At 35.7% G+C, this 60,204-nt stretch overlaps 3 protein-coding genes across 5 annotated transcripts; all 3 read left to right on the forward strand.

Moving 5' to 3' along the window:
• The first annotated feature begins 8,011 nt into the window (after positions 1 to 8,011).
• LOC110612071 lies at positions 8,012 to 17,867 on the forward strand. The gene is made up of 3 exons (XM_021752731.2): positions 8,012 to 8,810; positions 9,626 to 9,706; positions 17,123 to 17,867. Exons 1-3 carry the CDS (start codon positions 8,435 to 8,437, stop codon positions 17,542 to 17,544), a joined length of 879 nt encoding a protein of 292 aa, XP_021608423.1. The 5' UTR covers positions 8,012 to 8,434; the 3' UTR covers positions 17,545 to 17,867.
• Positions 17,868 to 20,853: 2,986 nt separating this feature from the next.
• On the forward strand, positions 20,854 to 23,735 carry LOC110611041 (tetraspanin-19). Of its 3 annotated transcripts, none has more exons than XM_021751151.2 (5): positions 20,854 to 21,071; positions 21,227 to 21,326; positions 21,775 to 21,855; positions 22,623 to 22,727; positions 23,300 to 23,735. In XM_021751151.2, exons 1-5 carry the CDS (start codon positions 20,869 to 20,871, stop codon positions 23,453 to 23,455), a joined length of 645 nt encoding a protein of 214 aa, XP_021606843.1. In that variant the 5' UTR covers positions 20,854 to 20,868; the 3' UTR covers positions 23,456 to 23,735. The 3 variants fall into 3 exon arrangements, with proteins under 3 accessions (XP_021606843.1, XP_021606842.1, XP_021606844.1); XM_021751150.2 differs by having other exon boundaries at positions 23,343 to 23,730; XM_021751152.2 differs by lacking the exon at positions 22,623 to 22,727 and having other exon boundaries at positions 23,343 to 23,735.
• A 7,884-nt stretch (positions 23,736 to 31,619) lies between these two features.
• LOC110612445 (aspartate aminotransferase, cytoplasmic) lies at positions 31,620 to 40,538 on the forward strand. Its single transcript, XM_021753235.2, has 12 exons — positions 31,620 to 31,889; positions 32,003 to 32,074; positions 32,254 to 32,315; positions 32,396 to 32,479; positions 33,060 to 33,159; positions 33,274 to 33,394; positions 33,650 to 33,813; positions 33,925 to 34,062; positions 34,262 to 34,383; positions 38,876 to 38,970; positions 39,775 to 39,895; positions 40,339 to 40,538. The coding sequence occupies exons 1-12, from the start codon at positions 31,815 to 31,817 to the stop codon at positions 40,421 to 40,423; spliced, it is 1,239 nt and encodes a 412-aa protein (XP_021608927.1). The 5' UTR covers positions 31,620 to 31,814; the 3' UTR covers positions 40,424 to 40,538.
• The last annotated feature ends 19,666 nt before the right edge of the window (positions 40,539 to 60,204 follow it).

Here is a 60,204-nt window from a genome sequence, read left to right on the forward strand (position 1 = left end):
CTTCAGAGATCCATTTATGAATTAAAGCAAGCTTCTCGGAGTTGAAATCTTCGTTTTGATGAGACAGTCAGAGACTTTGGATTCATCAAGAATGAAGATGAACCTTGTGTTTACAAGATGGTTAGTGGGAGTGCAGTTGTGTTTCTAGTCCTATATGTGGATGACATATTACTCATTGGAAATGATATCCCTACCTTGCAAAAGGTTAAGACTTGGTTAGGAAATTCTTTTTCAATGAAGGACTTAGGTGAGGCTGCTTATATCCTTGGTGTTAAGATCTATAGGGATAGATCCGAGAGAATAATCGGTCTGAGTCAAAGTACTTATATTGACAAGGTGCTGAAAAGGTTCAGCACGCAAGATTCCAAAAGAGGATTCTTGCCCATGTCTCATGGTATTCATCTAAGCAAAAATCAATGTTCTATGACATCTGATGAGCGAGAACGAATGAATAGCATTCCTTATGCTGCTGCTATTGGATCTATCATGTATGCCATGTTATGTACGAGACCAGACGTCTCATATGCCTTGAGCACAACGAGCAGATATCAGGCAAATCCCGGCGAAAGTCACTGGACAACTGTTAAGAATATCCTAAAGTAACTTAGAAGGACTAAGGATGCATTTCTAGTTTATGGAGGTTTGGAAGACGAGCTAGTTGTAAGTGGTTACATAAATGCTAGTTTCCAAACCGACATAGATGACTTCAGATCGCAGTCAGGATTTGTATTCACTTTAAATGGTGGAGCTGTTAGCTGAAAAAGTTCCAAGCAAAGCACTGTAGCAGATTCTACAACAGAAGCTGAGTATATAGCAGCATCAGATGCAGCTAAGGAGGCAGTCTGGTTGAAGAAATTCATCTCAGAGTTGGGGTTCCCAGCATTGCAAATCCTATGGACCTTTATTGTGATAACAATGGTGCCATAGCACAGGCAAAGGAGCCCAAATCTCATCAGAGATCTAAACACATACTCAGGCGATATCACCTTATTCGAGAGATCATTGATAGAGGAGATATCAAAATATGCAAAGTAGACACAAATGACAATATTACAGATCCACTGACCAAGCCTCTTTCATAAGTCAAGCATGATCAGCACACTAAGTCTATGGGTATTAGATACTTGTATGATTAGGCCTAGTGCAAGTGGGAGATAGTTAGTGTATTTACCCTAGGCCATTATCTTGGACCTTTTTGTATGTCGTTTGGTTATTAATAAAAGAGGTTTTTATCATTATTATTTGTTTGTATGTTACATAATAATGATTATCATCCCTGGTTACTTATTATTATGTTGATAATAATAAAATATAACTAGTATGATTATTGATTGATAATCATGAGATGATTATATATATGTTGATATAATTCAATAATCATAGATACTTGTTAGAGAACAAAGTATTGGATGGACCCGCATTGAGATCACTATATAGGTTATTGTCATAAGTGAATCTCAAAGTAGTTATGTCTTAATTCTTTGACTTGAGATTGTCATAGTTTTCAACATAAGAACTATTATGTTTTGACATAACCAAATATTATTTTTAATCGGGACAATCATAAAGGTTATGATTGAGCATAATAAAATTTATGTAGAGGATATTGAACAATCAAGATAGGATATGTCCTTCTCTCTGTGAGAGATATCTTCTGGGCCCCTCGATAAGTGAGACTGAAAAATGCATGGCCGTGCTCAAATGAATTGATAGTGTGATCAATATCATTTGAATTTATCAGTCTACTTAGAGATCGAGAAATCATAAGTTTGAATATTATAAGTTTGATATTGACTATGACTTATGTTCAAACTAGATATCGTGTGACAAAGAGATTAATACATGTTCTATTTATTAGGTTTTATCGGACTATTGATCCTCATATTAGTTGGGTAGTCATAATGTCTTGCTAGAGGCCACTTATGACTTATGGGCCTTGTGGGACTGGGCCTATTGCCAATTAATGTGAGCCTATTGGGTCACATACAAAAGAACGTTGTTGATGTGCTATGACATATTAATTGGCTAAAAATCCATTAATATAATTAATAATAATAAAGTGTTATGATTATTAATCATTAATATAATTAATAATAATAAAGTTTTATTATTATTAATATTAATTATTAATAATAAAGTGTTATTATTATTAATTATTTATTATTATGAGAAAATAATATTTAAAAGATCTGCAATTTATCTGTAACTGTTACAGATAAAGGACTCTATCACATAAAATATTTGAGTATCTGTGAGATTGTGATAGTGGATTATGAACACAACTCCTTTTAGGAAAAGGAGTTGTGGAAAAAATAAGACTGAAACATATAAATACTCCTTCTATGAATTGTGGAAGGATGACGTTAATTTTTAAGAAAACTCAGTCTAAAAAGCTGCAGATTGTGGAGCACACAATCTATCCATTTTTGAGAGAGCTAGCACTCTAGAAGGATAGAAGACGGTCGTGTGGATACCATAGAGGGTGTTCGTTTGAAAAAGCAGTACCATCAATCCGCCATTGTATCTTTTGGACGAGATTAACAGGTTAGTCTCATATCCTTCTTATGAAATAAACGAAGCACTCGGATTCTGGAAAAGGAAATTCGAGATTTTATTTTTTCCGTTGTGCAATTTGGGTTGCAATAATCTAATTTGGATTGCAATAATCTCGGAATTTCCCAACAAAAGGAGTCAAATAAGGAAAGAAATTTGAAATTCAAAATTTAAATCCTTGAGAGAATTCAAAATTTAAAATCAAGATTTAGCTAAATAAGGAAAGTGCTAAATCAGGAAAGTACAGTCAACAGAGCAGTTTGAAATTCAAGATCTTCAAGAATTCTTTCCTTATTAAAGAAGCCAAATCTTCAAGATGCACATTCAGATTTTGAAATTCAAATTCAGTTTGTCAAAGAAGCCAAAAAAGACACACATGCCACCTCAAGTCTTGCACATTCAAAATTCAAAATTCAAAAGAGAGGCTCCACCTCATTAATGTGGAAGGTTGGGCGGCATGGGCAGTATATGGGCAACCAAGACTTCAACTTGGGCAGCAAGCAAGACCTAGGGCAGCCTTAGATCCTATATAAAGACCTCTTCAAGCGCCGGCCACAACTCTTCTCTCCTTCTCTCCCATTCGGCCGCCCAAGCTCCAAGGCTCTCCATCGCCATTCTTCATCTTTTCTTCTTCTCTTCTTCTTTTCTTTTATTTTCTGTTTTGGTTCAGCCATGAGTGGCTGAAACCTTTTATTCTAGTTGAAGATTGGTTGAAACTTTGGTTGTTTTATGGATTGTGAGATCTGAACATACATTGTTATCTTTGGTTTATTCAATATTTATGCAATTTCATGCTTGATTCCATTATTGCTTTATTATGATGATCAATGTGGCCACTTGATTCTTGATTGCAAGGTAATATATTGTTAGTTTGAATAATTTTGAGTCCGTAATTGCTTGGATTGTTCAAACACAGGAACACTTGGTGTAAAAACTAAGGAAGTTGCATGATCTAGCGTTATCACCATACGTTTGGGTAGCTAGGATTAGATCTCTCTATTTCTTAATGCAATTGACAGTTGTTTTGATGCCTAAGGCCCAAGGACGTTCCTTGGCAACTTGTTGATTAGTGATTAATTAGAGGACGTTCCCTAATTGGTTTATGATTAAGGAGAGACATGGTGGTGAGAAACTTTTTTCCATCTCCATAACTAATCTATTGAATCAATCAAAAGAACATAAGTTTCAATGATCAATCCCAACAACTGAAGTGGATTCAATTCTTCAACTAGAGCTTTCTCATAATTGATTTCTCTTTATTTTTACTATTCGCTTCTTTTATTGCTTTCTTTATTAGTTCAATTAAATCAATCTCAAAACCCCCCTTTTTACTTTTATTGCAATTTATTTTTATTTGCTTTCAGTTTCTTGCTTTCAGTTAATTCTCTTGGTCTTAATAAGGAAGATAGGTAAGTTTTCAATTCCCTGTGGATTCGATCCTTTCACCACTATCTACAGTTGTAAGATTGTTGATAACCAGAAATGTTATTTTTGACCGGCTTTGACAACCGCGAGTCACAGTTCCACCGCACGTATGGCCATGACACCAACTATTACTACCGGTTGAGGAATGAAATAGAGAAGTTAATAAAGGGAGGCTGCCTGAAGAATTTCATTGAGAAAGAAGGTGGTCCTAGCAACAGCCCAGAAGAGAGAAAAGATTCGACTAAAGAAAGAGTTGCATGACCTGTGAACGATGGGTCAAATGGAACCATCAATATGATAGTAAGGGAAAAAGTCACGCAACCGCTTAGGATAAATCAAAAGACAAAAAGGGATGGAAAACAGAAAGAGATAGAAGTCATGCAAGCGGTTGAACACATTTTGGGCACATTTAGCTTCTCAACCACTAATGGAGAGGGGTTAGAAATGCCATATGATGACACGTTGGTAGTAGAGGCCATCATCTATAACTACAAGGTGTAGAAAATCCTGGTGGATAATGGGAGCAAGGTAAACCTCCTCCCCTACTGAGTATTTCAGGGCATGAAAATATATGAAGAAGACCTAATAATAGACCAAGCTCCACCGAATGGGATAAGCGTAATGCCATTACAAGTGGAAGGGAAAATCAAACTGCTGTTGACTCTCGATGCACCTTCAACCGCTCGGACTCAATGTGCCCAGTTCTTAATGGTCAAGCTCCTCGACCGACCTGTCCTATACGATTTCGAAGTGGCCACCAGTATTCAGTATTTATGCATGAAATTTCCAATTGAAGGAGAGATAGCCATAGTGAGAGGAAGACAAGATGAGTCATAGGTTGTGTACTTGGTGATAATGGCCAATAAAGAAGAAGATGAGGTACACCGAGAAGTAATGGAAGTAAGGGATGAAGAAAAAGAACAGAGGACTCAACCCATTGAAGAGCTTGAAAGCTTCACACTAGGCAAAGAACATCCTGAAAAAACATTCAACATGAATGCTAATATGGATTTCGAGCAGAAGGAGGCGGTCAAAGCCCTAGTCTGAGAACATGCAAACAACTTTGCTTGGAAACTATCAGACATGTCGAGCATTGACCCTCAAGTCATCTCCCATAAGCTAAACGTATACCCTTATGCCAAGCCGGTCAAGTAGAAGAAGAGGATGTTTGGGGTAGAAAAAAGAGAAGTAATAAGGTCAGAAGTAGAAAAGCTAGTAGAGGCTAGGTTTGTTAGAGAAGTAGCATATCTTGAATGGCTAGTGAACCTAGTCTTTGTAAAAAAGTCTAACGGTAAATAACGTATGTGTATAGACTTTACCGACATTAACCTATCCTGCCCAAAAGATTGCTATCCCCTCTCTGATATTAATAAATTGGTCTATGCTACAACCGAATTTGAGTAATTGTCTTCTCTGGATGCTATGTTAGGTTATCATTAAATTCCAATGGATAAAGCTGATGAGGAGAAAACTTCATTTATAACTGAAGATGGCACATACTGTTACAAGGCGATGCCTTTTAGGCTAAAGAACACTGGGGCGATTTATAAGAGGCTAATGAATAAAATTTTTAAAGAACAGATAAGTTAAAATGTAGAAGTATATGTAGACGACATAATAATAAAAAAAAGGTCATTTGAGGGACATATGGAAGATCTAAAAGGAATTTTTGCAGTCTTGGATAAATACCAAATAAAGCTCAATCACTTTGAGTGTGCATTCTTCATTAGGGAAGAAAAGTTTCTGGGTTATATGCTCAGCGCTTGAGGTATAAGGCCAAATCCTGAGAAGGTCTGAGCTATTCTCGACATGCCTCAATCGACTTGTATCAGGGAATTAAGAGATTAACAAGGAGAGTCATAGCCTTGAATAGATTCATGCCGAGGTTGACAAAAAAATGTTTGCCTTTCTTCAATAAAAAATTGAGAAAGCCACTTGACTTTGAGTGGACAAAGGAATGCCAGAAGGCCTTTGAAGAATTAAAATACAACCTTGGGATTCTCGAAAATTCTTAGCTAACCAGTGCAAGGAGAAGACCTATACATATACCTAATAACCTCCGACCAGGCGGTCAATACAATGTTGATACGGTAAGAAGGCAGAGTTCAAAAGCCCATATTCTACATAAGTACGGTGCTGAAAGGAGCAAAACTAAAGTATTTAATATCTTTTCTAAATAGAGAGAGAAAAAAAAATCCTTTTAAATCTTAAAAGAACTAGTGGACCATTGTGCCCATTACCCATTTTACGCAGTTGCATGACTAAATATGAAATTTTTTATTTTAATTTTTAAACTAATTTAACTTTTTAATTTATTTTAATAAAAATGGACTATCATAAATAAGATATTAAATTTTATTACGAGCCTTTATTTACTTACTTCTCGAGCTCTATCTTAGACAGATTAATTTTTTTTATTATTCAATGTAAATATATTTTTATAAAAAGTTTACATTGTAAAATTCTTGTAGACTTTTTTTTATACATACATAATTGCATTTAAGTAGATTAATAAGTATCATCAATTCTTTTGATGATTCGGAAATGCACTCGAAGTGATATGATCAGAAATGCTCGAAGTGATATGATATAAGAATTTTTACGTAAAAGGATATGATTTTAAAAATTTCTCGATCAATAATGATTGAAAAATAAATTCTATAAAAAGACCAAATTTATATTAACGGTGCTCACTTATAATTTATAGTCCCTAAAAAAAATGTTATAATCACGGCTACAACTTGTTTCTTTACTATAATTAACTTTGGTCAATATATTTATTTAAAATTTTTACATTATTTTTATCCAAAAATTATAAAGAATTAAAATAATAAGAAAACTATAAAATTTTTATTTGAGTTAATAATAATATATATATATATATATATATATATATTTTATTTTTCTAATGTAATATACGTAGTTATGACCATTTAAGACTTGGTTGTGACTTGTAGTAACGACAGACAAAGTATTGACCATAAATCATAATTTGACTCTTTTATATAATCAAATTGCGATTTAAAATCATGAGCGATTCAATTTCATATTTTCTTCCTTTATTTTGAATTGCAAATTTTATTTTTTATTTAGAATTATTAATTTTAAAAGAATTTTAAAAAATATTTTTTTCTGAACTTTGTATTAAAAAATTAATAATATAAAAAATTTAATACTTGATAAAATTGATTTTAAATTAAAATCAAATATTGTCAAAGTTATTTAGATTTTATGAGAAATGAAAAATTCTCAAGATTTTACTAGAAATGAATTTACTTAAAATTATTTATATTAAAATTATTTAATTAGCCTTAAAAAACCTTTTTTTAAAAAGTTTTTTATTCTTTATTTTTTATTTTAACTTCAAATTTACTTGCATTTTTTAATTAATAACTGATTATTTTTTAAAAGAAATTAATTTAATATTGAAAATTAATATTTAATATATTTGTAATTGATATTAAGAAATTAATTATATTATTATGTTAGTTTTAAAAAAAGAGTCCCTTTTAATTTATATTTTTTTAATGGTAAAAATTATGTAAATTTAAAATTTAAATAATAAATAATAGTTTTTTTTAAAATATTTTCAATATGATAAAAATAATTATTATTTATAAAAATAAATATTTATATTTAATTTTAAAAATAATAATAAGGATGATGAAGTATATAAAGTAATTTGAATTTAGTAATTAAGCTGTTTGAAATAGAAAAATTCAATTAAATTTTATTACATTAAAATATATTTTAAATAAATAATTTTCTTGCAAGAATTACTTTATAGAATGTACAAAAATTTAATTTAATTTAATTTATCTTTATTAATTTCTTATTTAAAATGAATTTTTTAATTTATAATTTTTAAATAAAATAAAATCATATATAATTTTTTTAAAAGATTATTTGAATTTTTTATTTTTAACGAAATGAATCATCGCAAACCGTAGGGAGAACTTGTTTCCAAAAGAATACTCTCTAGGAAAAAAGCCCATGATATGACTTGTGACTCACCGCAACATGAGCTTGCAGCGCAGTGCACCAAAAATGAAAGCAACGGCCCAACCCCAACACCTAAAACTCCTCTATCCCTCTCTGTTTCTGTCTCTCTCGCTCTTGTGCCTGCTTGAGCTTCCCTCCTTAGATCGTCTCATTCCAAGAGAAATCCATCAGTTCCTCCAAATTTCTCAATTCCCAAAACCACAGGCTTCGCATTTGGAGTCATTTCCGGTTCAACAAGGATTAGCGAGCCTAGGGTTTCTTCAGATTAGAGCGTGAAGCACATTTCGATTCTCGAAGCGACCAATTTTCTGTGTCGTATATTGGGGCACAACACTACAAGAAAAACCCTTGCTGGATTTTACCCAAAATTATAAATAAACGGAATACCTTCACGTGATTTTTGTTTTCATTCACCTTGGAATTCTCTTAAAAGTTTTATCTCTTTCTAGATCCAATGGCGATTCTGGGTGACGCGTTGCGTCAAGCTTTCATGCCTAAGCACGAGTATGAGAGCCTTCGCGAGGAAGACAAAGCATGGGTCAAGCTTCAAAGGCCAGTTTTAATGGTCACTCTGGCAGTCATTTGCCTGGTCATTTTCACATGCACAGTTGTGAGCTTGAAGATTGTGTTTCCTGGTGACACTGGGAAGAGGCCTTTTTGCAGTGACCGGAGACTTCAGCCTCTCCCCATGAATGCCAAGGGTGGTGATCCTGATCTGTTTCCGGGCGCGTTTTATCTTACAGATCAGGAGACTGTCGATTATTACTGGATGGTTGTGTTTGTTCCCTCCATGATTATTTTCTTGGTATCGGTTGCCTATCTTGCAGCTGGTATGTATTTTTTTTTAAAGGTTTTCTTTGCTCAATGATATTCTGTTAGAAGTTGTCCATGAAGCTGATAGAATGAGAATAGTAGAAATTTGGGTTTTGTGATTAGCTTTTGTTTACCTTCTTGAACTTGAAGATAATCTAAATTAGAAAGTGATAAATGTTCTTAAGGGTTTTGCTTCTGTTACCTCCCCATTATTGATAAATTAACGATTACCAATTACATTCGTTATCCTTGATGCTGGTAACTTGTTTTGCAAATTGGTATATTGAATACAGAAATGGCTTATTCTAGACAACCTTTTCATTTGTCGTGGCACTCACATGTTGTTTTAAAAAATGTATTAAGTGTTAGATAGAAAATTATAGTTCCTGTTGTTGCCTTATATGATATCAAGGTATTTCTTTTAAAAAATGAAGACGTGTTGGTGACCCAAGCAATAGTTGCAAAAGGGGAACCCTCTTGCCTGTTTTAGATCTCAATCTTTTATATGTTTTTATGGGCTATGGTTTCAATAATTTAATAACGGCTCAGCTTGGAGTTATTGCCAAAAAACTGAAGAGCAAAGTATAAATGCATTTCTTTTTGTTGAAGGAAGAAAGGGAGGGAGTGTCAGTATCAATTGAAAAATTGCTGTTAGGTCATCCCAGTAATTTGAACGCTCATGTTCTGTAAGTGGAGGGTACTTTAGTTTGAATCTGTCTGTGAATGCCCATTTCGTGGCATTTGGGGTTGAAGTATTGTGAGCCTAAGTTTGCTGTTAGTTGGTTTGGTGTTGTCTACTATTCAGTACCTCATGGTTCTATACCTGATGCAGGTATAATTGTTGCATACTCTGCTCCAGCAAGACATGGATGCTTAAAGGTGGTTGAAAATAATTATTGTGCTTCAAGAAGGGGTATGTTCTAATTATCTTGACTCAGTGCTGTCATTGTTTACTAGCTGCGACATAGGCTTGGCATGCCAAAACATTACTTTTATATGGTTGAGTTTGGGAAATTAAGTGTTTGCATTATTAGTTACTAAATGAAAAGAAAGAAGGGAGGCATCTAATTGTTATTTTCTTGCTGTTGGAACTGTTGTTGTTGCTTTTGCTTTTTATTGTGAAAGTCTGTAAGACATGTGTTTATCTCAGTATGGTGGTAAATACTTAATTTTTTAAATGCATCACAGCCACATGGTGCCCTAGCTTAAAATAGAACATGAAGTTTGAGAGAAACAAGAAGTAAAGGTAGCAAAATTTGCTGGGATATACCCAAAGGGAATACCATTGTCTTTTTTGTATTATTTGCATTATTAGTAGCTGTTTTTTTGTGTTCTGCTGGAATTTCTGCTTTTCTTAGTGGCTTTCCTGTGCTCTTTAATATGGGGTCGAAAGTCAGGCACCAAAGAGTTGTCAAGTGGACAAGCAGCAAAGTATGATCAGGAAAATTTGTGATTACATTGTCCCATGTATAATAAAAGAGTGTTTCCTCAACAATAAACAAGACGAAGAAATATCAAAGGAATAACAGTAACCAAACAATGCATCAAAGACGGCAACTGAAAACTACTCTCTTTTCCCAGGATTATTACCCTTCTCTTCCCTTCAATTCCAGAATATCACCTCTCAACCCCAGCTGCTCTTCCTACTCTCTTCCCTTAACATTTGTCCTCGTGCCCATTCTTTAAATGTCATCTTCATGAATTACTGCTGCTCAGTAATCATATTCTGTTGCTATCCACCCTCCTTGCTGTCATTCTTTTTCCCCTTCTAGAATACACCTAAAAATGCTTGTGCCATTTGTGTTTGATTGCTCATTCCTATCATTGCTTCCCTCTAAGAAACTGGCCTTGTCGCCGTAGCTGAATTGTGGAAACTGACCAATAAAATCAGATTTATCTGTCCAGGTTGCTCCATCTTGATTTGACCTTCCCATTGATTCAAGACATGTGAAATTTGCTCTTTGTAGAGCTGAATGACTTGTGATTGACAAATGAGAGTTGGGTCAACACTCAACAAAAGGAACTTAGCAAGTTCCCAAGTTTGTTGGCAAGTCTGCTCGAACTGGATGATTGCCATTTTTGCATTAACATGTTTTTAGATTGCTAGCTAATAGCAATAAGGCCAGAGTTTAAGGAAAACCTTATTCCCAACAAAAGTTTACACCTTGACAATGGGAATTGGCATAATTCTGCATTTGTTGATAAGCTTGTTGGTGGTTTTCATGAAAATTTCTTTTCGACCAAGTATATAGATTTTGAGCAATTGATCACTTGTGTCTCCAAGAACAAAATATATAATGTAGTCGAAGGGAAACTTTTGGACAATTTGACATTGAGTTTTCTTTGCTGCAATTTGAAACCTTGTGTTATACTAGTATTTCGCCTGCCACAAGTCACAACCATTTGGACCAAGATTCTGGCTGCTCTGAAGAAAAACTATAGATGTAATGTTCAATACAATGGTTAAACACCTTCGATTGCTTGGATGAAGTTTTTCTCTAATAGCGATATCATTTTGCATTAAGATTTCTCCAAACTCATTACTAGAAGCATCACGTGGAATGCAAATTGTTGGAATAAAATTTGGCATAGCTAAAACTGGAGAAGAGGCCCTAGTATGTTTGGTTGACTAGACGATTGTTAGACTGGTAGGAGAGGTGGTGTGGGGATCTATAAGGGAGAATAGGGTTAAAAAGCCAACAGGGGTTGTTCGTGTTGGCACTTTGATGCTGATGTTAGTATGGGTGATAAGGAAAGTAAAGAGAGCAATAAATGAGGAGAGAATGCTCAAGAGTCATAAGAAATGTTTAACAGTCCTATTCTATATGTAATGCAAGAGTATATACACTTAAAATATGCCCTTTATCCAATGAACTTAGCCATTTTGCTGGTTAATTTGATGGAAAGCTGACTTTCAACTCTTTAGAGTTAAGATGATTGGTATGGTTATTCATCAAGTAGGGAGAATTGTGATTCTCAATCTCCTAAGAGTAAAGTGATGATAATTCTTACTGCAGGCAAATTTGAGGCAAATGGAGCACTAAATGCTTTGCACGCTAAGGTGATTGGTATGATTATTCATTGAATAGGGAGAATGATGATTTTCAATCTCCTATGAGTAAAGTGATAATAATTCATATTGCTGCAGGTTTGAGGAAAGTGGAGCATTAAATGCTCCACCGTTTATTCGTCAAAGGCGTTTGAAGAGTGTCATCTCATAATTGATCGAGTCCCACATCTATTCAACTGTTTTGTAAGTAGGTTAGGTCTTGGCAGACTAGGGAAGAGTCCCATTTTGGACTAAGAGTATGGGGTATCTGGCTAAGATGATCTGGGTTGTTCCCAGGGTTCAAACTGGCTGGGGAATTGGAATCGAGCCTGGAGGTACATGTGTCGTCATCCTAGGATTCATGAATATTTGGGTCTATCACATAGCCTCAAACTCAATGTTGAGAATTTGTTGTCAAGGCTGTTTTTGGGATTTCTGACCCTGCTATCCAAACTTGTTGATAATTTGCATGCAAATCCAGTTTAGGAAAGTAACCTTCCTAGAAGTTCATCAAGCTTTTGTTGTATAATGGGAAGTGGGAACATGATATTTTATATGATACCATGGCCTTGTTTGGTTGGCACTTGGCACTACTCAATTCTAAACCTCCAATTGCCATATTTCTTCCAAAGTAACATTGGACTTGATAAGGGGTTACAACATGGCCTAATGTGCAAGCATTCTAATACCAAGCCCTCTCTATCTCATCTTTTTAATATGGGCATAACGACAATTTTCACACTTAATGGACCCATTTGAGTTTTTAAGGAATGAGATGGTTTGCTTGCCTTATATGGAGGCAAGGTCTTAGATTTGTCAAACACGTCTCTAAAGTCACCATTAACCAATGCAATTAGTTTGTTGTTGACATTATAACCATAGTTATTATAGGCTCAAAGCGCATTAAGGTATCGAGGATCCTGGAGCGTGTAAGGTGCACAGTGTGCACCTAAGCGAAGCAACACAAAAAAATCTTAAATAAATAAATATGAGTAATTTATTAAAATTTAGAAATACAAGATAATTATTTAAGATTACATATAATTTTAACTTTTGATGATATGATACAATTTTTTATTAAAATTATATTTATTTAATTGTGATTTATCTTTAATATCTATAAATATATATTATAATAATTAATTTAATGGCAGCAAGAAATTTTATAAATTTACTCTACTTTTGTAATTGTATAATAGTATGCATTTCATTTGATAATTTAATGGCACTAACAAGAAATTTTTTGTTATAATCACATTAAATGAAAAAACTGTGCTTAATTCTTAATATTAAAGAAAAGCATGAAAGAAAACATGCATGAGGATTTAACATCTCCTAGTGTGTGCAACCAAAGATAAATTAGGCATCATGCAGCATAGAAGAGAGAAATTAGAGAAGAATTCAAAAGAAGAAAGAAAGAGATGAGGAGGAGAAGGCGTTGGTGAAGAAGAGAAGAAAAGCGAATGACTTCTTCAACCTCAAGCAGTTTGGCGCACACACAGGTAAGTTCAAGTTCTTCCTCTCCCACTTCTTGTTCCTCTTTGTTCTTCATATCTGCTTCTCCTTCCTCTTTCTTCTTCTCCTTTGTTCTTTCTGTTCACAGGATAGCCCACTTCTTTTCCCTTCTATTCCAGAATATAACCTCTGAACTACAGTTGTTCTTCTTATTATATTCCCTTAACACGTGTCCTCATGCCCATTCTTTTCTCTTGACTGTTATCTTCATGAATTCCTGCTGCTCAGTAACCATAGTCTGTTACTCCATTCTTGCTGCCACTTCTAGAGTGCACCTTAATAGTGGTTGTGTCAGGGGCCTTTGGTTTCTCATTTTACAGATTATGACTTCTAAGATGCAAGCAATGAACTAGTCTCTGTTAGGATCAGTGAATCCTTTCTCTTGTTTCTTATGTTCTGCCTGGTGTTTCTTTTAACCAAGCAGTCTCTTGAGGCTCATAGCTATTGATATGCTCTTCACTCCTACCAAAGTTCATGATATTTGGTTATTGATCCTTTGGGAGAGAGGGTTTAATGGAGTTTCTTTTGCCTCATCATAGTTTATCCGATAGTGTAGTCTAGCAATACATAATAGATATTCATGGAACTGTTATGAGTGAAGTACTGGATTAGTCCTTGCATTCAGTTATAACTGAAGAAAGTAGTTGTGGCACCCAAAGTAGTATAAATAGAAACTTACTTGTAAAGATAAAGATATCCAAGATCATTAGTAATCAAAGATAAACTCTTTCGTTTTTACTTCTCTTTCCTCTTCACTAATTCTTTCTATTACTTCTCCCCTGTCTATTTCTTTTCTCAGCCCATTCTACTCTCTCTCTCTCTCTCTCTCTCTCTCTCTCTCCCTATTTCTCTGTCATGTAATAAATGGTATCAGAGCTTTGCGAGGATGGGCATTGCTTTCAAATGAATTTCGGGTAGTTGCAATCAGGCGCAGATCAGAAGCAGTCCTCCCAAGTTACAGGTTTCTCCTGCTGTCTGTCTTCTTCTTCTTCTATTCTGCTTTCTTCCCTCTAATTCTTCTTTCTTCTTCCGAAAATTTCTTTCTTTCCCGTTCTTCTTGACAGAATCCTTCTTCTTCTATCCCTGAGAATTCTTCTCCTTCTTTCTCTATTCTTTCCTTCTTTCTTTTCCAGAATTTCCTTCCTTGCATTTGCAGAAATTTCTTCCATTTCCTTCCTTCTGTTCTTGCTCCGTTTCTTCTTTTTCTTGGCAAAATCTTGTTTTTGCACTTCTTTCTTTCCTCTAGAACCCCTTTCTTAAATTCTTGAACCAAATTCTTCTTGTTCTATTATTTTCTGGTTTATTATCTTTTCTTTCTTTAATTCCTCACTTCCAACATTTCAAGAACTTGTTTCTTAGAATTCTTGAAATTTTCGTTCCTTTATTCACATTCTTTTCGTGTTCTCCCTTTTTTGGAATTCTTCTTCTTACTTTATTGATTTTTCCAGAAAATTTCTCCCTTGAATTACCATTTTGCTTCCTGAAAATCAGATTACTCTTTCTTAATTTTCTTTGATTTCTTGAAATTCTTGAATCATGGAAGTGCAATATTTGGCACAAATTTTTCTTAATGAAGGTCAAGTAATTCTAGATAGAAGATTAAAAGAACAGGAGTAGTTGGAACAAAAATTCAAAAAAGTGATTCAAAAAGTAGAAAATTTAGATCAGAAAATGGAAGGTTTGAGCAAGCAATTCAAGTGAGAAAGGAAAAGATTGCAGTCTTGATCAATGAAAATCAAATTTTTGAAAAGCTTAGTGAAGAACAAGATGTCTCATGTGAAACTTCTAAGAAAGACAAAACCATTGAGGTGGAGCAGGAGCTTTTTGTTGACATGTCTAATGTAAGTGAGATCAATGAGGAGAAGAACGATGAAGATGGTGATGATGGGGCAACTAGAGTTTGAAATAAGGACAATATTAGTGGAATCTGAAATGTTTGCACAATTTAGTCCAAAACTGAGTTTTTTGCTATTGAAATTCTTGGAAATGCTCTTGGAGAAAAGAAAGATAAAGGTGTTACAAGAGGTGTGGGTGTTGGAAATATGTGGCAATATTTTTGGAGCCAAGACAGTGAGTACAACAGTTGTCATCCTGGAATTCTTATGGAAGATAAATGGGAAATAGCAAGAAGAGAAAGGAAGAAGGATATGACATCAAATTCTATTGTGATCTTGAAGGAACAAGCATGGGAAATTTGGAGAAGGAATAGGAAGAAAGTCTAGCATCTTCAGCTAAGCTTTATGGGTCATTTCAGCTGAAGAAGAAAAAGGAAAAAAAAAATTCCTCATCAACAAAGAGTCCATAAAATCATTGCCAACTTTAGCCCAACTTTCTGGAACATTTCAGTTGAAGCACATGCTGGAAGTTAACATTTGGGGTTCTAAATTCAGGGGATTAACTGACTAGCAAAAGCTGCAATGTGGGATTTTTACATCCTTCCGAGTCTGGGGAAAGAAGGAATAGAAATTCATTTCAATTTTCTGCATTTTCTTCATTCTTGTTTCAAGGGGTCGAGGATGTTATGAGTAAGGAATAAAGAAGTATTGGATTAGTCTTTGCATTCGATTGTAACTATAGAAAGTAATTGTGGCACCCAAAGTAGTATACATAGGAACTTATTGTAAAAATAAAGTAACTGTAGAAAGTAATTGTGGCACCCAAAGTAGTATACATAGGAACTTACTTGTAAAAATAAAGATATCCACGACCATTAGCAATCAAAGGTAAACTCTTTCTCTTCTTCTCTTTCCCTTCTCTAATTCTCTCTATTACTTCTCCCCTTTCTATTTCTTTTCTCAGCCCATTCTACTCTCTCTTTCTCTCCCTATTTCTCTGTTTCAACGGGAGTTGCAAGACTGTCATGTAATAAAAACCTTTTATAACAAAATCGTTTTCACAAGAATTTCTTCTTTTTTTTTTTTTTTTTTTTTCCCTTTCTTCCTTTCCTTTTCATTTTTGCCAAATTTATGCGGTACCTGATGAGGAGATGTATTCATTTTTGCCAAATTTATGTGGTACCTGGTGAGGAGATGTAGGCAATTTCACTTCCCTGAAGCTTAACCGTGTAAATATCTAATATAAACCAAACACAACTAAATAGCATTTAAACTGATCAATGCAATCAGAAATCTTGGTGAAGTTAGAGAAAGAGTTGAGAACTATTAGTTGATAGATTGCTGCTGACTGCTGAGGTGATAAAGTGGAGGTTGTCTTTAGCAAACTCTTACGTATATCAACTTTGGATTCTTGATAGGAAAGTGAATAATATGATAGAAGAAGGATAAGTAGATAATGGAGTTTTTTTTTCTTAAATAAATAAATAGATAATGAAGTTAGATGAGTGATTTTAAAGTAAAATTTATTTTGTTACCATTGTATGTATTGATCAGATCTAATGAAATGGTTTGAATGGCAATGTAGCGTGGTGTTTAAAATTTTCTTCTACACAAAAAGAAAATGAAATTAGTTCGAATATATTACACATTTTCGCATTTAGTCTGCTTCAATATCTTTTGATCATGCAATATTAGCTCTGCAACTTGCTTGTTAGCTAATCCTGGTGCATGGCCTTATATCCCGTCTTTTTGTTGTGCATTAATTCTTTGTTTTTACTGGAAACTTAGGAATTAGACTCTTTTTTTTTTTTTAAAAAATTATCTTGCTTTGCATTGCAATCGTGATGGTGCTCTATTGTATGCTAAACGGTTGCTAAGCTAGTTAAGTCATCCTCATCTAAATATCTTCTTTGTTTTTGTGATTATATAGGCGGAGCACGTTGTCTGTCAATTTTGAATATTGTCTTCGCTGTCGTCTTTGGTCTTCTTGCTCTGTTTCTTGGTGCAAGCCTCCTGACACTAGGGAGTAGTTGTTCCTTACCTTTATTCTGGTGCTATGAGATTGCGACATGGGGGCTGGTCATTTTATACGCCGGAACTGCCTTCTGTTTGAGAAGGAAAGCATCTGTAATTCTTGATGAAAGTGATTTTAGCGGTCAAAATCTTGGTCTGGAAATGTTGGAAGCAAACACTTTGGAAGTCACACCAGAGGTTGAAAGGCGCGTCAGTGAAGGCTTTAAGGCATGGATGGGATCATCCCTTCTATCTTCTGATGATGAAGATGAACCAGACAATTACTTGGAACCACCGCATGTAAACCGAACTACTACTACTAACAGGCAGAAGGTATGATTGTTTAGATGAAGTAACTCTGATACTGGTAGGTAGTCGGATCCCACGGAGGGGCAAGCATCTACAGTGAATGGATGTCAATTTTGGAACTGCTTTTACTGATACTATATGAGATGGAATGACTGTAATGCTTCTCCCTCTAGGTAAATCATCATACGGTGTAAATAATCTTCTCACAAGAATATCTTTTAATGTTGTAACCCAAAGTCTCTGGAAAGGAAGCATTATGGGTGAATGATAATCGTCAGTACGCTGTGCTCCTAACAAATCCTGTTTGAAATTTTCATAAATGTCTAACAAAGAAAGATTGAGAATTTGACTTCTAAGTGTGAAGGCTTTCCAACAATTTTGTGGTTAAAAATGGAAAGTAGACAGACATTTTGTGTACATTATTTGGCTGGTTCGTGTCTGTGATTGAAATTGAATATCTAAATTTTTTAATCGATGACTCCCATTACAATATACAATCGACATATTGCAACAATATATACAATCGACAGTTTCAATCGTAGATAAATTTTGTTGTGGATAAATTTTATAATAGATATATTATTTTTAATTATTTTGTATATACTGTTATTTTATATTAAATAATATATTTACTATAAAATATTTATAATTATTACTGTATAATAAAATTTATCACTATCGATCAAATGTAATTTTAACATATTTTTCATATTTTTTTAGCATCACAGAAAATTTTTGATAAGCGGTTTAAAAGCGCTGAAATTATCTTGATTAGCGATTTAGGAAAATCTATCGGATGATCATTCTACACAGAAGCAATGAATGAGCCAGACCCGCAAGCTGAGTTAACCATTCTCGATTTGACCTACGATTTGTCCAAATAACTGGACAAATCAACGGTCTGCATAGAACTTGACAGTGAGCGAAAAAAATTCAGATTTGAAAATTAAAATATCATCTCTCCTCATTAAAAGTTAGATTTCGCAATTTCTCCTCTTTAAGTGCGGCATCATATCCTTTTTAAATCAAAGAGTTCTATCCATAAAAAAACATATTAAAGAAATGATTTCTAATTTAAAGTAAAGAAGAATTTATATTTCCAAAAGGATTTTATTAGGGTTAAGCACCTATATAAGCTCATCATTGAGGACAACCGAAACTAGGGGTGTAAATGAACCAAATCGTTCGTGAGCTATTCGAGATTCGATTCGATAAAAACTCGACCGAGCTCGACTCGATTTCTAAACGAGCCAAACTCGAGCTTAATTTTTAGGCTCGTTTGGTAAACGAGCCAAGCTTGAGCTCCATAGTATTCGGCTCGTTAAGGCTCATGAGCTTGGCTCATTTCTGAGTTCATGAGCAGGCTCACGAATAGGCTCGTGAACAGTCTCGTTAAGTAAACTGAAATTACTATCATAAGAGAAATAAACTCAAACCCTGCATATACTTTCATGAGCCAAATCTAAATTTCCTAAAATTCAGCTCTATATAGTTTAGTTACACTCTTAAACTTGCATATATTTGGATCATTAAGATTTAAAAGCTTATCTTTATAAGTTTACGTGCTAATTTGTAGATATACTTATTTAACTAAAATTATTTTAGTTTTAAACTTATTAGTTTTAAACTAAAACTCATTATACATGTAAATAAATTAAACTACTCGTGAACTATTCGAGATTAAGCTCGATAAAAGCTCGACTCAGCTCGATAAAAACTCGACTCGTCTAAGCTCGTTTGCTAAACAAGCCAAGTTTGAGCTTCTTAATACTCGGCTCGAGTTCGAAATGAGTAAAGCTCGAATTCGACTCGAGCTCGAAAAAATTTTAACGAACCAAGCTTGAGCTCTTCAAAGCTCGGCTCGACTCGGTTCGTTTACACCCCTAACCGAAACATCTTCTTTACAGCATCAACCTTCATCTTCACTTCTATCTTCTCTTTTGTATTTTCTTTTAAAACTAGGAGTGGCTAAACTCTTTATTTCTAATTAAAGTTAGGGTGAAATTTCAGTTTATACATGAACAAATTCAATTCTTCATATTATTATTGCTTTGTCGTTTGATTAATAGGATCCATTGTTTATAATTTCAAAATAATATATTATTAATTTGAATGCTTGAAGTCTGTAATTGCTTAGGTTATTTAACAACAAGTAATAATTAGTGAACCCACTAAGAAATTGCAAGATATAACTTAACTCACCATGCAGTTTGGTTTGTTAGTTAAAATTAGGTCTCTCTAATTTTTAAGGAAGTTTATGAATAAAACCTAAAGACGTTCTTTGGGCGATTTGTTGGCTAGGGTTAATTAGCGAACGCTTTCTAATTAATTTAAATCTAAGGAAATATTGGTTATATAGACCGTCTTCTATAATTATAACTAATTTATTGGAACGAATAAAAGTATATTTGTTTTAGTGATTAATTTTCAAATTGAAATGGATTCTACACTTTAACCAAAATTTTTTTACATTGATTTATTTCTTTTTTGATTATTGCTTCCTTAAATTGTTTTGACCTTTAATTCATCATCAAAATCCCCATTTTTACTACCTAATTCACTCCAGGAGCAAGAGTGGCTCATATAATGAGCACATTATTATCTATTTTGACAGCCGACGTGAGATTCATCATCCTTTTATAAAAGTTCAATATGGGATGGAAAGGCTATGATATATTAAATTTAGGATAGATCTAACTTACCCATAGTTCAAGGAAGAAAGGTGTTTATAGCTTATATAAAGAGTATATTATTCATTTCCACGATCGTGATAGATTCAACAGAGTCTTATTAAAAATTTGATCTAGATACTGGTGAACTATCATCTATCTTATTGCACTTCTGATTTTTTCATAAAAAATCTACTGCCTTGAATTCATTTGAGGTGAATTCAGATAAGTTTTCTTGGAATATTAATATGGATATTACTAATATATATATAAATATTTATTTATTTATGAAAAATTAATATTAATTTTTTTAATTATATTTATATATTTGATTATTTATATTAATTTTTTAATTATATTTATATACTTTATTATTTATTATATATATATATTATAAATTATTGTTGTATATTCATATTAATAATTGAGTTTGAGCTTTGAATGTTAGGTGGTCTTAGGCTATGGGGGTTACCTCCATGTCTTTAGCATCTGTCATTCAACGCCATGCAATTGGTCTGTCTGTCTCTCTCTCTCTCTCTATCAGTGACACAGCCCTACCCACCTCTCATGCAAATCCCTATTGTGCCCCCATGCTAAGGCAGTAAAGCACACTGGCACTTCATTTCAAATGAAGGGTAAGCTTGGAAGGAGCGTATTTTTATAGGCACAAGTAACATGGACTTCCATGGCTCAACACATAGAGGTTAAAGAAAAATTAGCTATGATAATAGAATGTCCAAGATGTTGCTTGTACTATTCAATCAAGTTAGTTAACTTGATAATGCTCTTCTTTGGGATTGCAATAATCATCTACTCTCTTTGGCTGGACAAGAAGTGGCATCAATTTTTTTCTCAGCTACATCCCACCTCACCTCCGCCTTTTCCTTGGTAAATTTTCCATCTACTCTTACTCAACACACCCTTTTTTTTAATCATTCTGTCTTTAACCCATACGTATACTCCTCACTTGAAATTAAAGATTTTTTTTTTCTTTCTTGTCTGAAATGTTAATATCATAATATGTTATTTCTTCTATTTTACAGGTTTATATATACATGTCTAGGGGTGGGAATTGTTGTCTTCTTGAGCACCCTATGTTATTACATTGCATTTAATTCTATCAGCAATTACACTATCTGTGCTGTATCCTTTCTTAATATTATTTCATATATCTCTAAAATTATCCGCTATAAAAAATGCAAAACAAAATACTACTTTATAAATTCTATAATTTTTTAGTCTAAATCTTTCGGTATTTGAAACTCAATGAATTGCAAACTGATTAAGTATGACAAAGCGCTTTCTATTAAATTTTAAAAGTACTATATAAAAATTTGACTCGAGAGTAATAAATAAGTGAGAAGAGAGTAATACTATCTCATGTCAGCTCGTCTTATAATTTACGATAAAATTTATTTTTTTCTTTTTTGTGTGCTAAAAAAGGAACTTGCTTTTACTTATTTTCTCAACTAAATACATAAAACGAAATGCGTAAATGGAATCTATATTATTTGGAATTTATACGTTCTTGTTTTATCATTTGATCATTCACCAAGTGAAATATTCCTTGACCTAGTGTTTTATTTTCCAGTATATTTTCATAGCCTGCTGCCTTCTTTTCCTTGAAGTGGCTGTTATTGTCATAATTTTCTTCAAGATGGATGTGGTAGCGGTATGCTTCCTTGACATTGGTCAACGCATGGATATTTGTCTCCAATTGATTTGGTTTGGTTGTTTAAAATATAGGATAACTTACAGTACAATTCTTGAATTTTTTGCAAAACTCATAATTTACTCCCATCTTAGTATTTGAGTTTTTTATTTTATCAACAAAATATTCCTTGGATTAATTTTACCTACAGATAATTATTAATCGAAGAAGTCAATTAAAATTAAATTGACTAAATTATTATAAATAATAAAATTATAAAAATTAAGTTATTATAAATTATTAAAATTAAAATGATTAAACTATTATAAAAAGTTAAAATCTAAAAGACTAAATTGTTATAGTTTAACGATGGATATACAAAAGGATTATTTTATTAATAAAATAAAATTTTAGAAATTAAATTATTTATTATTGAACTAATGGAGATTAAATTATGGATTTTACTAAATTTCCGGAGCTAGATTATAAATTAATTTAAAATATATAATTTGATTGTTTGATTTTTCGATTTTGGTTCAAAATTGAACCATTGTAATTTGAGATTCTTTTAGCAATAAAAATCATTATCAAAAGTTTTCCTTTACACAAGTAATCTGCTTGATCATCCCTAATCAACTACTCTGGATGGAAAATTTTTATTATTATGAACCCATCTTTATACGTAAAGGTTCCCAGGTGGTCAGTGTATTTTGCTTATTTTGTGAAATTACTTTTCAATGTACTCTCAATTTTTTACCATTGCTTCTCTGTTTTATCTTCTGTAACAGCAAATTGCTTCAATTATTGATGAGTGCCATAAAAAGATAGAGAGTTTTCTGACATTCCATTTGAAGATTAGTCGCCTGATCGTTTTGTTGATTTCAGCAGCACAGGTTATTTAATCTTGAACTTTATAAGATGAAAAATCATAGATATACCAAACTGTTGTAGTTTGCCTAAATTCGTCAGTAACAATGCATGAAGGAGTCATGGCTTGCAGGATTTTGCTAGAAAAAAAAAAATTCTAGACTTCCTTTTGCTTCTCACACTGAATCACCCTTTTGTTATAATTATTTAATAAATTTATTATTTAATCCTTATATTATAAATAATTTTAAAAAATATAATAAAATATTCCTAACGTTTTAAAAAATATATTAATTAATCCTTTCGTTAATTTTAACTATTAAGTGTCGCGAAAAGTCTAAATTGCTCTCAATATAGAGCAATTTTATTGGTTATGACTCATGTTTTTGTATTAGATACTGTGAATTACCGGATGATTTTAACTTAGAATATATGTGTTAGTTCAACATTGAGGTTAAAAGTTAATTCTTTTCATTCTTCCAAGAATTAATATGAAGATTTATAACCAACATGTCAAATTATACCTTAAGCATCGTTTAAATTGATTTTAATGAACATTTTAAAGATGTTTTTTATTTACTTTTTTTTTTCTACTCAGGAAAAGAAGAAAAAAATTATGTTTGGTGGTAACCGTTTTGCAGATGAATGCAGTTGCTCTTTCAGTGATATTTTGGGCAGCAGGAATGGAGCCAAGGACAGGTTGCAATCAGTCAAACGTTGTATCTGGCTTCACTCAATCCTTTTTGGTACCTAACTTCCCTGAACCTGATGATGCCTCAACACAACTCTTTAGAAGATGTGAGATTTTATCATAAGAGATTGAACAAGAATCTCTACTGTCTTATATTCATATAATAAGAGAGCCATTTCAAACAAGACATTACACCAATTAAATTCTCTCTCCCTTTCTTCCTCTGTGGTGTATATTCAGAATGAATTTGGTAATTGAAAATTTTGATCATACGACCCTTATATGTTCAAAGATTTTATTAAAACCATTTGATTATGATAGACTTCATGTAGGTCCCACACTAATTAATGGTCAATATATAATTATTGTACATATAACCGTTGTCAGTTACTTAGATAAGATGTTTGACCGGCTTAAGAAGAAACATTGAATAATCTTTTATTTTATGATGGGAAAAAATATTTTATTGAATTAGGAGAATATAAAAATAAAAGAATATGTACAACAGTCATCATAAAAATCACAAAAGAAAATGATAACACTTCAATACTCCCCCTCCCACACTTACTCCTCATATTGTTCTCAACGTGCAACAAAATGCAAGCAACGAGAGAAGTTCAATGACACAAAGCATAAATAAAAATGAAATGGAGGGTGTAGAAAACTTTCCTGAGAAGCAAATTGGTACTATATCTTCAGGCTGCTAGTAGTTAGGATATAGGCAATTCTAAATGGGAGAGTATCACATCCAGTTTGGCATCAATATGCGAGAATTTGGCTTCAATACCGGCTAGTTGGGCACTGTCATCAGATTCTACAAGAGCTGAGGTAGATGGGCCTGGTTTTTCTTCTATCTAAAATAAGCGTGATCGAGTAGGAATGATAGGATTTGAAGGACAAAACACAATTTTTTTTCTCACTTTGAGGCAAAGTAAGTCTATAGAATTAAGTGCATGAATATCTAAAGGAAGAATGTGCTCAACAATGTGTAAATCAGTATTCTGTGCATCAAGTAAACCCATACTAACAACCAACATAAAAATTACAAAACCTAAATAAATGCCACGTCTGTTGTCAGAAATAGTCTTGAATTGGGAGGCTAACTAAAATCCAAAATTGACTTGGTGTTTATGCAACATACACCAAAGAAAGAATAATTTATACTTAGTTAGTTTAGTGGGATCTTTATTTTTATCAGAAAAAGTATAATAGAGGAACTTATGGATGTATCTAAGGGCAGGACTTTGAATTTCGTTTGCTTTGGACTTACCACCCTTAAATTCAAATATAGGATTCCCTATTAACCCTTTATAAACCATATTTGGATCCCAATCTGCTGGATAATCACATAAATAATCCAAGTATGCATATCTTTTTTTTACATATTCATGATCATAGACACCTAAATGATGATTGAAATTGGTAATAGAGCAATGTACCAATTTATCTCTTAACCTAAAGCGAACAAGGGGTATATTTAATTTGAAATCTTGAATATCATATGAGAATTTAGAAGTAGTGTAAAACTCTCTGCACAACTCAACATAGGATGGACACATGTTATACCTCCTCGCTACTGCTACTGTCATCGGCATCCTATGCTGAGGTCGTTATTTCTTTGCCACTATGGTCTGAAGCTGTATCCTTACTGCTGCTCCCAGTGAAAGACTCCAAAATCAGAGTGGTAGTCTTTGTTGCTTTTCCTTTTCTTCAATTTCTCCAGAACCTTTGGCTTTACTTCCCATTCCTCTTCTGGTTCAGCTTGCATGTTGGGCATCAGAGCTTTATATTTTGCTTGTGGACAGGTAGCTCGCCTTGTTGTAATCGGAGAAGGCACCATTGTTGGTGCAATAGCTTCTGGTCACGATGCGATGGCCGGCATTACTTTTTCCTTCTTAGCTGTCTATTTTGGTGGCAATAGCGTTATCGTGGTCTCGCCACGAGTGTGGTCTGATGGGTCTTGTCGGCGTTGCTTAGATGTGGGCGTGGTGATCAGAGGAGTCTCTGACTAGTCAGCAATTGACTTTTTCTTTACCATCGCTAGTCTGTAAAAGAGGGGGGAGTTGAGAGGGAGAGAGAGGGGGAGAGGTCGCTGGCATGAGAGGGAAAAAGAAGCAAATAGGAGGGTGAGTTAGGTTGTAATTCTAAGAGGTAAAAATAAAATAGTAAAAATAATAAAAGCATTTAAAATTCTCAAAGAAAATTACCTTATAAGGAGCAATTATAAAGTAAACTAAATAATTTAACCATGTAAATCTCAAATAACCATGAGAGCCTTGTATGATCTCCGTAAAGTTTAGACCTATCCAGAAAAATATAATCAGCTTCGCTTTTGAAGACAATAGATGAAATAAAAAATTTGAAAAGAAAGTAAAACATTTGACAACATACAGGCTTTGGTAAGCCTATCACCTTGGGTTGCCTCCCAAGCAGCGCCTTCCTTTACTGTCCTAGGTTAGACATTTAGTGGCATATTAAACTTCATCTACTTTCACCTTTGTATTCATTCAACATCCAAATCAATTATTTACTTCTAAAGAATTCAACTTGGAGGAGATTATGACCGGAAGTGTGTTATTACTCCTCAAAAATGCATATTTCGAATGAGCTGGAAGTATTTTCAATTCGAGTTCCAGTGCTTGTACAATAGAAGGAAAATTGTTGTATGTTTCAGGTAATAGAAATGAGTCAAAGGTATTTACTAGGGTGAGTAGTATTCAGTTCAAACAAAAAAAATCTACCGAACTGAATTAATTTGAAAATTTAGTTTGGTTTTTTATTCATTTCAGTTTGATTCGGTTTTTAATTTCAAAAATTTTAGTTATTTCGGTTCAGTTCGATTTTGATCAGAAAAAAATCGAAAAAACCGAACCGATTAGTGATAATAGTATATTATTTTCAATAATATAGAAAGATTAGATCATATTAAGGTTAAAATATTCCAATTAAATTTTAAAATACTAAAAATAAAGTGTAAAAAATAAAAAATTTATTAAAAATTCAAACCAATCAAATCAAACTGAATCAAATCGAATGCTCACTCCGATTTTAAAATTGATTCGATTCGATTTTCATAAATACCAAAATTTTAGTTTTTAGTTTATTCGGTTCGATTCGATTTTAAAAATTCTAACCAACCGAATGCTCACCCCTAATATTTACCTTGTGACTCAAAACATATAATGAGCGGACTGTTTCTTTAATTTCTTCATTGAATTGAAATGAACATTCTCAAGACTATCCATCATCAAATTTTCAATTAGAACTACTTTCAACTTGTTCTCCTTGCTTAATTCAAAGATTTTTTGGGCGAGAGGCTCATAAATTTCTATACTACAAAAGGTAAAATTATCATAAAAATAATTCGTGGTATTATAGATATTAAATTTTACCATTTCTCCATTGTACTCCATTGTGAGTGTGCCTTCATATACATCAATCTTTGTTCTTACTGTGCTGAGAAATGGTCTTTCTAGCAACAAATCAATGGAGTTGGACGAACTATCATCTTCCATCTCCAAGATGAAAAAAATTAGCTGGAAAAATTAACTTTTCTACTTGTACCAAGATATCCTCTAACATGCTCTTAGGGTAGACTATCGATCTATTAGCGAGTTGGAGCGTGACCCCAGTTTGTTTCAATGGTCTTGCATTCAAAGATAAGTAAACAGATAGAAGCATAACATTTGTTAAATCTCTCAGATCACACATTGCCTTTCTAATTCCATAATTTTTTAATTTTACATGATATTGCAAACATGTCTTTATTTTTATATTTTTATAAAATTTTTCTTTGAAGTACAGCTGACACATTTTCACCCACTTTTATTTTTTTATGCCCAAACAATTTCTTTTATTAGTGTATAAATCATTTAAAAATTTTGCATACCTTGGTATTTGCTTTAGAGTTTTAAGAAGAGGTATATTTACCTAAACTTTGCAAAAAAATCTCAAAAATTTCTTTTTCTTCCCTTTCATTTTTGGATTGAGCAAGTCTTTCAAGAAAAGGATGATGTGTTACCTGAATTATAGGCTATTCTATTTTTGACTTTTGGAATTATTTTTCTGTCTGAATTTCTAGCTCCTGTTTTGTTTCTAGCATCAGACCTGGTGATTGTGCGGTTGTTGAAGCCGGTCAAAAATAACCTTTTCAGTTATCAACAATTTTACAACTGCAGATTGTGGTGAAAAGATCGAATCCACAGGGAATTGATACTTACCTATCTTTCTTATCAAGACCAAGAAAACAAACTGAAAGTAAAATAAAAGTGAACTGCAAGTAAAAGTAAAAAGGGGGGTTTGAGATTAATTCAATTAAACTAATGATGAGAGCAGTAAAGTAAAGCGAATAATTAAAGTAAATGAATTCAAATATGAGAAAAGCTGTAGTTGAAGAATTGGATCCACTTCAGTTGTTGGGATTGATCATTGATACTTAGGTTCCTTTGTTTGATTCAATAAATTAGTTATGGAGATGGAAAATGCTTCTCACCACCATATCCCTCCTTAAGCATAAATCAATTAGGGAACGTCCTCTAATTAATTACTAATCAACAAGTTACCAAGGAACGTCCTTGGGCCTTGGGCATCTAACAACTGTCAATTGCATTAAGAAATAGAGAGACCTAATTCTAGCTACCCAAACGCATGGTGATATTGCTAGATCATGCAATTTCCTTAGTTTTTACACCAAGAGTTACTTGTGTTTGAACAATCCAAGCAATTACGGACTTAAAACTATCCAAACTAACGATTTATTATCTTGCAATCAAGAATCAATTGGCCATATTGATCAAAATAATAAAACAACAATGGAATTAAGCATGAGATTTCATGAATATTGAAAAATAAAAGTTACACAATGTGTGTTCAGATCTCCCAATCCATAAAACAACTGAAATATCAACCAATCTTCAACTAGAAATAAAGGTTTCAGCCACTCATGGCTAAAACAAAACCGAAAAAAGAAAGAAAAGAAGAAGAGAAGAAGTGGCCGAATGGCCTTGGAGTGCAGAGGGAGGTGCGGCGGCTTGCAAGAGTGAAGATGGGTGAGAGCCCCCTTGGACGGCTCCTTATGATGATCTTTTATAGTGTTTATGTGCTGCCCTAGCTCTTCCTTGCTGCCCAAGTATGCTGCCTAAGTCCAACTTGCTGCCCAAGTTTGCATTGATGAGGTGGAGCCTTCTTTTGAATTTTGAATGTGTATTTCCTTGAGATTTGGCTTCTTGAATAAGCTGAATTTTGAATTTTGAATGCTCTCGAACATTTGAAATTTGAATTTCAAATTACTTTCCTTATTTATCTCCTCTTCAGTTGCAACTTGGCATGCTTGTTCTCTTTTGTTCCATTTCAGAAAGTTTTAAGAGCATTTTTTCCAAATTACCTCTTTACACCATTTTCTGCAAAATAATATCAGAATTACAAAATTAGGCAGAAAAAGTATAAATTAACATTAATAATATCATGATAAAATGGTATAAATTTGGACTGATCACCTGGTATACTGCCTTGCGCTCCTTTCTACTTCACCATGTGATTGCACTTGCGTTTTGTTTTAGGTTTGGCACGGTTTGGGAGGGCAGTTTTCATTAGAATTCTAGTTTGCTCATTAAAATGGCAAGTTCACTCATTTGTTTCTCTAAATTTTATATACTTGACTTGGCTTCCTATTGAAAAATGAGAGTACTATTAGCAAGTGATTACATAATATCCTCTAAATACATACTTGATTTTGAAGCTTGATAATTCACTATTGGTTGGCTTTGTGCAAATGCCACAAGTCCTTGCATGATTCATATTTTCTGCAGCTAATTTTTGAATTGCAACAATCAATTGTGAAATTTTAGGGTCTAAAGATGTTATACTTACCTCATTCACTTTCCTAGGAACATCCTCTTCTCGGTCATATTGCCTAGAGTTTGCAGCCATTTTTGAAATCAAATTCTTACAATCTTCGGGTTCCATCTCTAAAATAGCTCCTCCATTAGTAGCGACAATTATTCTTCTTTCTAAAAGCAACAACCCTTCATAGAAGTAAAGTTTGAGCTGTCTTGGCGTGATTTCATGTCTAGGATAACTTGCAATCAATTTCTTATAATGTTCCCAATATTCATGGAGTGTTTCATTCCTCCTTTGCTTGATTCCACTAATTTCTTTCCTTATAAATGAAGTTTTAGTTGCTGGAAAAAATCTCTCTAGAAATAAATCTCTAATTTGCGTCCAGGTGGTAATTGATCCCAGAGGCAAATAATAAAGCCAATTTTTAGCATATTCAACCAAAGTAAAAGGAAAATCTACTAATATGATCTACTCATTAGTTATCCCCTGCAGTCTCATACTTGAACAAATAACGTAAAACTCTTTCAAATGGTAATGTGGGTCTTCATTTTCCAGGCCATGGAACTTAGGTAGCATGTGGATCATACCTATTTGCAATTCCAATGGTACGTTTAGCACTGGGTAGGCGATGCAAGGTAGTTGCTCTTTTTCGGCCATAGTTTCTTCTCTGCTAGAATTTTCTAGGTGTTCAAACAACCTTGCAGATACATAATTTTTTATATTCTCACTTGCAGATGCTCAGATAGTCGGCTGAGAGATATTCAAATTTGCTTGTTTTTGCAATTTAGCTGCTTTTCTCAACCGTTTTGCAATCTTCTCTATTTTGGGATAAAACTGAATTCTACTGTGTTTCAGACTTGATCGTGAAAAATAAAAATAAATTAGTAAGGTCCTTGATAATGGTGCTAAAATATGACGGGCGTCGAATCATTTAAATATAATTGATTCCTCTTTTTTAATTTAATAATGTGAATGAGCATTGATCTCTCAGAGACATTAAATTTATTTATTTTAAAAGTCATGTAAGAAGAGAGAAAAAAAATAATTTTTTTAAAATAAAAAGGGAAAAGAAGAAAGTTTTGATTTGAAATTTCAGTTCACGAAAACTTAAAGAGGATTGTTGTGATTGAATTATATATGTTATTAATAATTGGATTAAAAATTTTAAAGTTTAAAATAATGATATCCTCCTTTAAAAAAAATTATTTTTCTTGAAAATAGTTTAACTTTTTCCTTTGATCTTAAACACATTGTTATTGCTAATGCTTTAAGTATTTCCATTGTGAGAAAATGCGGTTAAAAAAAATGGATATTAAATATTTTTATTTTAAAATATAAATATTAATAGTAGAAAACTTAAGACCGTTAACTGTCATGCAATTTTATAAATCAATATTAATAATTATAATAGTTTGTGTTTTTTTTTTTTCTTTTTTTTTTTTCATCATGCAATCAGAGAATTGTATTAAAAAGTACAGTGGATAACAACTCATAATACAGATCAAAGCGAGAGAAATCAAGCCAACACATATTTAGTTCAGCCCACAATACTGTGAAACAGAAGCCTAATCCAATACTGTCCAATCCAAATGAAAATATTAAACAGCCATGAATTCTGTAACACTGACTGATTATTACCGCCAACCAATCGACATTGCCAACCGATCAATACCGCCGGACATGCTTTTCATTGAAGATGATGAACAAACCAACCGACGACCCAGAAACCCACGTGATATCCAAGAGCCATTGCCAAACCACCCAGTTGCCAACATGTAAACCAACGAGCAGAGAGAATTCAACCAAAACACAGAAGACTAGATGCAATCAAAGACGACAGAGTAAAACAGCAAAGCCCGTTATATATAAATCGCATGGAAAAGGCTGCCAAAACCAACCACAGACAACCGGCCATAAGTTTTAAGTATCCACCGTAGACTATCCAAAGAAAAACGGTCGACCAATGATATTTTCAGTCTGTTATAGCCATGGAGTTGCGACTAGCACCTATTGAGCACAGCCAAATGTCACTAGAACTAAACACACATCCAAATAACTAACGATAAAACAAAATCTGCAAAAATTAGATAATGCCGCCGAGCTAAAGAAAAAATCGAGATCGAGATTTTTAATCGATGGCCAAAATAAGCAACTCGCGACCTCCCTTCTTCCTCTGCTTTTTCTCTCTCTTTTTCTGTTTATTATAGAGAATCATTATTTACTTGTCACTTGTTAATAATTCCATCTTTCAAATTTGCGTCAAATTATTACTTATTATAAACTTGAAGGATTAAATAATAATATATTTAATTGTAATTATTAATTGGACCGGAATATAATTTTTCACAAAATTTTGTATAAAAAAATAAAAAAATAAAAAAGGAAAGCGGAAGTAAAACTGCAAATGCAAAAATCCAACGGTCAATGGACAAGATGCTTTTTCTCTTTGTGTAGAGAGTAAAACTGCAACTCTGTTTTTCAAGGAAAATTTTCTTTTCTTCTCCGTTTAAGCTTAGAAAACATCGAAACAGCAGAATCCCAACACAGAAATTATTCACAAGCATTCTTCTCTCTGTCTGTAACAATGGCATCTCCTAATACTAATGGGTTTTCTGCTTTCGAAGACGTTCCTCGAGCTGCCGACATTCCCGTTTATGCGGTGAGTCTTCCTAAAACAAAAATCATCGTTCACTTAATAAACTTCTTTTGGGTATATCATAAAATTTGTTTTTTTGGGAGAAATTCTGCTGTTAAAAATACGTGATTGAACAGGTGACGGCTGCTTTTAGTAAAGATCCTAGTCCGGTTAAGCTAAATTTGGGGGTTGGTGTTTACCGAGCAGAGGTGAGTCTCTCTCTCTCTCTCTCTCTCTCTGTTTATTTGTTTGTGTGATTTGTTCCTACTCGAGAGAATTAAAGGTGCTTGTCATTCAATGGATCTTATATATTCAATCCATTAATTCACTTTGTGCAAATGGGTTTCCAATTGTTAATCTTGTGCTGGGCTTATTCATGAGATAACAGGATGGAAAACCTCACGTGTTGAATGTAGTTAGACGAGCTGAGAGACTGCTAATTGATGACACGTAAGGTGCTTCATCAGCGTCCATTGAAGTTTAGCTTGCTGCAGTTATCAAACTCTAAATCTAATTTGCATGATCTCCAGGTCTAGAACTAAAGAATATCTCCCTATTACTGGGTTGGAAGAATTTATTAAATTGAGTGCACAGCTTGTCTTCGGTGCTGATAGGTACTGTGGCTTTAACCCGCGCACATCACATATTAGATTCTTTATTAAGTAATAAAATTCTCTAAATTGGGTGTTATGCTAACTGGATTGTGCTATAGCCTGTTCTAGTAACTCTTTTTTATGCTTAAATTTGTTTACTCTAGGACTTTGCTTTATTGGGACACATTGACCAACCAAAGGTGTAGGCAGGGGCAATGGCTTCTTGAAATTTTAATTTTTAACTGGGAGTAGGTTGAATATGAGTTTATTTTTAATATATTGCTATGTTTAGCCCCTCATTTAAAAAAAAAAAGTTCAAGAAGTTGATTTTTTTTGTTGATATAACTGAACAAAAATTTAATGAGTTCAAATTTAATAAATTAGAATTATATTTTTACTAAATCTAATTTTAGTTAAAATATAATTAGTTTAACATAATTATATTGAATTTAAACTTGGTAAATGTATATTTTGCTTCTATTAAGTATAAATATTGCTGTAGTGAATATTTTGACCCCTTTTAAGTATAAATTCTGCATCCGTCACTGTTGGGACATATTCCTTTCTTTGCTGGTTGCATATTTCATCTTCTTCAAAATAGTGATGCTATCACAGAGCACAGAGTGACTACTGTCCAGTGCGTGTCCGGTTGTCTGTCATTGAGGATTGGCGCTGAGTTTTTAGCAAAACATTACTACCAAGTAAACCATTTACTTTAATTACCTGTTGTTTTGTTTTTATTCAATTTCATAATTTCATTTGTACGATGCCATGATCAGATGTTAGTTGACCTTTTTGTTTACTTTGATGTCCAGCATACAGTATACATTCCCGAGCCAACATACGGAAATCATCCAAATTTTTTCTCAGCAGCAGGTCTTACTTTGAGGACTTACCGATACTATGATCCAATAACAAATGGGCTGGACATTCAAGGTTTGCATTTTATATTCTATGTGGTGCACTGGATTTCCACTAGTTTGTCATTATAAATTATACCATCCATTATATCTTTCCCATATTTGGTTGCTACAGGTTCTCACTTAATTTTCTCTTGCCTTTTAAGAATGAATGATGCATTCTGAAGCAGAGCCTTACTTCCCTTGCAAGGAAATTGGTGTAGGAAGGAGTTGTTTTCCGTGCTTTGTGGCTTCAATTGATGTCATCATTTGTTTATTCTGTTGGTTTTAGGACTGTTGGAGGACCTTGGTTCTGCACCATCAGGAGCCATTGTGCTTCTCCAAGCATGTGGTCACAACCCTACTGGTGTTGATCCAACTGTCGAGCAATGGGAGCAGATCAGGCAGCTGATAAGGTTAAAAGGACTGTTACCTTTTTTTGACTGTGCTTATCAGGTAGACAACTATTAGAATAAAGTTAAAACCTTCAGAAGTTCAGCTTTCCTTGAATGCATGATAACGTTCATCTCCCCTTTTTTTTTGAATGATGGATTCTGCACCATCCAGGGTTTTGTGAGTGGAAATTTGGATATGGATGCACAATCTATTCGGATATTTGTAGCAGATGGTGGTGAATGCCTTGTCGCTCAATCTTATTCAAAAATAATGGGAATTTATGCAGAACGTGTTGGTGCGCTTAGCATTGTAAGGCAGCATTTATTATAAACCATTTTGTGACTGCTTTAAAATGTTGTCAACCACTGTTTCATTTTTCCTTATAATCACGACTTTGTATCAGCGATAGCATATGCAAGTTTCTTTCTTTTCTTCGTCAATTATCTACTGATAATCCAATTGTGTGGCTATTTCTTTATTGTGTATTCAAGACGTTTATATTTTCTAGGTATGCAAGACAGCAGATGTGGCCAGCCGAGTTAATAGCCAACTAAAACTTGTGATCAGACCCATGTATTCGAACCCACCCATACATGGAGCAGCTATTGTGGCTACCATCCTAAACGACAGGTATCATATTACCCATTTATCGTCTTCCTGGTCAAGATAACTACTAATATTTTAAATTGGGATAATTATCGTCTTATCCTTATAGTTTGACCTAACATTAAAATGCATTTATTTTGTTAATCACATTTTCAATTTAACAATGATTTCAAGTCACAGGAGTACGAGAATCCACCATCACCTAATTATTAGCATAAAATCTAGTATATGTAAAATTAGTCATTAATGAATGGCTGGAGGTGCAGATTTGACAGTCCCTTCTGTTGGATCCAAAACCATCATGGATCCAAACCAAGAAGCAAACGAGGGTAATTACTGCCAATAGAGCATAGAGGCAATCCTTAGAGCTCCTAATTTTCCATAGGTAGTGTCCTTTATTTCCTCAGCACCTTCTGGGAAGACCATCAAGTAGCCTCGTGGAACGCCAATAGGCTCAAAAAATAGGCCAAAACCACCTAGCATTGTGACTCAAGACAGTGCAAAAGCATTAAGGGCTCATGCAATGAAGGTTATTATGGATAACGAATAGATTAAAACCATATTTGATAAAGGACCATATCGTTTGGCTAAGACGAAATAAGAGAAAAGAAGATTGAAAAGTGTGTTTCTAATAGCTAAGGGATACTATTTATAATAGAAATAAAACCCTAATAGGCAAAATTACGAAAATACCCAAAATATCCAAAATGATATTTCTAATTAGAGTAGAAGTCTAATACAAACAACTATTAGATAAAGAACCCCTAAGATAAAATTTAGAAATCTAATAACAAATGCATAAGATAAGTTACTAGGGATAAGATAAGGTAGCAGAGATAAGATAATAGATAAATATAATCTATTTGTTATAGATTTAATTTATCTGTTATCCATAACTTGAAAAAAGATTTTGTCCTCAAGCTCAAAGGCAGACTATGCAGCCTGAAAATAATTGTTTGACTTTGTTTGACTCCCATGTAGCTTCAGATTTAGGGCAGTCTTGCCAACTAACTAATAATTTCCAAACTTGGGTGTTTAGACCAAAAGCAATAACTCTGCGTCCCTTTTCATCATCACACGAGGAAAAGCCAATTTTGGCATTTTGGGGCACCACAGATATCTCTATCCTCTCATTCACTTGTTGACCAAAATTTTATTGGCTACTACTTGATATATCTTGGTTATGGTTTTCCTTCCTATTGAAGGTATGAACTAGTTCAAAGATTTGCTGAGCTAAGTCATTCAAAAGTGATTGTTATATGAAGGAATTCAACTTCTCTGATAGATTTGTTGAATCGTCCATGACAACCACCTTTTCCACCAAAGATAAATGCTTAGCTATAGTTTCAAACAAAACTCGTTTCTTTTCTTATTCATGACATTGTTATTGATACCGTTCCTAAGATAATTGGATATAGGAATCCAATTTCTGTTGTAAACTGGATTGATCTCCCATGACGCTTTTGCTTTGATACCAAGTTGTTACGGTCCCGGATCATAGATCGCGTCATAGGATGATAGATGGAGAATGAGCTCATTAGAGAAAGAACTCTTAACACCTCAGTCGTTAATGAGAGTCTTAAATCTCACAATTTTAGGAATAAATTTTGTTTGCTTTATTGAATAAAAATAAAGCTCTTATACAGTGGAGGTTCATACAATCATAATACTTCTAATTAGAGTAAAAGTCTAATATAAGCAACTATTAGATAAAGAACTCCTAAGATAAGATAACAAAAATCTAATAATAAATGCATATACTAGAGATAAGATAGCAGAGATAAGTTAGTAGATAAATATAATCTATTTGTTATGGATTTAACTTATCCATTATCCATAACTGAGGTCAACTTATGTTGTGGTGAGAGTTTAGTTAACTTTGCAATGAGGAAACATGGAATATGTGCACTATGGTTTTAAATCGCGGTCACAGTAGCAAGTAATGGAAACAGGCCTGTAACGGCCGTAACGTAACGATAACGATCTGGTGCTACGCAAATTTTTTAAAAAAATTTGCAAAGTTCATAAATGAAATGATATTGATTAGATTTAATTCAAAATAATATATACAAATGCATAATAAATATAAATACATAAAATATAGATTATTTAACTTAAATTAAACATCATATAGTTTAAAATAAGAAAAATCAATATAATCTTTATAGATCGAGTAAACTAATAGCTCAAAGTACAATTTTAATTCAAAACTAACACTTTAATCCACAAAACTTTTAAAAAAAAAAAAAAGGAAGAAACAACAATTAAAAATTAAAATAGATAACATTTAACTAATTTAACTAATTTTTTTGAAGAAATAAGTTTGGAAATAGAGTAGTTTAGGATGGATCTAAGCTTATATGAGAAATATGCAGGGAAGATTGAAGCTTATATGAGAAATATATAGGGAAGATTGAAATTTGAAAGAGAAAGGGAAGAGAAAACTAAAAAAAGTAGTCTCTGAAGCTGCTGAAAAGTGTAGAAACTAATGAAAATGAGAATAGGGAGCAGAAAAGAAAGGATATAAAAGAATTTTAATTATTGGTGATGACTATTACCGTTACGTAATGGTAGGTAATGGCTGTAATGGTTGGTACGCCTGTAAATCAAGAGGGGTCATTGTATAACCGGGTAACAGGTAACGCTCCCCCAAAACTCGTTATAACATAACGGTATGTTATTTAAAACCATGATGTGCACTTAGTTGAAGTGGTTGTGTAACCAATGTCGGCCTAGGGCAATGAGCTTCATTTGGGGCCATTAAGACCCTTTGTGTCTAATTTGAGATATACATGCAATCAATGATAATGAAGGGAGAAAGTTGAAACAAAGGGTGATGGAAATAGTGATTGGAGTTGGGCTTTATTTGTATATGAAGGGTAATTTTGGTATTATCACATTTTCCTTACTATAACTATAAGAGAGAACATTGACTAATTAATGGCAAAAGGGGTTAAAAGAGGACAAATGTCCTTTTAGATTGACAAAAATTAATTACAGGGAGTTTTTAATATAATTAATAAATTACAAACATTTTAATTAGTAGGTCAAACTAAAGAGATCATCATTACCCGTTTAAATTTGCAACCTATAGGTTCTTTTTTTTTTGTGTATTTCCATATGAGAATCAATAAATAAATATGTGTATAAGGCCACTTGCTCTTGTTGTTGCAACTAAAGAAGTAACATAGGACGCATAAGAATGTTATACGTGCTTATATATAAAATATGGATAAAACGGGGTGTGACCTCTCATCATTTTGTGAGAATAAGAGAAGAGTCACTATAGGAAATTTGATGATCCAAATTAACCAAATGAAGGTAAATCATTAGAAGAATAATTACTATGTTATGGATGAAATTGTTGGTTTTTAAGGGGGAGGAAAACAAGAGATATAATTGAAGATTGAATGGTCTTAAAATTTTATTGATCATACTGCTGTTTATACAACCGAATGTAACTGAAAAATCGAAACAAAATCATTAAAATTTGAATCTTGGGCAACTTAAAATCTTAGCATATATTATCTAACAAATCAAATCAAAACGATAATTATAATTATAATTTAAGTTATCAAATTTAGCTTATCTTTGACTATTTCAATAGCTACATCATCATTTCGCAGTTTATCATGTCAAATATTTAACACTCCTTAGCTTACAAGCTGCAAATTCTAAAATAACTCTTCCACCTCCTTCTCTTCATGTTGATCCACAAAAATTTTGACTTCTTGTGGTGATTTCCAAAATTGTGAAGTGCCCCATATATTTTCTGCAATTTGCATATGGTATCCACTAACACTCGTGTTGTGGATGAATGGTCTTTTTACAATATGTACAACTTAGAAAATCTCCATTCCTGTTATATTTGAATTTGAATATGAATGTGTATGTGAATTTGAGTGTGAATATGAAGTTTGTTTTTTCATGACTTGATATTTGTGTAACCTCAAATGTTCCTTGAGAATTTGACTTTGATTTTGTTTTGTTGGAGATGCTTGGCAGTTTTTTTTTAGCTCAACTTTGTTGTTTTGGAGAATTCATTTTTCTCCTCTTTCTTCTTCTTTTTTTTTTTTTTCTTATTTTGAATCTCTTTCAAAATTTACATGTCTATGATAAATTAGTTCTGATAACAACTGTTAGTTTTTAAAAGGAGGAAAACAAGATATATAATTTAGAATGAATTGGTCTTAAAATTTAATTAATCATATTGGTATTTATACAACCAGATATAACTAAAAAATCTAAATAAGATCATAGAAATCTAAATCTTAGGCAACTTAAAATCCTAACATGTGTTATCTAACAAATCATTTAAATTATCAGATTTAGCATATCATTGATTGTATCAGCAACCACATCATCATTTAGCAATCTACCAAGTCAAATTCAATAAAAAGCAAAGAAAAGCTTATGAGTGGTGAGATACAACTTAATGAGAATATAAGAGAGAGAAAAGAAAAGTAATATCTAAATCACTCTTTCTGATTCAAGTTTTTCAATTCTATGTTTGTAGGGATATGATCTCTGAATGGACTGTTGAGTTGAAGGCAATGGTTGATCGACTTGTTAACCTTCGGGGGCAACTCTATGATGCTTTACGTGACAGAGGTAACCTGCTAGACTTGCAGTGTTTGTGTTGGATCATTGGGATTGAGAGTTACTGAATTGACCTTATCAATTGCTAAACAACCAAAGCTTAAAGCCTTTTGAACCCATCAAAATTTCAAAAGGGCACCAGCAGCAGTGAAATGCTGGAACTACTTGTTCCAAGATTCGCGTTTGGATTCAGAGTTTTGATTCAAAAAATTTTTCTTGAGGAGCTTTTTTACTGCATGGAACTGTAAGCATGCTGGCTTTGTTCTGCATCTTAAAAATAATTTTTTATTTTTCCTTTTTCAAATTGATCTGCATCTCAAGTTCAATGTTGTGTGAGGTGGTGTTAGATGCAAGTTGGCTGTGTATGTATATTGGATTATGGAAAAATTACTATCAGGTCCCCGAGTTTTTAATAAATTCATTAGTTCATCCTTATTTCAAAATCATTCAATTAAAATATCTTTTTATTTTGTAAAATTTAACTCTTTGGTCATTCTTTCAAAGCAACCCTTAGTCAATTTATTTTAATCTCAGTCAAAAGGACTACATAGTATTTAAAATTATAGAGTTGTATTTTCCAATATACAGGGACATTTTAATTGAGTGATTTTGAAATAGGGACGAACTAGTAAATTTTCTAAAATATTAGGAACTTGATAGTAATTTATTCTTGGATTAAATCAGTATCAAGGAGGACCTGCATGTTAATGGGTTGAACCTTGCTGGACTTGGATTGTATTAAATCAACCAGGAACTTAATATAAATAAACAATTTCAGTGTGGATTCTCATATGATAGAGGTGAAACTTTTGTCAGGAACACCAGGGGACTGGACCCACATTACAAGTCAGGTTGGAATGTACACTTTTTCTGGATTAAATGAGGAGCAAGTTGCCTTCTTGATGAAAGAATACCACATCTACATGTCACCTGATGGGTAACTAAATCCATCCTGTACTTTTTTTGTTTGTCTTAAAAAAGAACTGGTTTATCCACTTTTTTTTTCTTTTAGAAAAATTTACTATTTAATTATTGTGATATAGTAAAATTCATTAGCTGGTCCTTCAATTTTGAAAAATACATTAAAACATTCTTAAAATTTTAAAAAATCTAATAATTATTTCTTTCGTTTATTTTTGCTGTTTAAGTATTTTATCATTTGGTTCCTTTAGTATAATAAAGTTCACTAGTTGATTTCTGCGTATTAATGACATTTTAAATTTTTTTTTCAACACTTATGACTGAATTAACGGAGAGACTATTAGTAGATTTTTAAAATTTCAGAGATATTTTAATTTATTTTATAAAACTGAGAAATATCTAAGGAAGTTTCTTATAAATAGTAATTTTTTTTTTAACTTAGAACTTATCATGGCACAGGAGGATTAACATGGCAGGCCTCAGTAAGAAAACTGTCCCTTATCTTGCAGATGCAATGCATGCAGCTGTTACCTGCATACGGTAGATGATTTCCCAGTATGATTCTTCGTATGAGATAATTATATAGTACATCTTTATTTCATTTACCCTCGTGTAAGAATTCAATCTAATTTAATTGATTTCTCCTGTTAATTTTCTTATTTAGAAACGAATTCAAAGTTTTTTTTAATTTAAAATGTTTCATTAAAAAAAAAAATTAAATTCTTTTATTACAAAAATGAATTATTCAAAACGAACCCACCAAATATTCTAGAAATCGACATATATTGATATATAGGTTTCACAAACTTATAACTAATAAGCAGTTTTCTTTTTTTGGAGGGGGAGGGGAATCAGTACTGTAATTGCATGTGATAAGATCATTTTATGTAATATTTCAACATGAAATAGTAGGGGTTTTGTGTAATTTCTTCGTTCTTGTATGAGATTATAAAGATTTGGTTTTGTATTTTTTATTTTTATAGTGTACATTTATTTCATAATTCAGTTACAGTATTTAGATAGCCTATTGAGTATCAAACGTTAAATCTTTATTGTCTCATTTAAAAATAAATCTCATTCTTTCAATTTATTCAGGTTAATCTCTAAAATTTATTTTGATTAGAGTCACGTCATGTCGTATATATTTATAAAAATTATAATTTTTAATTTCACATCATTAAGACTTCTTGGATTAAAAATGTTAAATTTTTACACTTAGATCTTACTGAAACTAAAATGGTGACGTGGCTAGAATAGAGCTTAACTGTTATACAACAATTAGTTAATCTTGTAAGAAAGAGAATATTACGATTGATTAATTTTAAAAAAAAGAGAATATGAATTGGTGAACAGTCACTTCGACGCTAAGTCAGTAAACCAGAGAAAACAATAAATGACAAACTTGAGAGCATTTGTCTGGAAAAATAGCTTACTTTAATCTTTGGATCATTCTCTTTATATACGGTAAAAAGATAGATATAAATATAATATTTTCTGATAATTCAGCGATGATGTAACCGGTTTGCTGATAAGGGATCTTTACCAGCTAATTGATCAGGAATTCCGTGGTCGCAAGTGTAAAGGAGATCTGCTAGATTATAACTGTTAACAGTAACTTTCTTATGAAAACTCATCCAGACATTGAGAGAATGAGTCTATGTGATCTGAGACCAGGCTGACCTGTCTTAAGACCGGATCTTTTCTCTTAGTTCCGGATATAATGGTCGTTCGAGTCTTTCTGAGAGGCTGAGCATCCAGATAATTATGAGGAGTCAGACATCCGAATTTTCTTTTCTACGAGCGAGACCGTTTATCAGCTTGTCAAGTCCTTATCACGTGATCTTATTTTATAGTAATAATTCACAATTTACTTTGAAAAATTTTCTCATAACACTTTCTTACAATTATAGTTCGGCTTTTTAATTTTAAATGATGAAGCCCATTCTTTGAAAATTATAAACTAAAGTTAAACGTGGGTATTTAAAACTAAATTTTAGTTTTTTTTAACTAGTCTTATTATATCGATAACGTATTCAATTTTAAAAAGGATGGTTGGCTAAAATATGCCACAACTTTATGTTTAATTATGATTATAGCTAAGATTTTCATTTTTTGATGAGAAAATAGATTTAAACAATCAAGAGAATGTATAATTAACAAAATATAGGAAATTTGAACAAATTTAATATAGTTGAGAATGAAATTTCAAAACAATTGTGGCTATTATACCTCAGATGCAGGATGTTGGCATCTAGTTATGTTGTGTCCAGACTAGTGGCATCTACTGCATCCCATTTCTCTACCTTTTATGCTCAATTGACCATACGTCTTCCTTGGTTCATCTTTATCTTTGCTCTTAATCCTTTTTAGTCTACTGGGAGCTTTATGTGCAATAGGAGGAATGACTCTCAGCTTATTAGTCCTTGGCTACATGTTTCTTCCTTTCGACGATTGTATAATTTCAACTTCATCATCTTCATTAACTTCTTCTTCAATGCTTCCCTCATCCTCTTCATAATAGTCTACATCATTTCCTACAGCTTGATTTACTTCCTCTTTTATATTTCCCTCTGCAGGATTGTCACTACCTACTTTACAAACAGACGTACCACTACTGTTGTTTTGACATTGACTGTAATCAGAATCATTATCACTATCAGTAGCACTTTCCTTTGAACCCTTTTTATAATGCAGTTTCCTGTTTGTCTCCTTTGCATGAAACAATTCTTCATCACAAGAGCCTAAAGTGAATTCGTCCTTGATAACAAAATTGTCTTTGCTACTATTCCTTACCTATCTAATTATTAGAAATAAATGCATCATGCAAATGCTCTTCTATTTGTTCAGATTGCATTGCTTGTTTGCTACCTAGATTCACACTATCAACCTCTTCATTAGGCTTGATTTTCATTGGTTTCAAGAGTTTTTCATTCAAGTAATGGAACTTGTGCTGCTCCTTCACCTAATACATCAGGATCACTAATTACATGCTCTAGATACAAATTGACATACTCATTTTTACATGTCATTTTCACAATGTCAATTTTTACTTGTCATTTTCACAATGTCAAGTACAATTCTATTGTTGTACACCACCCTCAACCCCTCCTCCAAGCTATGACATGGCTTCGTCTAATATATTATTAACATAACATCATACCTCAATTTAACGAACACTCGTTTAATCTTAAAAATATTTTAGCTTATCCAGATCTTCAAAATCATATATTTCATCTTGAGAATTAATATATCGCAACGATGGATCTCCTACAAAAAAAATTTTCCGTAATATATTTTGATTTTCGTTGAAACTGCCATAATAGTCTGCACATACAAAAAAATAGGTGCTTTTATTTTACATACACAATTATATGAATAATAATTCAAATTTAAAATATGAATTTAAAAAGTATACTCCAGAAGAATTCTTAAAGTACCGAAGAAAATTATAATAAATAATAATAACTAAAAAAAGATAAAATAACTTGTTCGATTTGGATTATACTTTAAAGATACCAAAAAAAGACTATCACTGTGTGTCCTATAATTAAGAAAACCAAATAAAATAATACCACAAATATTCTTGGTGAAACCCACAATTTCTTTGGTCATCATTTGTACTAGTAATAAGCCTAAAATTCCATATTTAACATCATTAATACCAACTAATCAAGATGAACATCCTTTACTATTTACTAAAGAATAAAAACATTAACATTATGCTTGAATTGCTTCAGGTTCTAGCGAAAAAATTACATAAGTAGGAAGATATCTTGCTGTAATTTTAACAGAACAATTAAAACGATCACACACATACAAAAAGATAAATGTCATTCATCGGGCATCATATTTGATTTAAGTGATATTAGAAATTTCCACTACAAATATGTTAGTAATATTACTGAAGTATCTGTATCACAAGTTTACTATTATGGGTAGGGGTGAGCAGTATTCGATTCAAACCGAAAAAATCGATCGAATCAAACTGATTTAAAATTTTGGTTTGGTTTTTTATATATTTCGGTTCGGTTTGATTTTTAATTTTAGAAATTTCAGTTATTTCGATTCGGTTCGGTTTTGATAAAAAAAAGCGAAAAAACCGAACCGAACCGATTAGTGATAATAATATGTTTTTTCCATAATATAGAGAAATTAAATCATATTAAAATTAAAATATTTTAATTAAATTTTAAAATACTAAAAATAAAGTGTAAAAAATAAAAAAAATTATTAAAAATCGAAACCGATCAAACCGAACCGAATCGAACCGAATCATACCGGTTCAGTTTGATTGATTTCTGACCAAAATCGGTTCGATTCGATTTTCATAAACACTAAAATTTTAGTTTTCGATTTATTTAGTTCGATTCGATTTTGAACCAAACCGACCGAATGCTCACATAATTATAGGTGAAAGTAAAAACGAGGGACGGATGTATGATAAAATATACATTAATAAACTCTTCAACTATCAAATTATTATCTAATAAACTGAAAACCACCATTCTCTGAAACTAAAAACTATATTATGGACAACTAAAATACTAAACTGTATAATATTATACTTCAATGATAAAACACTTGATTAAAATTTTAAAATAAAAAATCTAAACCACTTTATCAGGTGTAGGAAAAAGTCAACATAAAGTAGGCATTTGATTAAGCAAATATGGATGACAACAACATGGAATTACCAATAAAATTTTCAAGAGAATAAATTGGGAATTTGCCATCCCATTTTTTTCATCTCTCTATATATTTGATTGAATATTCAAATCTATAAAATTATCCCATAATCAATGTCGTAAAGAATATTCTGCCATAATTGTAATTAATCAGTGATTAACATTACCATAATTAGCATAATCTTAACATGATTCTAGGTGATAATTGATAGTATAATCATAGGCATAATTGATCATATCTTGTACTATATAATCCTTGTATCCTATTACACAGAAAACAAGAAAATGAAAAATACTTTTCTTTCTATAATTCTAAATGGTATCAGAGCGGGTTTCGATCTAAAAATTTAGCCGATTTTTCTTGTAATCATCATTTACTAGAATACCTTTTCCAACCTTCTCTAACCGAGAAACAACAATGGTCGATTCTTCTAGCCAGAGTCTAGCCGATTAATCTCAGGCAGTAACTGATCTAATAGCAGACCTGTCACACAAACTCTTTCTATTAATTCAGAATAGCCAAAATGCAAATCAGAAATCAGCAAATCAAATTACTCTTGATTCAGCACATCCCACTTTCCCATCGCCGGCGACAGTTGGCCATGTTAATAATGTGCATAATACTAGTGGTTGGATATTTGATTCAGGAGCCACAAACACTATGACCAATGATCCTTCAGATATTGTTTCCCAAACTCCACTCACCAAATCCAATATCCTAAACGCTACTGGTGGCTCATTCCCAGTCATTGGTTGTAATACCCGGGTAGACCCCGGCATCGAAATTCCTACCTTCCGGCGGGATCTCCGTTGGAATCCGGAATTTCTCGGATGTCGGAGTCTTCTAGAAGGGTAAAATAAAGGTTTTTTAAAATGTTTTTATATGTTTTTATAGTTTTAATGAAGAAAGAAAATGAGTTTTTGAAAGAAAACACCATGGAGGAAGAGTCCAAGTTCGGCCGCCGAATATGGTGCTCTTGCGGAAGCACCTTTGGCCCCCGAAGGTGGTCTAGCCAGCCACCTATAAAAGGTCCCATGTCCGAAAATGGGCGAGTTTTCTCTCTCTATTTTCAGGCATAGGTGAGATTTCACCTTCCTTTGGTTGATTTTATGTTTTCCTTCAAATCCCTTCAAGTTTTGATGAGTTTTTACTTTGTTTTGAAGTTTTTGAGCTAAAGATCAAAATTTTGAAGCTTGGAGACCCCCGGAGCTCGTTCCTCCATATCTCCGAGTTTGGGATCGCATCTCCTCTCGATCTTCAAGAGGTAAGTGTTGATCCACTCCTTTTATGATGTTTTAAGTAAGTTTTAAGAAGGGGTTAAAGGTTTTGATGCATGTTTAGGCTAGTTGTAAAATGTTAGGGTTTATGTTAGTTGATTGTTAAATGTATGTTAAATGTGATATTTGTTGGGGTAAAGGTTAGTTTTATGCCCCTATATGCTTGAGAAAGTGTTTATACATGTTTTAATATAGTTGGATGCATGTTGGGATGTTGTGGGTGGCTGGATATGCAAGGCAGAATCGGGTTCTGCCCTTTGGGAGAGCCCAGGTTCGGCCACCGAAGCCAGTTTCGGCCGCCGAACCTGCCTGTGGAGGCAGTTTTGGCCGCCAAACCTCGCCCCCGAAAGTTGGACTTTCGGCTCTGGAGGGGAGTTTCGGCCGTCGAACCTGCCCCCGAAGGTTGGTGACTTTCGGCTCTAGAAGGACTTTCGGCCGCCGAACCCTGCCCCCGAAAGTGCCTGACTTTCGGCTTTGGAGGTATCTTCGGCCGCCGAACCTGCCGCCGAAAGTCCCCTGTTCAACCTTCCTTTGCCTGTTTTTCCATATATGTTTATGATGTTTTAGGGGGTTTTTAAGGAGTTGTTTAGAGTCTTGTTAGAGTTTGTTTGGTCCCTCATTTGAGTTCACTTGTGTAGGATCGGACCCGAGGAATCGAGGAGGCCAGCAGTGCTAGCTGTTTCAGAGTCAGCCAGAGGTGAGTAGAACACACCTCTTTTACTAAAAGCAATTAAACTTTTAAGCATGCTCATGCATCATGAATGCCATGTATGTATTAGGTTGTATTGCATTAGAAATCATGAATATGACGCATTGCATATTATGATGTTGATGTAGATGGATGTTGGATGACCCATTGGCCCTTGATATGATATGATATGATATGATATGGTATGGAAGTCCAGGTTGAGGCCCATTCTACGCCCCTGGCACGATTGGTTATGTTATGTTATGTTATGTTATGTTATGTTAAGAGAAAGTCCAGGTCGAGGCCCATTCTACACTCCTGGCACGGTTGGATTATGTAGAGGGTCATTGGTGACAAGTCCATCATTGATGTGATTTATTTGTGATGTGATACATTTCATGATGACATGTTTAATGAATTGTTTTTACTGTTCTGCTCACTAGGCTTTTGTAGCTCAATCCTCTCCCCTAATCTCTAGGTTTGTAGGTTCAGAATAGACCGGGGAGTCGTCAAGGGTAAAAGCTATGTATATGTAATAGATTAATAGTGGACATGATATGTAAAATAATGTAATGTAATGTAAGGTATTGTACAGTAATGTAATGAGCATTAGTATTGTGCTTGGCCCTAATGTATGGTTAATCCCTTTTTGTACATGATCTTATGTTAATGTTTTAATGATGATATATGTTGAACCAAGCTTGATGTATGTAATATTGACCCAACTAGAGCATTTGATGAGGGCTCTAGTATGGGGTTTGTATGTATAAAGTATGGTGCATGCACAGGTCAAGCTTGGTATATGGAAAGTTTAAAGTTTTTATGGAAATGTATAATCATGTATGGGATTTTATCAGATGTTCAGGATGTATAGTAGGCTTGCTACGGGTCCCGGCGATCTTAAATCGATCTGGATTCTAGCGCCGGTAGCGGTCCGATTTCCGGATCGTTATATTGGTGGTGGTATCATGTCTATAACCCCACTTTAAATGTCTCCAACTGCCTCTATGTACCCTCCTTATCTTGCAAATTACTCTCTGTCAGTCAAATCACCAAGCAGTTAAATTACAAAGTACTCATGTATCCTCATTTTTGTGTTTTGCAGGATATTCATACGAACACGGGACTGGGCCGTGATTTTGAGAAAGATGGACTGTACTATATGGAGGAGGTCTTGAGCACTGGGTCGGCTCACTTAGCTTAAGGGCCTTCAACCCGACAGTTGTGGCTCTGGCACTAGCGCTTTGGCCATCCCTCAAGTGAATATCTTCGTGCTTTGTTTCCTGAATTTAAATCCATTGATATCACTGTTTGTTCTTCATGTGTGCTTGCTAAAAGTCATAAGAGTACTTATCATATTTCCACAAATAAATATGATATTCCATTCTCAATAATACACGCGGATGTGGGCATGCCCCGAAAATTGTTTCTCATGATTATAGATACTTTGTTACTTTTATTGATAATTGCACTCGTGTTACTTGGATCTACTTGTTGAAACATAAATACGAAGTGGCTGAAAAATTCTGCGACTTTTTTCGCATGATTAAAACCCAATTTCACAGTACCATTCAAGTCCTCCGATTTGACAATGGGGGGGAATTTGTCAACAATCATCTTCAAACCTTTTTTCAGGACAATGAGGTCATTCACCAAACTACTTGTCCGTATACCCCACAGCAAAATGGGGTCGCCGAAAGAAAAAATCGGCACATCCTTAAAATCACCTGAGCCTTATTGTTTGAAGCCCGGTTCCTTCTAAGTTTTGGTCCGAAGCAGTTGTTACTTCTATTTGCCTCATCAATAGACTCCTATCTCGAGTTCTTAATTTTCGATCTCCACTGCATTCCTTGTCTTCTCATCACACCATCCCTTCCTATCTAAACCTTCCACCTAAAATTTTTGGCTGCACGGTCTATGTTCACATTCCTAAATCACATTGCACTAAACTTGATCCATGTGCTCTTAAGTGTGTGTTCCTCGATTATGATGTCCATAAAAAGGGCTATCGGTGTTTTGCCCAATCTCTAAATGTCTCTTCACCACTATGGACTGCACTTTTCTTGAAGACGAGTATTTTTTTTTCTTGCCAACTGGCAGTGAAGGGGAGAATACAGCAGAACCACCACTTTTAAGTTGGCTTAGCTATCCTCAGGGAAAGTCAGAAAATCCTCAGGGGGAGTCAGAGACTGTCCATCCACTTTTCCTTCCTGAGTCTACACCAGAACTTGGAGAAACTGATCATCTAGTATAGTCCTCAATCTTAACGCCACAACCAGAGCCTGCCACCGTAGAATATCCTGAGGAATACGCCACTGAGGTATATGAATCTGAACTCTCTCCTTCCTCTAATAACTTTACCACTGAACCCATCTCCCTTGAGTCTCCTGAAAGAAGCCACTATGTACTACCCCCTTGGTGTAACAGAGGAGTTCCACCCAGGAGGTATGATCCAGAATTCGAGGCAGTCAGATCTAAGTATCCTATGGCAAATATTACTAGAGGAGAGAATCTATCACCTCAGTTTATCACACTACAGAAAAATAGTTGCTTAGAATGGATACCAAATGTAACGACCCGAAAATCGGACCGCTACCGGCGCTAGAATTCAGGTCGGCTTAAAGCCGCCGGGACCCGTAGCAAGCCTGACATGTAACCTGTAAGCCTGTGTAATCCCATACATGATCAACAACATACATAGAAATTAAAACTTTTCTTTCATTCATACACCAAACTCAACCTGTACATGCACTGAACATAATCATAAAACATGATCCCTCTGTGGGATCTCATCAATGCCCCAAAAAGGGCGATACAATCTATGTTGAGTTGGTTTACATAAACTTCATAAAAAGATCTAGGATCATACATTAAAAGGGATACCTTACACATAGGGTCAAGCACAACCTCTAATCCTCAATATCATTACATTACATAACTATTCATAACTTTACAATTTTATCATGTCCACATTCTATCTATTGCATAAAAAAAAATGACTTCAATACTCTTGCTGACCTCCTGGTCTACCCTGTACCTGCAAACCTGGGGAATTTGGGAAAGGGGTGAGCTACTAGAGCCCAGTGAGCAGAATAATAAAACATTCAAAAACATATGATAACATGAAATGCATCACATCACAACTAATCATATCAAGGATGAACTTGTCACCATCTAGCCCTCTACATATTCCAATCATGCCAGGGGCGTAGTGCAGGCCACACCTGGTCTTTCTCTTATGCATAACATAACATACATAATCCATGGTGCCGGGGGCGTAGTGCAGGACACGTTCGGTCTTTCTCTTACATAGTGCCAGGGGCGTAGTGCAGGCCACACCTGGACTTCCATACTATATCATCATGTCATAACATATGAGGGCTAATGGATCATTCAACATTCATCCACATCAACAACGTATTATGCAATGCAGCATATTCGTGATTTCTAATGCAAACAACCTAAAATATCACATGGCATCCGTGATGTATGAACATGCTCAAAACCGATTTATTTTACTTGAAACTTAAGGAGTTATTCTACTCACCTCTGGCTAGCTCTGACACTGACTGAAGCAACTGACTCACTGCTGAGGTCCTCGGTTCCTAGGGTCCGAACCTACACAGGTGGACTCAAATGAGGGACCAAACAACTAGAACATAACTCTAAAATAATCCCCCAAAAACCCCCTAAAACACCTTAAAACAATCATGCAAAACATGCAAAGGAAGGCTGAACAGGGCAGGTTCGGCGGAACCTTCAGCGGCCGAAAGTCCCAGACAAAGACGGAAGTCTCTTTTCGGGGGCAACTTCGACAGCCGAAAGGCCTGCCTCCCAGGCAGGTTCGGCGGCTGAAAGTCCTTCGGCTGCCGAACCTGGTTTCTGCCAGAGGGCAAAAACTTGGTTCCCTTTGCACAACAACCTCTCCTTCTCATTCCAACATGCATATAACTCATTCAAATCATGCAAATAAACATACATTGGCTCCTAGGGGCTTCAAACTATCTTAAACCCCAACTACAACACACAACAACAACACATTGCTCAAAATCACCATATAAGCTCATAAACCTAACCATAAGCTAAACATGCATTCTACCTCATAGATCTTATATAAAACTTACTTAAAACATGCAATGAGCTTAAGATCGGCTCTTACATCTTGAAGATCGAGAGAGAGACGACCTAAACTCGGAGATGGGAGAGATTTGAGTTCTTGGACCTCAAAGCTCCAAAACTTGCTCAAAACTTGAAAATCTTCAAAACAAGATGAAAACTTGTGAAAATCGTGAAAGATTTGAAGGAAAAGCTCAAAGATTGGTGAGGAACGGCGGAGAGCTCACCTTGGCCAACAATGGGGAGAAAACTCGCCCGTTTTCGGCTAAGGGACCCTTTTATAGTGGCTGGCCAGGCCACGTTCGGGGGCCGAACGTGCCTCCGCATGCAAGCCATGTTCGGCGGCCGAACTTGAGGTTCGGCGGCCGAACCTGGACTTCCCTCACTTATGCCTTCGGGGGCCTAAGGCACACCCAAAATGCCTGCATGTTCGGCGGCCGAACTTTGAGTTTCGGCAGCCGAACCTGAGTTTTCCTCCAAGGTTGTTTTCATGCAAAAACTCATTTCCTTTTCACTTAAAACCATGAAAAACATTAAAACATTTTATGAAAACATGTTTCTACCCTACTAGGGGCTTCCGACATCCGAGATTCCACCGGACGGTAGGAATTCCGATACCGGAGTCTAGCCGGGTATTACATTCTCCCCCCCTTAAGAACATTCGTCCCCGAATGTTCCTCAACTAGCACATAGCATGGCATACACATATCACACATACAAAGCACAATATAACTCACAAGGAACTAACCTCAGAAAAGATAAGGGTATTGCTGGAGCATGGACTCCCGTGTCTCCCAAGTGCATTCTTCCATATTGTGGTGGTTCCAAAGGACTTTTACCATCGGGATTTCCTTGTTTCTCAGCTTCCTGATCTGGGTGTCTATGATCCGTACTGGCTGTTCAACATAGGTGAGATCTCCTTGGATCTCCACATCAGGCTCACTAAGAACCTTGCTCGGATCTGACACGAACTTCCTCAACATTGAAACATGGAAAACCGGATGGATTCTTTCCATTGAAGCAGGTAAATCCAGCTTGTACGACACATTCCCAATCTTTTGCAAGACTTCGAAGGGTCCGATGTATCGTGGGGCTAGTTTACCTTTCTTCCCAAAGCGAACCACTCCTTTCATTGGAGACACCTTGAGCAATATCAGATCCCCCTCCTGAAACTCTACCTGCCTCCTGCGGATGTCTACATAACTCTTCTGTCTGCTCGCAGTAGTCTTGATTCTCTCTCTGATTATGGGTACTACCCTGCTGGTAATCTCTACTAGCTCAGGCCCTGCCAAGGCCTTTTCTCCAACTTCTTCCCAGCAAACAGGTGATCTGCACTTCCTCCCATACAAAGCTTCATATGGAGCCATCCCGATGCTAGCATGATGGCTGTTATTGTAGGAAAACTTCACCAAAGGTAGATGCTGCCTCCAAGAACCACCAAAGTCCAGCACGCACATTCTAAGCATATCCTCTATCGTCTGGATGGTCCTTTCTGATTGTCCGTCCGTCTGTGGATGGAAAGCAGTGCTAAAATCCAACCTGGTACCCATGGCATTCTGCAGACTCCGCCAAAATCTGGAGGTGAACTGGGGCCCTCTATCCGACACTATTGAAACAGGAACCCCATGCAGCCTGACGATCTCATCAACATATACCTGCGCCAACTTGTCCACAGAATAGCCACTCCTGACAGGGATGAAGTGAGCAGATTTGGTGAGTCTGTCCACAATCACCCATATGGAGTCCAATCTGTTGGACGCTGCCGGTAACCCCACTACGAAGTCCATAGTTATATTCTCCCATTTTCACTCTGGAATAGGTAGCGGGTTAAGCATTCCAGCCGGCTTCTGATGTTCCAGCTTCACCCTCTGACACACTTCGCAGGCTGACACAAACTGTGCCACTTCTTTCTTCATCGCTGGCCACCAATAAACTTTCTTCAAATCTTGATACATCTTGGTGGCTCCGGGGTGAATGTTGTATCTTGCATTATGAGCCTCTCTCATAATGTCTCCTTTTAGCCCTATGTCATCTGGTACACACAATCGACTCCCATAGCGGAGGATCCCCTTACTGTCGAATTTAAACTCATTATCTTTGCCTGACTGAACAGTCCTGGCAATCTTCACTAACTCTGGGTCCTCATGCTGTTTCTGAGCCACCTGCTCCAGAAACACGGGTGCCACTCTCATCTGGGCCACTAAAGCATCTGTACCAGACAACTCTAACTGTAGACCTTCATCAATAAGCTTGTAAAACTCCTTCACCACTGGTCTCCTCTCTGCCGTGATGTGGGATAGACTGCCTAGTGACTTCCGGCTTAGGGCGTCTGCCACAACATTCGCCTTACCCGGATGGTACTGAATCTTGCAATCATAGTCACTCAGCAGCTCTACCCATCTCCTCTGTCTCAAGTTCAAATCTCTTTGACTCAGGATGTACTGCAGGCTCTTATGATCTGTAAAGATCTCACATTTTACCCCATAGAGGTAGTGCCTCCACATCTTGAGCGCAAAGATTACTGCTGCCATCTCTAGGTCATGTGTGGGGTAATTCAACTCATGCTTCTTCAGCTGCCTGGAAGCATAAGCAATCACCCTCTCATTCTGCATTAGTACACAACCCAGTCCCACACGGGACGCATCACAATAGACTGTAAAGTCCTCATCACTAGATGGCAGAGCTAACACTGGTGCTGAAGTCAACCTCTTCTTAAGCTCTTCAAAACTCTCTTCGCATTGGTCGGTCCACACAAACTTCTGATTCTTCCTGGTTAGTCTGGTCAGAGGAGCTGCAATCTTTGAGAAGTCCTGAACGAACCTCCTGTAGTAACCTGCCAAACCCAAGAAACTTCTAATCTCTGTCACTGAAGTGGGTCTAGGCCAGTTAGCCACAGTTTCTGTTTTCTTGGGGTCCACCTTTATTCCATTTTCTGACACTACATGCCCCAAGAATGAAATGCTCCTCAGCCAGAACTCACACTTAGAGAACTTGGCATATAAGCCATGTTCCTTCAAGGTCTACAAAACCAACCGCAGATGATAGGCATGCTCCTCTGCATTCCTGGAATACACTAAGATATCATCTATGAAGACAATAACAAAGCGATCCAGGTACTGGCTAAACACTCTGTTCATGAGATCCATGAATGCTGTAGGGGCGTTGGTTAACCCGAACGGCATTACAAGGAACTCAAAATGCCCATATCTGGTCCTGAAAGCTGTCTTTGGCACATCATCTTCTCTGATTCTCAACTGATGGTACCCCGATCTCAGATCTATTTTGGAGAAACAACCTGCTCCGGCTAGCTGGTCAAATAGATCGTTGATCCTTGGCAATGGGTACCTATTCTTGGTAGTGACTTTGTTCAACTGCCTGTAGTCGATACAAAGTCTAAGGGATCCATCCTTCTTTCTCACAAACAAAATTGGTGCACCCCAAGGTGAGGTACTCGGTCGGATGAAGCCCTTTTCTACCAGCTCTTGCAACTGTTCTTTCAACTCTTTCAACTCAACTGGAGCCATCCTGTAGGGAGGGATAGAGATCGGTCGGGTTCCAGGCATCAATTCTATCTCGAACTCTATCTCCCTAGCAGGCGGTAAACCTAGTAGCTCGTCTGGAAAGACGTCTAGAAACTCTCTAACCATTGGCACCGAGGCGGGTTCTCTAACCTGACTGTTAAGCTCTCTCACATGAGCCAAATACCCCTGACATCCCTTCCTAAGCAACCTACGAGCCTGAAGAGCTGATATCAGACCTCTAGGTGTACCCCTCCTGTCTCCCCTGAAGACAACCTCTGACCCATCCTGACCTCTGAACCTGACTACCTTGTCCCTGCAGTCCAAGGTAGCACCATGGGTAGATAACCAGTCCATCCCTAGAATGACGTCAAAATCTATCAAGTCTAGAACCACAAGGTCGGCGGAAAGGCATCTTCCCTCAACAAAGATTGGACTGCACTGGCAGACTGACTCTGCCACTGATGGATCACACTTGGGTCCACTGACCCAGAGAGGACACTCTAACCCAGAGATCATCAACCCCAACCTCTGGACGGCTCTCGGAGCAATAAAAGAATGAGATGCACCAGGGTCCATCAAGGCATACACATCTGAACAACCAATGACTAAGTTACCTGCCACCACGGTGTTAGATGCGTCTGCCTCCTGCTGAGTCATCGTGAAGATCCATGCTGGAGCTGATGGACTTTCACCTCTGAAACTCGCTGAAGAAGAGGCTGCCCTTCTCCCTCTACCTCTGCCACTGGCTTGAGTCGCGGCTGGAGCTGCTGGCTGAACCACACTGCCAGAAGCTGTCTGCTGAGACTGTGCTCCAAAAGCTGCCCTAGGACACTCCCGAGCCATGTGTCCCTCTTGCCCGCATCTGAAGCAGGCTGCTGTCCCAGCCCGGCAAACTCCCCTGTGTGGCCTACTACACTTTGCACAAACTGCATTATCTGCACCCGAGCTCGAGCCACTCCCTAGTCTCAGACTGGACTTAACCTTGTTCCAGAACTTGTTCTTCTTAGACTTCCTGGGACCTCTGTCCCACTTCTTGCTACCTGAAGCTGCTGCACTCATTGAAGAAGAGCCTGGGGTCTTAGAACCAGAAGGCTGTGCCACTGACTGTTTAACTGTCCCCTGAACGATGGCACTGGTGTAACGACCCCAAAATGGACCGTTACCGGCGCTAGGATTCAGGTCGGCTTAAGGCCGCCAGAACCCGTAGCAAGCCTGCTATACTCTCTGTGTACCTGTAAATCTCATACATGATCATACATTTTCTGTGAAAATAAAAACTCTTTTCTGAATCAAGGCTTAACCTGTGCATGCACTATCTCTGTACTCTGTACTCTGTACTCTGTACTCTGTACTCTGTACCCCTGACTAGAGCTTACTCTAGATGGGTTAACTCATACCTGTTAAGCCTGTTTTTCACACACTCTGTAAAACATATACATATACAGATCATGTATATAACAACAGATTTACAACAACAGATTTACAACACAAACTAAGTCAAGCACATCTGTAACTAAAAACACAACTAGTACATCTCTTTATATTACATGTCCACTTTACACTAGTACAATTCTCTTTACTCTTTACTCTTTTGGCACTCTGCACTTGCTGAACCTTCCCTGTACACTGTATACTGAACCTGCAAGACTGGGGTTAAGGGAGTGGGATGAGCTCTATAGCCCAGTGAGTAGAACAGTAAAACAATTCATTAAAATATGATCTGATGGAATGCGTCATAACACAGATAAACCACATCAAGAGTAAACCTGTCACCACATAGTCCCAGTAACTCTGTGCCAGGGCGTAGCATCGAGCACCTGGTCTTCCTGTTATATATGTATATGTGTATATAACACCTCTGTACTTACCATTGCCAGGGCGTAGTCAAAGGCTCCTGGTCTTTACTATACCTGCCAGGGCGTAGTCAAAGGCTCCTGGACTTCCTGTCTGAGACTATTGGATCATTCAACATTTACCCACATCAACAAATAACTATGCAATGCAACATATTCGTGGATACTAATGCAATCAACCTATTGCATAATCATGATGCATGAGATATGCTAAAACATTCCATTGTTCAATTAAAAGAGTTAAGTTTAGTTCCACTCACCTCTGGCTAACTGGACTGACTCTGCAGGCTCTGAACACTCTGGAGCAGAACTCACTGCTGCTCTCTCTGGTTCCTCTGGTCTGTACCTATACAGATGGACTCAAATGAGGGACCAAACTAACTCAAGACCAGCTCTATTAAACTCCCCAAGAATCCCCTGAAACTCACTCTAACATCCATACAAAGCATGCAAAGGAAAACTGGACAGGACACTTTCGGCGGCAGGTTCGGCGGCCGAAAGTCCTCTCCAGAGACGAAACTTAAGCACCTTCGGCGGCCGAATCTCTACTTTTGGCAGCCAAACCCTTTCGGGGGCAAGTTTCGGAGGCCAAAAGGCACTCCAGAGACAAAAGTCTCTAACCTTCGGCAGCACCTTCGGCGGCCGAACTTCCCTCCAGAGCCGAAAATCCAAAAGCTCGGGGGCAAGCTTAGGCAGCCGAAGCTACCTCCTCATGGGTTCGGCGGCCGAACCTGAGTTCATCAGCAGGGCAGAAACTTGCCCTGCCTCTTGCCAAATGCACCAAACTCCTCTCCAACTTCACACCTCACTTCCTCAACTTGCATACACTCATGTATATGCTCAAAGGGGTCAGAAACTACCTTAAAACCCCAAACACACAACAAAAACAACACAGAAACAAGCTCTATGCACAAAATCATCAAACACTCACAACTAACCCTATTCATGCACCTCTCTCCATAAACCCCATAAAACCTTCAGAAAACATAAAAACAAGCTCAGGATCTTCACTTACCTCTTGAAAACAAGTAGATGAACGATCCTAACGTGGAGTTTTGGAGCAACACGCCTTCAAACTCGCCAAACTTCACAACTTTGAGTTTTTAGCTTAAAACCTTCAAAATACCATAAAAACTAATCAAATCTTTGCATGATTCAATGAAAACTTGAAGAAATACTCACAAAGGACAGGGTTTCACCTCAGAAGACAAAAGAAACGGTGCTTGCACCGCTTCAACCGACTGAGGGCCATTTATAGGTGGCTGGCCAGACCACCTTCGGCGGCCACACGTGAAACCGAAAGCCATGCATGTTCGGCGGCCGAACATCAACTTCGGCGGCCGAACCTGGCTTTTCTGCCTTGGTTCATTTCACTCAAAAACTCATTTCCTTATGCTTTAAAACTTGATAAACAGATCAAAACATGATAGAAAAACATAAATCTAACCCTTCTTAGAGACTTCCGACATCCCGAACTCCACCGGAAAGTAGAATTCCGATGCCGGACTCTAGCCGGGTATTACATTCTCCCCCCCTTAAGAACATTCGTCCTCGAATGGTCCGAAAAAAAATAATAAATACATAAAAAGGAGGAAACTAACCTCAAAACAAATATGGATACTGCTGACGCATCGACTCCCGCGTCTCCCACGTACACTCTTCGAGATTATGGTGGTTCCACAGAACTTTCACCATCGGAATCTCCTTGTTCCTTAGCTGTCTGATTTGTGTGTCCAGAATCCGAATTGGCTGCTCTATATAGGTGAGATTCGTAAGAATCTCCACCTCAGGCTCACTCAAAACCTGATTCGGATCTGACACAAACTGCCGAAGCATAGAAACATGAAATACCGGGTGAATTCTCTCCATAGAAGTAGGTAAATCCAGGTTATACGACACATTTTCGATCCTCTGTAAAATCTCAAAGGGTCCAATGTACCGTGGAGCTAATTTACCCTTCTTTCCAAAACGAACCACTCCTTTCATTGGAGACACTTTTAGCAATACCCAATTACCCTCCTGGAACTCTAACTGTTTTCTGCGAACGTCTGCATAACTTTTCTGTCTGCTCTGCGCTGTTCTGATTCTCTCTCTAATCATGGGCACCATTCTACTGGTAAGCTCTACTAACTCTAGCCCTACAAGAGCCTTCTCTCCTATCTCTTCCCAGCAAACAGGGGATCTGCACTTCCTCCCATACAAAGCTTCATAAGGAGCCATCCTTATGCTAGCATGATGGCTGTTATTGTAGGCAAACTCCACCAAAGGTAGATGCTGCCTCCAAGACCCGCCAAAGTCTAACACACAAAGTCGAAGCATATCCTCTATGGTCTGGATGGTCCTTTCTGACTGTCCATCAGTCTGTGGGTGGAAAGCAGTGCTAAATTCCAGTCTCGTGCCCAACGCACTCTGCAGACTTCGCCAAAATCTGGAGGTAAACTGTGGTCCTCTGTCTGAAACTATAGACACCGGCACTCCATGTAATCGCACTATCTCATCCAGATAGACCTGTGCCAACTTATCCACAGAATAGTTACTCCGTACTGGAAGAAAATGAGCAGATTTCGTGAGTTTGTCCACAATCACCCATATAGAGTCTATCTTGTTGGATGTTGCTAGTAAACCCACTACAAAATCCATAGCTATGTTTTCCCATTTCCACTCTGGAATCGGTAATGGGTTAAGCATTCCGGCTGGTTTCTGATGCTCTAGTTTCACCCTCTGGCAAACCTCACAGGCTGTCACAAACTGCGCCACTTCTTTCTTCATGGCTGGCCATCAATAAACTCTTTTCAGATCTTGATACATCTTGGTGGCTCCTGGGTGAACACTATATCTCGCATTATGAGCTTCCCTCATAATGTCTTCCTTCATACTGCTCTGAGCTGGTACACAAAGTCGACTCCCATAGCGAAGGATCCCTTTACTGTCAAATCTAAACTCTGCACTGTTGCCTGACTGAACAGTCCTGGCAATTTTCATCAACTCAGGGTCCTCGTGTTGTTTCTGAGCTATCTGCTCCAGAAACACAGGTGTCGCTCTCATCTGTTGGATCAATGCACCTGTACCAGACAACTCTAGCTGTAAGCCCTCTTCTAAGAGCTTGTACAGCTCCATCACTATTGGTCTCCGCTCTGCTGCTATATGGGATAAACTGCCTAGTGACTTCCGGCTTAGGGCGTCTGCCACAACATTCGCCTTACCCGGATGATACTGGATCGTACAATCATAATCACTGAGCAATTCTAACCATCTTCTCTGCCTCAAATTCAGCTCTCTCTGACTCCAGATGTACTGTAAACTCTTGTGATCAGTGAAGATCTCGCATTTAACCCCGTAGAGGTAATGCCGCCACATCTTGAGTGCAAAGATAACTGCTGCCATCTTTAGGTCATGGGTAGGGTAATTCAACTCGTGCTTCTTCAACTGTCTAGAAGCATAAGCTATCACCCTCTTACTCTGCATCAAAACACAACCCAATCCCACTCGAGATGCATCACAGAACACTGTGAACTCCTCATTACTGACAGGCAGAGCTAACACTGGTGCAGTGGTCAATCTCCTCTTGAGCTCCTCAAAGCTCTCCTCGCACTGGTCTGACCAGACAAACTTCTGGTTCTTCTGAGTCAGTTTGGTCATAGGAGCTGCTATCTTTGAAAAGTTCTGAACGAACCTCCTGTAGTAACCTGCCAGTCCCAGAAAGCTTTTAATCTCAGTCACTGTAGTGGGTCTGGACCAGTTAGCTACAGCCTCTATCTTCTTGGGGTCTACCTCAATACCCTCTGCTGATACCACATGTCCCAAGAAGGAAATGCTCCGCAACCAAAACTCACACTTCGAGAACTTGGCATACAAACCATGCTCTCTTAGTGTCTGCAAAACTATCCTCAGATGTTGGGCATGCTCCTCTGCATCTCTGGAATACACTAATATATCATCGATGAAAATAATGACAAAGTGATCCAGAAACTCACTGAACACTCTATTCATGAGATCCATGAATGCTGCAGGGGCGTTAGTCAACCCGAACGGCATCACTAAGAACTCATAATGCCCTATCTGGTCCTGAAAGCTGTCTTAGGCACATCGGCCTCTCTCACTCTCAACTGATGATACCCGGATCTTAGATCTATTTTCGAGAAACAACCTGCTCCAGCTAGCTGGTCAAATAGATCATCAATCCT

Source organism: Manihot esculenta, chromosome 3, assembly GCF_001659605.2.
Source record: "Manihot esculenta cultivar AM560-2 chromosome 3, M.esculenta_v8, whole genome shotgun sequence".
NCBI classification, from domain to species: Eukaryota; Viridiplantae; Streptophyta; class Magnoliopsida; order Malpighiales; family Euphorbiaceae; genus Manihot; species Manihot esculenta.

What these genes read in the sequence shown, in the direction of transcription:
- LOC110612445 (XM_021753235.2), top strand. Translation starts at nt 31,815, where the DNA reads ATGGCATCTCCTAATACTAATGGGTTTTCTGCTTTCGAAGACGTTCCT. An exon ending in TTGGTGTTTACCGAGCAGAG is followed by an intron (nt 32,075 to 32,253) that starts GTGAGTCTCTCT and finishes ATGAGATAACAG; the next exon opens with GATGGAAAACCTCACGTGTT. An exon ending in TGATGCTTTACGTGACAGAG is followed by an intron (nt 38,971 to 39,774) that starts GTAACCTGCTAG and finishes AACTTTTGTCAG; the next exon opens with GAACACCAGGGGACTGGACC.
- LOC110611041 (XM_021751150.2), top strand. Translation starts at nt 20,869, where the DNA reads ATGGCTCAACACATAGAGGTTAAAGAAAAATTAGCTATGATAATAGAA. An exon ending in GCAATTACACTATCTGTGCT is followed by an intron (nt 21,327 to 21,774) that starts GTATCCTTTCTT and finishes TTTATTTTCCAG; the next exon opens with TATATTTTCATAGCCTGCTG. An exon ending in TGTTGATTTCAGCAGCACAG is followed by an intron (nt 22,728 to 23,342) that starts GTTATTTAATCT and finishes ACCGTTTTGCAG; the next exon opens with ATGAATGCAGTTGCTCTTTC.
- LOC110612071 (XM_021752731.2), top strand. Translation starts at nt 8,435, where the DNA reads ATGGCGATTCTGGGTGACGCGTTGCGTCAAGCTTTCATGCCTAAGCAC. An exon ending in GGTTGCCTATCTTGCAGCTG is followed by an intron (nt 8,811 to 9,625) that starts GTATGTATTTTT and finishes TACCTGATGCAG; the next exon opens with GTATAATTGTTGCATACTCT. An exon ending in TTATTGTGCTTCAAGAAGGG is followed by an intron (nt 9,707 to 17,122) that starts GTATGTTCTAAT and finishes GTGATTATATAG; the next exon opens with GCGGAGCACGTTGTCTGTCA.